Below are 59,840 nucleotides of genomic sequence, written 5' to 3'. Positions count from 1 at the left end.
TACCCCCCCCTTCCCCCCCACCTTCCCCCCCCCCACATCCCCCCCCCCACATCCCCCCCCCACCTCTTCCCCCCCCACCTCCCCCCCCCCACTACCCCCCCCCCCACATCCCCCCCCCACCTCCCCCCCCCACCTTCCGTGGCGTTCGCTTGCGCGCGCGTGTGCGGGTCTTGCGTCCACACACACGGGGGCGCGTGTAGGTTGTGAAGTGTGTTAGGGTATATCATGTGACATCACTTAATCTTGGTGGACGTGCTGTGTGTGTGTGTGTGCGCGCGCGCACGCGGTGTGTACGCGCGCACACGTGTGTGCGTGTTTATATGTGGAACACGCTCTCTCCCCCCCCCCCCCCATTTACTCATGGCTGTATTACTGTACCTTGACATAGGTGGTGCTGACTGTGGTGGTGGTGGTTGGTGCTGACAGTGGTGGTGGTTGGTGGTGGTGGTATCGCAACGGTGCTTACTGTGGCTACGATTCGGGCCTTAAGTTGTGAGTGCCGAGCGTAGCGGCGTGTGTGGTGAACGTCGCCGCGGGGGGGGGGGGGGGAGGGGGCGGTAGCTGGCCACCCACCACCACGTGGCCCTACAGTCTGTTAGATGCTACATGTTTGTCTTTTGGCGGTGGCACGGCGCGATTTGTGGGTGGGGTGGTTACGATACCGGCGATCCAGGTTCGATTCTTGGTCCCAGCGTACAAACAGCGTCATCGCCACCACCACCACCAGCGGCAACAGCGGCCAAAATTGGTTTTGGAAACCTGGCATGGGTCTCCCCTAGGTCGACTCGGCCGCAAGTCCGCGAGCACCCGAAGTGGTGAATGTTCGAGACGATGTTAGCCGGGACGATCCCCCCCCCCCTCTCCCCCTCTTTGTGTCTCTGTGTGTGTCGGATGCACCACGCACCCCCCCCCCCCCCACCCATTGCGACGGTATTATTAATAGGTGCTCGCTAACGACGCGGGCGGCTTCGGGGCTGTCCATAAATGACGTCACTCACCTGGGGGGGGGGGGGTCAAAAATCGTCCAAAATCGCGTGACGTCATTTATGGACGGCCACTTAAACGTGGGGGCATCTGGATTTGTTGCGCGGTGCGGACCACCAACCTCACCACCACCACCACCACCACCCCTCCACTACTCGTGCGCTGCGCCGGCCTTAATAGGCACTCGCTTACAAGAGTGGGATTTGGGATTTTGTTGGGGGACAGCTTTGGTGGGTGGGTGGTGGTGGTGGTGTCGGTGGCGGTGGCCGTTGTTTTTGAAATGACGGTGGTGGCTGCGAGGGGGCTGTGGGCGATTGTGCGTTTGCTCACGAGTTGGCCGTGCGTTCGAAAGCGTTGGTGGCCGCGTTTTTGAAAGAATGGTGATGACCTTTGCGGTGACGTCACAGACGACGATGATGACGACGACGACGACGGTGGTGGCGGTTGGCGGTGTTCAGAAGTGTTGACGACGACGACGATGATGACGATGACGATGATGACGATGACGACGACGACGACGATGATGATGACGACGACGACGATGATGACGATGATCACGATGGCGGTGGTAGCGGTTGGTTGTGATGACGATTACTCCTGCCGCTGCTCACAGTGACGGTGGCCACGATGACGATGATAAGGATGATGATGGTCGTGACGATGGTAGTCGTCGGTGTGATGGTGACAATGGTGATGGGTGATGGTGGTGGTTGATGGCGATGATGATGATGATGCTGCGGTGGTGACGGTGACGATGGGCCGATGTTGATGAGCACCCGATGCCCGCTGGGTTTTCTTTTGGCTGTGCCGACCCCCCCACCCCCTCACCGCCCCCCCCCCTCCCTTCACGATCGCCCGGTAGCTACGAACGTTGTGGCGACGTCGATGTGAGGTTGCCGCGTTGGGACCAAACCAGAGAGCCGGCTGTAAGTCGCACTCACACTCTGGACCTCCGTGAGTCACCGGTGAGTCACCGTTTGTCACTCATTTCGGGTAGGGTACGGGGAGCGTACAGCTACTCGTACCCGGCCGGGTACGAGTAGCCGTTTGCGACCCTGGTGCGGCCGGGTACGGGTAAGGAATCAAAACCCGTTTGCGACCTCTGCTTCAAACCCGTCACTCCCCGAACCTTGACACTAAATCCAACCCCCCCCCCACCCCCCACTTTCGCTTTAGCACTTGATGTTACGAACTCCTAGCGAATTCTTCCCTACTTAAACGTAACGCGAGCGCGAGACTTTTGACCCCGTGCTCCTACACCCCGAGAACTCGTGCCCTTCCCCTGCAAGTCTCGACGCCCCTCCGCCTTGAACTCTGACCTCGAGCTCCCGATTCGTGACGTCCCTCTGAACGTGAGCGACTGTGTCTCCTGACGATTGGAAAGGGACCCCCCCCAACCACCCCTAGTGAACCTGGCCCAACAAACACACACACACCCCTAAACGTCAACCTCTGTGTCCGAGTGACGTCTTAACACATTCCTGCGGAGAGAGCTGGTTGGAACGTCGGGTTGCTCGGTCAATGGCCAGGGTCAACGGCGGCGTGGTGTATTCCGCAAATATGCCCGACTGTGAGGGCGGGCACAAGCCGGCGTGAGTAGGTTAAACGTTGAGTTTTATAAGGGCACCCCGGGGTGACCAGCCCCTCCCCACCCAGCCCCACCCCTCCCTCCACCCAGCCCCACCCTCCCCACCCAGCCCCTCCCCACCCTCCCCACCCAGCCCCACCCTCCCCACCCAGCCCCTCCCCACCCAGCACCTCCCTGCACGACGGACGGACGGACACAATAATCCCCTGTGGGCTGGTGTAACCAGGAGGTTCCTACCAGTATCAATGCACCCCGTCTCTGAGCTTCAGCTCTGCTCGCCCATCACAACTGTCGACACTTTGAGCTACAAATTCTGAAAACACAATTTGTGTTTCTCTCTCTCTGATTTGGATGAAAATCCCAACTTATTACGATATTTCGACTTAAAGCTTTCGTGACTGCAGGGATTCATCTTCTTGGTTCTTTCGGTAAAGTCACGTAGAAGGGAAATAATAAAATAATAAAAATAAAACATTATAAAATAATTCTCACGACGTTTCGGCCACAACGCAAGCAGCCGTCCTCAGGTGAAGAACAGGTCTGTCGAGGAGACAGAGTCTGAATGACACGCCCCAGGCTTGGAGCGACTATTAAAGCTGGGATGGAGGGGGGAAGAGCGCCTTGACAAAATAATTGCATATCAAGAGGAATTTAGCATATTTATGGGAAATGCAGATATGCGATTAGTACAACTTGTGAAATGCGTAGGAGGTTTGGCGGGGGGTTTAAAGTCATTATTAGTTTTTATCACACACCCGCCCGGGGAAATCCTTCATCGCTAACCGGGGGAAGGGCGCACGGCGCGGGTTTTTAACCTCGTTTACCAATCATCAGGCGCGGCCAAGTGTTTGGCTTCATTTGCATGTAATCCGGCACGGTGGAGGCAGAGGCCGGGGGGGGGTGTTGGTGCATCTCACCGCAACACACAAGATGGGGGGAGGGGGTGGGGGGGGAGGGGGGAGTGAAACTTCCTCGTGGGTACTTGTGAGGAGGAGAAGGCAGTACAGCAAATGTGGACCCCCCCCCCCCTACTTTGTTCCGTCTGTATGGGGCGGAATGTCCCCCCCCCCCCCCCCCCACTTATTTTCTCCAGGGCGCTCTGGTTTCTTGAAACGTGCGAACGCTCGTCGATTGGCCGATGGCATCCCTTGATTTTAACTATATAGAGAGGACCGCAGAACTTGGGCAATGGGGGGGTGAGTGGGTGGGTGGGTGGGTGAGGACCTCGTCGTGTAGTGGCTGCCGCTACCTCCTCCTCCTAGCGCCTCTGGGTCGTCCTCTCTCTCTCTCTCTGTGTGTGGGTCTACAAGAGAGTGGAGTCAAATTACTCCATCCCTGTTAAAAAATTTAGGGTCCCGATTTTAACAACAAAAAAAAACCCAAAAATAAGATTGAACGGCCAGGGTCATCCATCCCGTTTTAGATCCGCAAATGCTTTTGGGTTTTTATTTTATTTTACATTTTACCGGGGCACACATTTTTCCTACCGGTCGCGCCGCGGCACGCTCTCCGGCGCGTGGTTTTATCTTCTTTTTTTTTGTTGCTGTGGATGTCCGACGTTTCGCTCCACACCCCCCCCCCCCTCCTCCTCTTCAGGGAACTCCTGGCACTTGCCCCGCGACACATCCTACGCGACGCCGCACCGCGCAATCATCGCCGTAGGTCGTCGTCGTCGTCTTTTTATAATCGCGAGGTGTTTTAAAATCGGTGGGGGGGGGGGGGTCGCTTTTATTTTATTTTCTTCTCCTTTGCACAGATTCGCTTGGGATCGTTAATTGTGTAATCCCTCGCTCCGTTGAAAGAAACCAACCCCCCCCCCGCCACCAATTTAGACACGCGAGCTAAAAATAACCCCACGGAAAATTTTACAGTTTTTGCGTTTCTCCAACACGTGCTAATCACAGTGGCAGTTTCCTAGCGAAGATCAATTAAAAGTGTCATCTGCCGTGCTGAGCGTAGCGTTTGGGGGCGGGGGGGAGGGGGCATTATCAGCTTCCTATCGGAAGTCCCGGAGCCAAAGTGATGGAAATTCCACGTTCATGTGCCCCGCAACTCAATTCGATCTTTGCAATGGGCGACAAACGGCCGATTTCACCTCCTCAGCGAGGAGGTGAGACCTCCCCGTTGTGTAATCGGCCTCCCGCTGATCCGCTTCGGTCAAATCCCTCCAACGTTTCGCTGTTTTTTTTTAAGTTTCCACCCCTCCACCTTCTCCACCTTCTCCTCCACCTTCTCCACCTTCTCCACTCACCTCTGCCCCCCCCCCACACACCCCACCCCTGCCCCCCACCGGATTAAGCCAGTGCGCGGCCTGTAGCATATGTTACAAAGGGGCCCTAAATAAAATATAAACACGTAAATATTGAAACACACATTTTTACAATTATAGGAAAGTAATTGTATTTTTTTTATTTGCTGTACAGCCGGATAATACGACAAATCGCTAACCCTTAAACACCCAGTCGTTCGTAAAAGTCGAAGGCGGTATAGTACTATAGCAATAGAGCAAGTACAGAATCACTGCACCGGAATTGATAGCTTGGACGCATTTAGCGCGGGGGGGGGGGGGGCTTGAAACTGTGGGGCCCGTAGCTACATTTGTAGCTGCTTCTTCGACTGGAATAATCCGGCACTGTCCCCCACCACCAATCCTCCCTGAGCACCAATCTCCATCGCGGTCTTTCCTGGGGGTGTGTGTGACACATGGCCAGGATCATTCTTGTTGAAGGTTGCCAATCGTCGAAAGCCCAAAGCCAGAGGTCGCAACCGGTTACCCGATACCCGTACCCTACCCGATACCCGGCTACCGTTTGCGACCCTGGTGCGGCCGGGTACAGGTACGGGTAGGCCGTGAGTCACCGGTGAGTAACCGTTTGTCACTCATTTCGGGTAGGGTACGGGTACGGGTAGCGTACGGGTACTCGTACCCGGCCGAGTACGGGTACCCGTTTGCGACCCTGGTGCGGCCGGGTACGGGTACGGGTAAGGAATCAAAACCCGTTTGCGACCTCTGCTCAAAGCCCAGGACGGGCACGTCACGTGTACAGCTTAAGATCGCTTCGTCACCCACCCCTTCCCCCCCCCGTGTATTTATTGACATTTTTTGTTGTTTACCGATTGAGAACCAAAGGGGGATGGTTGCAAGGCTTCGGGAAAAGTTTAAGAACCAGCGGTGTTACAAAAAACATGACCAGCGTTCCAACAATTCGCGCTGGGCTGGCTGGCTGGGTGGCTGGCATCGTGACTGGAATATGACGGTGGGGGGCACGGGGCCTGCACCAGCATCATCATCGACGCATCGACCGATCAATCGATCGGCCGTGATATTGCACGACTTGATTCTTATTTATTTATCACCCTGACTTTAAGCTTTCGTGACTGCAGGAATTTATATCCTCTGGGTTTTTAGGTAAAGTCGCGTGGGTAGGTTTAAAGAAAATAACAACAAAAGCTACTACGACGAGGTTTCGATCGCAACGCAAACGGTCGTTATCAAAACGTCGTGACTTTACCGAAAGATCCAAAGAATGATAATTGTTTTTTTACCCTTCTATCTGGCAACAAAACTGACACCTTTTTTTACAAGGAGTCATGTTTACATAGACCACAACTACGTGTGCCTTTTGGCGTCATCTGGTGCAACACCATGTGAGACTAGGCTCTAAGAAAAGCTGTCTCGGGTGTGGACCAATCAACTTCAAGGACAGTGCATACATTATCAGAGTTATGTTTTTGTTTGCATTATGACTGCAGGTATTGTGGTCTATGCAAACATGACTCCTTGTAAAAAAAAAGTGTCAGTTTTGTTGCCAGATAGAAGGGTAAAAAACCAATTATCATTTTTTTACTAGCAAATGAGGTTCCAATGGTGTAGACCCAAAGAATATTTATCACCCCTTTAGCTACCACCTCCCCCACCACCATCACCACCATCGTCCGTGCCGTCGCAAAGCTTCAGAAAGCCGACGGCACGCTCGTCCACAGAGCAGCGGGCGCTGTAACGGGGTCGCAATGTATCCGCGACAGAACGAACGATCAATCGTCTTCAAGTTTTGCAGTCATCGGGCGGCGTGGCTTTGCCCGCAATGAGGAATACTGGAACGGGAATCCAACGTTTTGTTAACGAGCCAACTGCTCGATTAAACGGTAATCGACCGATTTTTTTAAGGATACAAAGCTCCATCCATGCGCGATCACGTAGCTGAGATTTTTCTCGATTGAAAGCTTTCGTGACTGCAGGGATTCATATTCTTGGTTCTTTTCGGTAAAGTCACGTAGAAGTGAAATAATAAAATATGATGTTTTATTTTATTTTATTATTTCTCTTCTACGTGACTTTACCGAAAGCACCAAGAACGCATAGCTGAGATGTTTAGAATGTTTTTTTTTTTAAATCGTTATAAAGTGAATCCTGCCGCACGAGTTTTGCATCCAAATAGACGATTTGTGGCTCGAATGAGCCGCACATTCGACCGATTCGACTCCTTCTCCGCGAACATTTATTTATTCCTTCGGTCACGGATTCATTTTGTCCCGTTACAAACCCGCGTTTCGCTTAGGCGCGCGTAACACCGCTTCCTCCTGTAGGCCGCTCGCATCTCGCGAGGATTGCTACAACCAGTGAAGAGACGAAGCAGGCAAAAGGGGGTGTGTGTGTGGTGGGGTATTTGATGGGTTGTCGTCGCTTGTGGGTTTTTTTGTTTTTTTCTCCCCCAAGAGGGATTGCTTGCGTGTTTGAGGGGTTATTTATGAAGGGGGGCCCACCGGGTCGCGTTGCACTGCGCGGCTTCTAGGGAAAATATTGAGTTTGGGGGGGTGTTGTTGTTGTTGTGTTGTTGTTTACCGAATTCGAAACAAAATGCCTCTCTCGTTCTTTTGGTTGCCGATACAATCCCCATGGCTCCTCTCCTATTTATACCACTGCCCCCTCCCACTTCCACCAGAGCCACCTCCTACTGAACCCACCCCACTAATCCCACCTCACCAAACCAAACCCACCTCACCAAACCCACTACACTAAACCAAACCCACCCCACTAAACCAAACCCACCCCACTAAACCCACCCACCCCACTAAACCCACCCCACTAAACCAAACCCACTCCACTAAACCCACCCACCCCACCAAACCAAACCCACCCCACTAAACCCACCCACCCCACTAAACCCACCCCACTAAACCAAACCCACCCCACTAAACCCACCCACCCCACTAAACCCACCCCACCAAACCAAACCCACCCCACTAAACCCACCCACCAAACCAAACCCACCCCACTAAACCCACCCACCCCACCAAACCAAACCCACCCCACCAAACCCACCCCACTAAACCCACCCCACTAAACCCACCCACCCCACCAAACCCACTCACCCCACCCCACTAAACCCAACCCTCCAAACCCACCCACCCCACTAAACCCACCCACCCCACCAAACCAAACCCACCCCACTAAACCCACCCACCCCACCAAACCAAACCCACCCCACCAAACCCACCCCACTAAACCCACCCCACTAAAACCACCCACCCCACCAAACCCACTCACCCCACCCCACTAAACCCAACCCTCCAAACCCACCCACCCCACTAAACCCACCCACCCCACCAAACCAAACCCACCCCACTAAACCCACCCACCCCACCAAACCAAACCCACCCCACCAAACCCACCCCACTAAACCCACCCCACTAAACCCACCCACCCCACCAAACCCACTCACCCCACCCCACTAAACCCAACCCTCCAAACCCACCCACCCCACTAAACCCACCCACCCCACCAAACCAAACCCACCCCACTAAACCCACCCACCCCACCAAACCAAACCCACCCCACCAAACCCACCCCACTAAACCCACCCCACTAAAACCACCCACCCCACCAAACCCACTCACCCCACCCCACTAAACCCAACCCTCCAAACCCACCCACCCCACTAAACCCACCCACCCCACCAAACCAAACCCACCCCACCAAACCCACCCCACTAAACCCACCCCACTAAACCCACCCACCCCACCAAACCCACTCACCCCACCCCACTAAACCCAACCCTCCAAACCCACCCACCCCACTAAACCCACCCACCCCACCAAACCAAACCCACCCCACTAAACCCACCCACCCCACCAAACCAAACCCACCCCACCAAACCCACTCCACTAAACCCACCCCACTAAAACCACCCACCCCACCAAACCCACTCACCCCACCCCACTAAACCCAACCCTCCAAACCCACCCACCCCACTAAACCCACCCACCCCACCAAACCAAACCCACCCCACCCATTACTGGACAACGATGTTCCCATTCCTCGACAACGATTTTGATTTGTACACAGAAACGACATCAAAACCGACAGCAGCAGCAGCAGTGGGAACCGACGGCACCGGCTACTGAACCCTCCTCCCCCCTTGGGGTGGTGGTGTTGGTGGTGATGGTGGTGGTGGTGATGGTGGTGGTGATGGTGGTAGAGAGCTGAAAATCGAAATTGTGCATTTTGTTTTTTTTTAAATCGTCAACCGTATTTAGTTTATTTTTTAAAAAAGAGTGCGTTATGGTCTCCACCGTTAATTCTTGTGTACATATATATAACCCTAAAATATACGAGCTTGTGTTGTTTGTTTTGGTTTTCGTTTTGGTTGTTTTCTCATTGTTGTGGCTCAGGCATAGATGCGTGGTGACCCTCCCCCCCTCCTCCCCCTTCCTCCCTCCCTCCTCCTCCTCCCCTCCTCCCCACCCACCAGAGGAGGTCATCTGTATGGGAGGGGGGGGGGTCAAGCTTATAGAGGTCACGGGCTAACCAGGGTAACGGCGATGTTGGTCTTACACAACGATATCGACTCCCACGTGGTATTCACACCCCCCCCCACACTCCCTCCCTCCCTCTGTGGTGTTCATATTGGCTCGACTCGTGACGCTATGTAATAATTGACTATTACATAATTGAACTGTGTGTGTGTGTGTGTTATGCGTGATGGAACATAACTGTGTATTATGCTGCCAATTAAATATGATGGATATACCTGAAAAGCCAGGTGCGCGCAATAACGCTTTTTTGGAGGTGGGCGGGTGGGCGACACATGACGTCACTACTGTGTCGGGAATGTACGAGCCTAGCGACATGACGTCACTACTGTGTCGGGAATGTACGAGCCTAGCGACATGACGTCACTACTGTGTCGGGAATGTACGAGCCTAGTGACATGACGTCACTACTGTGTCGGGAATGTACGAGCCTAGCGACATGACGTCACTACTGTGTCGGGAATGTACGAGCCTAGCGACATGACGTCACTACTGTGTCGGGAATGTACGAGCCTAGCGACATGACGTCACTACTGTGTCGGGAATGTACGAGCCTAGTGACATGACGTCACTACTGCGTTGGCTCTGTACGGGTTCTGTAGGCGGGGTGTCCACGGAGATCGCGTGAACCCCACTGGGACACGTGACCGGACAAAGTGGGGGTTGGAGGCCCCAGGGGGGGGGGGGAGCTTGGTGGTCACGTGGTAAGGGGCCTGGAACCTTCCCGAAGGATCTGGAAGGGGGGCGTGGCCGAGAGCGGGGCTGGCTACTCCGCAGCGGTTACAAGCGGGGTGTGGACCAGAGGTCGCAAACGGGTTTTGATTCCTTACCCGTACCAGGCCGCACCAGGGTCGCAATCGTGTACCCGATACCCGTACCCTACCCGATACCCGGCTACCCGTACCCGGCCGGGTATCGGGTAGGGTACGGGTATCGGGTACACGATTGCGACCTCTGGTGTGAACAGACAGCGTGGCTTCTAGATTTGAAGCTTTCGTGACTGCAAGGATTCATACTCTTAGGTTTTTTCGGTAAAGTGACGTAGGTAAAAAAATGAAAATAAATCAATTAAATCACGTTTCGGAGGCAACACAAGCTTCCTTCATCAGGTGTAAAAAGGCACAGCAACTACAGTTATTTCACCATGGAAGTCCAGTTCACCGTGGAAGTCCAGTTCACCGTGGGAGTCCAGTTCACCGTGGAAGTCCAGTTTACCGTGGAAGTCCAGTTCACCGTGGAAGTCCAGTTCACCGTGGAAGTCCAGTTCACCGTGGAAATCCAGTTCACCGTGGGAGTCCAGTTCACCGTGGAAGTCCAGTTTACCGTGGAAGTCCAGTTCACCGTGGAAGTCCAGTTCACCGTGGAAGTCCAGTTCACCGTGGAAGTCCAGTTCACCGTGGGAGTCCAGTTCACCGTGGAAGTCCAGTTCACCGTGGGAGTCCAGTTCACCGTGGAAGTCCAGTTTACCGTGGAAGTCCAGTTCACCGTGGAAGTCCAGTTCACCGTGGAAGTCCAGTTCACCGTGGAAATCCAGTTCACCGTGGGAGTCCAGTTCACCGTGGAAGTCCAGTTTACCGTGGAAGTCCAGTTCACCGTGGAAGTCCAGTTCACCGTGGAAGTCCAGTTCACCGTGGAAGTCCAGTTCACCGTGGAAGTCCAGTTCACCGTGGGAGTCCAGTTCACCGTGGAAGTCCAGTTTACCGTGGAAGTCCAGTTCACCGTGGAAGTCCAGTTCACCGTGGAAGTCCAGTTCACCGTGGAAGTCCAGTTCACCGTGGGAGTCCAGTTCACCGTGGAAGTCCAGTTTACCGTGGAAGTCCAGTTCACCGTGGAAGTCCAGTTTACCGTGGAAGTCCAGTTCACCGTGGAAGTCCAGTTCACCGTGGAAGTCCAGTTCACCGTGGGAGTCCAGTTCACCGTGGAAGTCCAGTTCACCGTGGAAGTCCAGTTTACCGTGGAAGTCCAGTTCACCGTGGAAGTCCAGTTCACCGTGGAAGTCCAGTTCACCGTGGAAGTCTAGTTTACCGTGGAAGTCCAGTTCACCATGTTAGTCTAGTTCACTGTGGAAGTCCAGTTCACCGCGGAAGTCCAGTTCACCGCGGAAGTCCAGTTCACCATGGAAGTCCAGTTCACCGTGGAAGTCCAGTTCACCGTGAAAGTCCAGTTCACCGTGGAAGTCCAGTTGGTGGATTTACAGGACGTCTGCCCGTGTATCATCACCGCCACCATCACCGCCACCATTACCACCACCATCACCGCCAACAACCCACCTCCACTGCTGGATGAAGGCAGCTGCTGCTGCTGCCCCCCTCTCTCCCCAGTTGCACAGTCATCGCTCCCGCTACGCCTCTAAACCAATCGGCTGCCAGGGAAGTGATGCTGATGCAACGTGGCAGCGCGGGGGATTATTGGGGGTCCCTTTAAATCCTTGCGAAGGCTGGAAACCCCCCCACCCCTACCCCCCCTCATATACGAGTCCTGCCCAGCGTGATGCTCCCGGTGATGCTGATGACGTCACCAAGCCTCGCCCACCCAATCACCTCCCGTCCAGCGGCACACGTGAGAAGAGAGGGTGAAGACTTGTTATTTTTTACATCTACATATTTAGCCGCAGCTGTTTTTTGAGCGACCCAGTGACGAGGGTGGGGGGGGGGGGCTTGAGAAATGTGACGTCACATCAAAATGCGCAACTTTAAATTAATACAGACAACGCGTTCTACTTAATTAAATAGACTTTGTAATAACTGTTTCCTCCTACAACATCAGAATGCAGCGCCACATTAAATACGCACTACAATGACACAATAGTTTAAAGCGATTTGAAGCATATTTTTTTTTTGGGGGGAGGGGGGGGGGTCAAAAATCGTCCAAAATCGCGTGACGTCATTTATGGACGGCCCCTTAAAATTTTTTTTTTTTTAATATTTCCGTGTCTTTTTTTTGGTATTGAGGGCCCCTTTAATCACATCGGATGCTCCAGGTCTCGGCACCAGCTGAACCCGCCACTTGGCTGAGCGTCTATCTGCGGGTGACGTCACTGCTTCGCCGAGCCGTGATTCGATCGGAGCCGGGAAGACGACGTCACCGCCGTCATTGCTGACGTCACCACCCCCCACCCCCCACCCCCCCACCCCCTCTCTCAAGGTCACGGCAAGGGCGGGCGTGGGGGGGGGGCGTGTAGCTCAGGGCTAAAAATAGAAACAGCCCCAACCCACCCCACCCTCCCCCCCACCTCCCTCAATCACCCACCCAAACCTCTCCTACAATCTCCAACCTCCCTCCCACCCAAACCTCCCTCCACCCTTCCCCATAACACACAACACCCCTCACTCCACCCCTCCATCCCACCTCCCCACACCCATCACCACCATAGCCCACACTACCTCCCCTCCACCCTCACACCCTCCAGCCACCCCCCCACCCCTCCCACACTACTTCCCACCTTCCCATCCCCACCATGTACCCCCCTCTCCCTCCCCCATCCATCCTCCACCCCTACCTCCAACCCCTCCCTCCCTCACCTCCCTACCCTCCCCACTCCTCCCACCTTTCCCCCTCCCACCATGACCCCCCTTCCCCTCCCCCACACTCACTCACACATCCCACACCACTTTCCACCAACTCATCCACCCTTTCACCCTACCACCCAGACCCCCCTCTCCCATCCCCACCCCTCCTCCCACATCCCCCACCCTCACCCACTCCTCCCCACCTTTCCCCATCCCCACTGACCCCCCTCTCCCCCTCCCCATCCCTCCTCCACCCCTCCTCACCCCTCCCCTCCTCCACTCCCCCCACCCCTCCCCCCACCTCTTCCCCCCTTTCCCCCTCCCCACCACGACCCCCTCCCCCGCCCCGCCCCTCACTACGAAGCTTCATGCCAAATTAAAAGTTGCCTCCGAAACGTCGTGATTTTTATTTTATTTTTATTTTACTTTTATTAATTTCTAATTTTTTTACCTACACAGTGACTTTACCGAAAAAACCTAAGAATATGAATCCTTGCAGTCACGAAAGCTTCAAATCTAAAATTAAAAGTCCTCACTGCTGTCACGTGTCCCAGCAGAAGCAGCAGCAGCAGCCCTCAGCAGACAGACTTCTGGGTGCTGTTAGCGAGCACCTGTTAGTAAACACGGCACGCGAACAGGGGGGGGGGGGGGTGGGGGGGTGGTTGGTGAAGCTAACACCACACCCGGCCGCCTTTGTCTCCCTAGTGGCTGATGTTTTAGACACGGCATCAATGTAACTCGCTGTTTTTTTTATTTTTTGTTTTTTTGTTTCAATATAATGAGGCCCAGAGACCGTTCAAATGCTTTGCCGCTTGCCACCGATCGTGAGCGGGAATCGAACTCGGGTCGATGGGTTCGTAGCGCAGTTGCGCTACCCTCGCAACCGTCTTCATATTGACAAAGACCCCCCGTGTAGCGTTAGCAGGCTGCTGGGGCAAGTGCTGTCAGCGAGTGGCACCCCACGGAGGCCGGCACCGTTGCCGCTTTCGTCTCCCTAGTGGCGATGCTTCAAACGCCCCCACCAGGTACTCACTTGAGGCTGAGTCGATCTAGGGGAGGCCCAGCACCTTCCTACACAACACGCGCGTACAGAGACGGGAGCGCTGGCCAAGGTGCTGAAAGTCTTTTGAAAGTCTGTAACGTCATTATAGATGATTAGATACTATACCGCTGGTATGGGGCCGTCCATAAATGACGTCACGCAACTAAGCAAGCAGCAAGTGAACTTAATATAAAGTATTAAAAAAATAGATTGCACACGAGTACAGAGGGCTATGTTCAGATCCCTGTCGAGTCCGCGGTGATATTGCACCGACCGTTGATTGAGAGATTTAAAAAAACTTACAGAGAGAGAGAGAAGATATCCTCTAGCGTATCTAAAAAACAAACAACAACAACTCCGTAAGCGTTCGGAACGGTTTCAAGATATTTAATGTCACAGATGCAACTTGCGTTGTACATGGTTTGAATCCAGTCTCGTGGACGCGTAAGGGTATTTTGTAAGCACCCTCGGCAAAAACATCGTAAGAAAGCGGACAGGGGTTGGGAATGCGTCAGAAGGCAGGAGGAGGGATGAGTTGAGAGAGGCCAGGGAAAGTTGGTGGAGGGGGGGACAGGATGGCTACCGAGACCTGGAACTTCACGTGTGGATAAAGAATGCCCTCCCCCCCCCCTCCCCCCGTGTGCCGAGCCTCTGTGTTTCCATGCCTGTCAACCCCTTATCGGTGCTGCCGAACTTATTACTGATTACGGATCAATTCAGACCGTATTGGTCAACCCCGTGCCCCCATTATACATCTCAACGGTCATCCTACACAAAGTCTCATCACGAGGGATATTTTTCGCGTGTGTGTGTATTTGTGTGTCCGCATTGAAACGGCTGTATTGCCGCATGGACCTGAAAACTCAATTCCTCTAAATTTCGATTTAAAGCTTTCGTGACTGCGTGGACGTCTCTTGCAACCGTTGCAAGAGACGTCCACGCAGAAGCAAATTGTCTCGAGGGGGGGGGGGGGGGGGGCAACTTTGTCCACGAAACGACCAGGTTGCATGCAACTGATCGCCCGGGGGTTGCGGAGCCAAGCTCAAAGACGACCGGCCCCTTCGCAGGGCAGATTTCGAACTTTCGGGGCGACATCCGCGGACATCTGTGGCCACCTCTCAACCGGGACACTTTGCTCAGCCACTTTGAATACACGCACAGAGACAAAGGTCCCCCGTGTAGCCTTAACAGACTGTTGGGGCAAGTGCTGTCAGCGAGCAGCGCCTATTGAAGGCCGGCACGGCACACGAGGGGGTGGGTGGCCAGCACCACGCCCGGCCGCCTTTGTCTCCCCCAGTGGCGAAGTTTACTGCGCACCGCGCCAAGTGACTCGTTTGAGGCCGAGTCGACCTAGGGGAGGCTCCAGGACCACCGGTGGCGCCGAACCGCTACCACTCCCCTATGAAATATATATATATACACACAACACACATAACACACACACATAACACACACAACACACACACGACACACATAACACACACATGACACACACGACACACATGGGATGAAGCGAATCGTTGGAATGAATGACCACGGAGGTTCGGGGGGGGGGTGGGGGTTTGACGGCGAGAGTTGCGGTGGAAGAGGGCGGTGGGGGCCAAAGGGGTCAAGATGGGGGGGGGGGAAGAAGTGTGGGGGGGGGGTGTGAAACGTCGTAATTTAATTGAGTTATTTAAAAAAAAAGTATTTTTTTTATTTTCACCGACGTGACTTTACCGAAAGAACCAAAGAGTATGGGACCCTTGCAGTCATGGTCATACCAAGTGTGTGGGGGTGTGGGGGTGAGGGTCATACCAAGTGTGTGGGGGTGTGGGAGTGAGGGTCATACCAAGTGTGTGGAGGGTGTGGGGGGTGAGGGTCATACCAAGTGTGTGGGTGTGGGGGTGAGGGTCATACCAAGTGTGTGGAGGGTGTGGGGGGTGAGGGCATACAAGTATGTGGAGGGTGTGGGGGTGAGGGTCATACCAAGTATGTGGAGGGTGTGGGTGGTGAGGGTCATGCCAAGTGTGTGGAGGGTGTGGGGGGTGAGGGTCATACCAAGTGTGTGGAGGGTGTGGGGGTGAGGGTCATACAAGTGTGTGGAGGGTGTGGGGGGTGAGGGTCATACCAAGTATGTGGAGGGTGTGGGGGTGAGGGTCATACCAAGTATGTGGAGGGTGTGGGGGGTGAGGGTCATGCCAAGTGTGTGGAGGGTGTGGGGGGTGAGGGTCATACCAAGTGTGTGGAGGGTGTGGGGGGTGAGGGTCATACCAAGTGTGTGGAGGGTGTGGGGGGTGAGGGTCATACCAAGTGTGTGGAGGGTGTGGGGGGTGAGGGTCATACCAAGTGTGTGAAAGGTGTGGGGGTCAGGGTCATACCAAGTATGTGGAGGGTGTGGGGGGTGAGGGTCATACCAAGTGTGTGGAGGGTGTGGGGGTGAGGGTCATACCAAGTGGTGGAGGGTGGGGGGTGAGGGTCATACCAAGTGTGGAGGGTGTGGGGGGTGAGGGTCATACCAAGTATGTGGAGGGTGTGGGGGTGAGGGTCATACCAAGTGTGTGGAGGGTGTGGGGGGTGAGGGTCATACCAAATGTGTGGAGGGTGTGGGGGGTGGGGTCATACCAAGTGTGTGGAGGGTGTGGGGGGTGAGGGTCATACCAAGTGTGTGGAGGGTGTGGGGGGTGAGGGTCATACCAAGTATGTGGAGGGTGGGGGGGTGAGGGTCATACCAAGTGTGTGGAGGGTGTGGGGGGTGAGGGTCATACCAAGTGTGGAGGGTGTGGGGGGTGAGGGTCATACCAAGTGTGTGGAGGGTGTGGGGGGTGAGGGTCATACCAAGTGTGTGGAGGGTGTGGGGGGTGAGGGTCATACCAAGTGTGTGGAGGGTTGGGGGGTGAGGGTCATACCAAGTGTGTGGTGTGGTCTACCAAGGTGTGGAGGGTGGGGTGAGGGTCATACCAAGTGTGTGGAGGGTGTGGGGGGTGAGGGTCATACCAAGTATGTGGAGGGTGTAGGGGTGAGGGTCATACCAAGTGTGTGGAGGGTGTGGGGGGTGAGGGTCATGCCAAGTGTGTGGAGGGTGTGGGGGGTGAGGGTCATACCAAGTATGTGGAGGGTGTGGGGGGTGAGGGTCATGCCAAGTGTGTGAAGTGTGTGGAGGGTGTGGGGGGTGAGGGTCATACCAAATACTCTTTGGTTCTTTCGGTAAAGTCACGTGGATGAAAAATAAAAATAAAATAAAAATAAAAATGAAAATAACTCGATTACATCACGACCTTTCGGAGGCAACACAAGCTTCCGTCATCAGGTGGAACAACCACGGCGAATGAATTTAGTTCAATTTAGTTATTTTCATTTTTTTTTTATAATAATAAATTTAGTTCAATTTAGTTATTTTCATTTTATTATATTTTTATCATCTACGTGACTTTACCTCGAGAACCAGTCACGAAAACTTCACATTTAGGACCATACCAAATGTGAACGCGTGTGTGTGGGGACGGGTGGACATGACAAATGTGAAAGACTGCACAAATCATGGCTAAAACGCGAGGCCGCACATACAACACCACAATCATTGTAGAAAAGTAAGCTTTGGGTTTTGGGGGTGGGTCCGATTAATTAAAGTGCGGTTAAGTGAGAGGCTACAGCATTCGACATAGCAAAAAAAGTATTCATATTTTATGATATATTTATAAATACTCGGTATATATTATATAATACAGCGCTATAAAGGGTTCCAATACTTTTGAGTACTACAGAGGGCGTATAGGAGGATACCGTGGTTATCGTAGTTCATCACATACCTGTATTACTTGATAAATAGTATAATACACTGTGCTCTGTGGAAGTTTTAAATAAAATGTAATTTTTCCCCTTCTTTCGTCTCCGTAAGTACTACCGCCAGTAGCGGCGCAAATATACGTCCTGTAAGATTCATGTTCTTGGATCTTTCGGCAAAGTCACGTAGAAGGGAAATAATAAAAATATAAAACAAAAGAAAATCTGAGAATAACATTCTGAGAATACAATTCTGAGAATTAAATTCTGAGAATAAAATTCTGAGAGAAATTCTGAGAATAAAATTCTGATAATTTTATTATGTTTATATTTTTCTTATTTTATTATTTCCCTTCTACGTGACTTTACCGAAAGATCCAAGAATATGAATGCCTGCAGTCACGAAAGCTTTACATCATGTAAGATTGTTTATTAAATTTATCGTTAAGTTCTAATTGTACCTAAATATTGTTACAAGATTTCTTTTTTACGACGCTCCCTTCCCTCCCCTCCCTCCCCCCACTACTTTTTATTAAAATGGTTTCGTCCAGGTTCCGCCCCCTCATTGTTCGCACCGACCAATCACGTCACAGCGCTACTGCTGGGGCACGCGGTGGGCGAGTCACCCAACCCGACGGAGTTTCGTGTAAAAACAAAAAACTATTTCCACTTTAAAATGAAACAAAATTCTTCCAGTCATCTCACCTATAAAAGTCATTTTTTGTGCAATTTTTGTGAAAAACAAAACTATCTTCTAAAAATCACTTTCGGTACAAATCTCGCTTGCGGAATTCGGACCTGCAACTGCTGTACACGCGCGATAAATTCACGGATTTCGGAGCAACCGATTCGTGCTTTGATGGAACAAAAACCAGCCGCATCGCATCATCGCTCCGTCACGATCCACCGCGCTCTCTGTCCTTCGCGCGGCGACGTCGGCAACAGCGCTCCCGGCAAAAACGCCGAAACCGACAGAGGGAAACAAAAAACAAAATCACCGGGCGATTTGAACGTAGGCCCAAAAGTCGAACGTGCCACTCCGATGGCTCCAATTCACGCCCACGCCAAGAGAAACTACCGCGGAGCAGACGGGGGCAGGTTTTGGTCGCGGTTATCGTGCAACTTCCCGACACCCGGTTACCAAATCGGGGTGGTGGTGTTGGTGGTGGTGGTGTCAGCTGGATCGCAACTGAGCGGCAGTGCAGTCCGGGGAAATACCATCCAGCCAATCACATTGTGGGGACGGACGGAGGCTGTACACAAGAGCTTAGCGACAGCCGTACCCCAAACCCTCACCGGAACGGTGTAGGCCGGCCGATAACCTCCAGCGGTGCGCTTGGTGCTTACCGCCCTGGCTCCTGCCGTAGGCTTTCATCGGAGCCTCCCCTCTCTCCCGCTTTCGCTCCGTGGCGCCCAAGGAGCAACGTCCGATCGAGGAGATCTCAGATCAGGTGGAGGAGGAGTTGGAGAGGCGAATGAATTTGGCGGAGCAAGAAATCGGTTTCAGTTTAACAAAAATAAGTTGCCCTTGAAGGCGGCCGAGTGCCGCGCGATCGCTTGGCTCGTGAGCTTTTCCGGCGGGGAATCGGCGCTTCGCAAAAAACCCTCGCTTGCTCCCCGTTGTTTTCTCGGCTCAACTCTCCTTCGGCCTGTCCGTCTTTCATCCGCGCGCCGACTTCGCTTTTGCCGACCGTTCCATTCGCCCCCGCCCGCCCCCCGCTCCCTTTCCCGCATCTTCGGGAGGAAAACTCAATCCGACGCCCTACATCTTCACCTGCGATCAGCCACGGTTGGCTACGCGCGGTGCGGAAAAAGTTAAACGCGCGTACGTAGGTTCACACAGCGGTGGCCTTTAGCGTCGCGTAAACCGGCGTGCGCGTGCGTTGTCGCTCGTCATCGGTGGTGGCGCTCGCCAATTAGAAATTAGCAAGGCCAAGGGGAAAAAAAGGGGATTGAGGCCCCGAAGGGCTCAGGCGTCCTCCGATTCTTGAACAAAAAGAAAACGCAACTAAGGGGCGCATTCAAATATCACCTGAAACGCTCGCAAACAAAACGGAGAAAATGAACTTGACAAAAAGTTCCAACCGAGCGCCGTCTCTCCGTCTCGTCTCTATCCGGCCTGCAGGTCTCCTCCACCATCTCCGGTTTTCGTCTCGCATAACCTCTTAAGTCGCTGCGTCTCCCGATAACCGCTTGGTCGACATCCCTTCTGTCACTTTGCGAGGAGTTGATAACTATTTTTCTTATTTTATTATAGGTACTTTTTATTTTACCAGGTAAGGCCCACAGTTCTTTTTTTCAAAAGCGACCTGGCCACAAATGATAGCTCAACAGAGTGGGCTTATCGCCGCGTAGATATTAATAGCAGCAAAAAAACTCGAAACGCGTGGATGTCGATTCTAAATGTGGAAAAACCGGAGGACCCGGAGAAAAAATCCACGCGACCACGAAGAGAGAGAGAGAGAGACACCGCAAACTCCAAATATACAGCAGGCATCAAGGTTCGGTAATTAATCGAACCCACGACCTCCTGTATACCAGGCGAGGGAGTTAACATCTCCTAGCCACCGTGATGATGACGAGAGAGAGACACGCAAACTCCAAATATACAGCAGGCGTCAGGGTCGGTAATTAATGGAACCCACGACCTCCTGTATACCAGGCGAGGTAGTTCACATCTCGCCACCGCGGTGCCTCAAACGGAGAGGCGAGGAGCGTTGCACAGAAACATTTAAAGTAAATTTGCTTTGTCCCCTTACCACCGGCCACACCCCCAATGACCCCAACGAACCGGAAGGAGGGGGAGGGGGGGGCCTTGGACCCGTTGCTTGTGCCTTGTTTGTTTTGGTGCTTCGCATGATCAAAGATTCTGGTTCCGGTCGGTGTAGGCCGAGGTTGCGGTAGTTGTTGTTGTTTTACGATGGTGGGCAGCGGTAGCGGGGGCAGTGGTAGGGAAAGGAACAGAACGAATCGTTGCACCGAACTGCAATGCCGCTCCACCTCACTGCCCCCACCACCCCCCCCCCCCCACACCTTCGCCGGCCGCGGCAATGAACCCGGCGAGGTGAAGTACGGTTACGAATACCACCCCCCCCCCGGGCTCCCACGGCCGTGGTGGCAGTTGCATCGCCTGCTCACCCGGCTGCGCCAACCGTCGTATCCTCCCCGGTGGCGGTGAGAGATGCAGCGGGAGTGGGGGGTGAGAGAGAGAGGGGCGGTTGGTGGGGTGGCGGTAGTCGCTGCGGTGAGGGGGTCACCGCTGTGGGGAGCCGCGGTGAGTCGCCGTGGTGAATCGTCGTGGTGAGTCGTCGCGGTGAGTCGCCGCGGTGAGTCGTCGCGGTGAGTCGTCGTGGTGAGTCGTCGCGGTGAGTCGCCGCGGTGAATTGTCACGGTGAGTCGCCGCGGTGAGTCGTCGTGGTGAGTTGCCGCGGTGAGTCGCCGTGGTGAATCGTCGTGGTGAGTCGTCACGGTGAGTCGTCGCGGTGAGTCGTCGCGGTGAGTCGTCGCGGTGAGTCGCCGCGGTGAATCGTCGCGGTGAGTCGCCGAGGTGAGTCGCCGCGGTGAGTCGTCGCGGTGAATCGTCGCGGTGAGTCGTCGCGGTGAGTCGTCGCGGTGAATCGTCGGGGTGAATTGTCGCGGTGAATCATCCTCGTGGCGAGGGGTCACCGCTATGAGTGGCACCGGCGCGGTGCTGCGTTTGTGCTTTCATTGCATATTGCACAAGCGTCTAAACTAAACTAAAACTATTTTATTTTTATTTGCCCGGGTAAGACCCCACTGAGCTCCTACGAAGCTCTTTGTCAGACCTGGCCATCAATGTCAGCTCAGCAAAGTGGCTCATTGCGTACCTGTCAACCCCTTATCGGTGCCCTACCTGATTACAGACCAATTCAGACACCTTATTGGTCACCCCGTGGCCTTGTAAATCTCAACGTTCATCCTACAAAATCCCATCACAAGGGAGAAACACAAAACAAACAGACACGAACATTTGTTTCCGCCGTATTGAAACGGCCGCGCGCCGTATGGACCCGAAAACTCAATTTCCCTCTACAAGAACATGGGGTAAACCGTGCGGGTTGACAGGGCACGCTATCGTCACGCGAACGGATGAACGCACGACGATTCCAAATGCGGAGAGACAAACCCGAGGACCCGGAGAAAAATCCACGCGACCACGGAGACACCGCAAACAGGGTCCGGATCCGAAACCCACGACCTCCTGCACGCCAGGCGAGGTAGTTAACATCTCGCTACCACGGCGCCCCCCCCCCCCTCCGCCCCCCCGTCAACTCGGAACAACCTTCCCAGAGTGTGGAGCCTAACCAGAGGTCGCAACCGGGTACCCGATACCCGTACCCTACCCGATACCCGTGCCCTACCCGATACCCGTGCCCTACCCGATACCCGTACCCTACCCGATACCCGTACCCCACCCGATACCCGTAACCCCACCCAGATACCCCGTACCCCCTACCCGATACCCGTACCCTACCCGATACCCGTAACCCTACCCGATACCCGTACCCGTACCCCACCGATACCCGTACCTACCCGATACCGTACCTACCCGATACCCGTACCCTACCCGATACCCGTACCCTACCCGATACCCGTGCCCTACCCGATACCCGTACCCTACCCGATACCCGTACCCTACCCGATACCCGGCTACCCGTACCCAGCCGGGTACGGGTACGGGTACCCGTTTGCGACCCTGGTGCGGCCGGGTATGGGTACGGGTAAGGAATCAAAACCCGTTTGCGACCTCTGGGCCCAACGCAGCCTTAGGGCGCCTCTGCCGCCCGGCCGCGCGGCAACAGGAGGCGGCGAAGGTGCAGCTATGCAACTTTTAAATCGTCGAGTACATTGACAAACTCGTTTGTTTAGACCTGCTTTTTTGCGTTTAGTTTGTTGTCATTCACCATTCCACCTCCCCCGCACTAACGATTAGCGCGGTTGGCCCTACGTACTGTGTATGGTGGGTCGCTGTGCGAGTCTATGGGTCGCTGTGTGAGTCTATGAGTCTCTGTGTGAGTCTATGGGTCGCTGTGTGAGTCTATGGGTCTCTGTGTGAGTCTATGATGGGTCGCTGTGTGAGTCTATGATGGGTCGCTGTGTAAGTCTATGGGTCTCTGTGTGAGTCTATGGGTCTCTTTGTGAGTCTATGATGGGTCGCTGTGTGAGTCTATGATGGGTCGCTGTGTGAGTCTATGGGTCTCTGTGTGAGTCTATGATGGGTCTCTGTGTGAGTCTATGGGTCTCTGTGTGAGTCTATGGGTCTCTGTGTGAGTCTATGATGGGTATGTGTATGAATCTATGGGTCTCTGTGTGAGTCTACGATGGGTCGCTGTGTGAGTCTATGGGTCTCTGTGTGAATCTATGGTTATCTGTGTGAGTCTACGATGGGTCGCTGTGTGAGCCTATGGGTCGCTGTGTGAGTCTATGGGTCTCTATGTGAGTCTATGGTTCTCTGTGTGAGTCTACGATGGGTCTCTATGTGAGTCTATGGTTCTCTGTGTGAGTTTATGATGGGTCGCTGTGTGAGTCTATGGGTCGCTGTGTGAGTAGTCTATGGGTCTCTGTGTGAGTCTATGGGTCTCTGTGTGAGTCTATGGGTCTCTGTGTGAGTCTATGGGTCTCTGTGTGAGTCTATAATGAGCATGTTGAACCTCTTTCGCACCACCAACCGTAGCCAACCGTGCTAATCTGGAGGTGCCGCTGGCAATTTCCCGTGCCGAGCCGAGTTGCCAAAACCGCCGCGCCACGCAGCGTAAGTGCGGTTTGCCCTTGTGCGTTGGCGTAAAGTGTGGCTACTGCCACCTCTCCAAAGGACGTACGGCTGGGAGCGGGAGGGGGTAGCCACCAGAGCTCCCTCTAGCAGAGCCAGCGGCGTGGACGGAGCGTGCCGGGCAAATCGCAGGGCTGCACCTCGCTGAGATTTTCCCGCAGCGAAAATAAAAATTACAGGGGGCTTCCTCTACTTACGAACGAGTTGGGTTCCAGAGGCGTCTGTTCGTAAGTCGATTTGCTCGCGAGTCCCAACTTTACTCGTGTCGATTTCGAACGCGTCGTACGGCGCGTACGCTAAAACACCGGGGAATGGCTTCAACCGTTGCGTAATCTCCTGTATACGACGTTTATTATTTTATCTTTACACGTGACTTTACCGAAAGAACCAAAGAGTAATTCCTGCGGTCACGAAAGCTACAAAATTAAGATTAATCTCCTGTAGACGTAGATGCCACCGGTTTCTCGCAGATGCAGATGCCGCCACCGCTATCGATCGAACAGCTGCAACTGGACATACGGACCAAAGTTCGTAAGTTGAGTGTGTTCGTAAGTAGGGGAGTCCCCGTAGGTGTTGTTAAATGGCTTCAATCGCTTACTGGCATCGTGGGGACTATCCAACCCCACGTGATGCTATAACCCCCTCCCCCTCGTCCCCCCCCCATCATTCTGATTGGCCACTTCCTGCGACAAACTCCCCCCCTCCCTTGCCTCTAACCCCGCCCACCCGGCCCTCTCCTCCACCACAAGACCTCCACCGTGTAACCTCCACCGTGTAACCTCCACCGCATGACCTCCACCATGTAACCTCCACCGTGTAACCTCCACCGCATGACCTCCACCGCATGACCTCCACCGCATGACCTCCACCTCGTGACCTCCACCGCATGACCTCCACCGCATGACCTCCACCGCATGACCTCCACCGCATGACCTCCACCGCGTGACCTCTGTCACGTGACCTCCACCGCATGACCTCCACCGCATGACCTCCACCGCATGACCTCCACCGCATGAACCTCACCGCACATGACCTCCACCGCATGACCTCCACCGCATGACCTCCACCGCGTGACCTCTGTCACGTGACCTCCACCGCATGACCTCCACCGCATGACCTCCACCGCATGACCTCCACCGCATGACCTCCACCGCATGACCTCCACCGCATGACCTCCGTCACATGACCACGCACTTGCCCTTGAAGTGCTTCCGGGAAGATTGCTTTCCACCTTTGTTCCCATCCACCTGCACGCGCGCACACACAAAGACAAAGGTCCCCTCCCCCGGTATAGCCTTGGCAGACTGTCGGGGGCAAGTGCTGCTTTTAGATCATTTTGCCGCTGTCAATGTCCACGCGACGATGGGTCGACGTTGCGTGCGCTGCCATCCGTGCCCAGGTCGCTTCTGAGAAATGAGCTAATAGCTCAGGGGCCTTCACCTGGCAAGGGAACATTTTTTGTTTGTTTTATTTCTATCTAGATTTGAAGCTTTCGTGACTGCAGGGATTCATATTCTTGGTTCTTTCGGTAAAGTCACGTGGAAGGGGGGGGCGGTTGGGGGGGGAAGGGCGGTTGGGGGGGGGTGGTTGGGGGGGGAAGGGCAGTTGGGGGGGGAAGGGCAGTTGGGGGGGGGCGGTTGGGGGGGGAAGGGCGGTTGGGGGGGGGTGGTTGGGGGGGGGAAGGGCGGTTGGGGGGGGAAGGGCAGTTGGGGGGGGCGGTTGGGGGGGGCGGTTGGGGGGGGCAGTTGGGGGGGGAAGGGCGGTTGGGGGGGGAAGGGCGGTTGGGGGGGGGCGGTTGGGGGGGGAAGGGCGGTTGGGGGGGGGGCGGTTGGGGGGGGAAGGGCAGTTGGGGGGGGAAGGGCAGTTGGGGGGGGCGGTTGGGGGGGGCGGTTGGGGGGGGCAGTTGGGGGGGGAAGGGCGGTTGGGGGGGGGGCGGTTGGAGGAGGGACATCTCAGGAATGGGGGGGGGGGGAAAGAAGGGGGGGGGAGGTTCACGGTCAGTTTGTCGGCGTCTACGAAAACGCCGCCGCCGCCGCTGTACCTGCAGGCTCATGTGCCGCCTCTTCTCCAGGTTGAGCAGCTCCTGGAAGGCCTCGGTGACGTTGTAGTCCATCTTGGCCGACGTCTCGGTGAAGGCGCAGCGCCACGCCTTGGCCTGCGCCTCCCCCTCGCCGGCGGGCACCTCGCGCGCCGTCTCGTCGCACTTGTTGGCCACGAGCATCATGGGCACGGCGGAGATGTCGCCTGCGGGACGACACCGGGGGGGGGGGGGGGGGGGCGGAGGGGGGGGTGGACGTGAGACGTGGGACACGGAAGTTGGACGTGGGACGTGGGACGTGGGAGTGTGTGTGAGCATAGCAGCAGCAGCGGCAGGAGGAGGAGGAGAGCGGTAGGGATTTCAGGCGCTGCTTCTAGACGACAACAATGACGATGATGACGACGATGAAAATGACAATGATGATGACGACAATGAAAATGACAATGATGATGACGACGATGACGACAATGAAAATGACAATGATGATGACGACGATGACGACAATGAAAATGACGACAATGAAAAAGACGACGATGACGACAATGATGATGACGACAATGACAATGACGACAATGACGATGACGACAATGATTATGACGACAATGACTATGACGACAATGACGATGCCGACAATGATGATGACGACAATGACTATGACGACAATGACGATGACGACAATGATGATGACGACAATGACTATGACGACAATGACGATGACGACAATGACGATGACGACAATGATGATGACGACAATGACTATAACGACAATGATGATGACGACAATGATGATGACGACAATGACGATGACGACAATGATGATGACGACAATGACTATGACGACAATGACTATGACGACAATGACGATGACGACAATGACTATGACGACAATGACGATGACGACAATGATGATGACGACAATGACTATGACGACAATGACGATGACGACAATGACTATGACGACAATGACGACAATGACTATGACGACAATGACGATGACGACAATGACTATGACGACAATGACGATGACGACAATGATGATGACGACAATGACGATGACGACAATGATGATGACGACAATGACTATGACGACAATGACGATGACGACAATGACGATGACGACAATGACGATGACGACAATGACTATGACGACAATGATGATGATGACAATGACTATGACGACAATGACAATGACGACAATGACGATGATGACAATGATGATGACGACAATGACTATGACGACAATGACTATGACGACAATGACGATGACGACAATGACGATGACGACAATGACTATGACGACAATGATGATGACGACAATGACAATGACGACAATGACGATGATGACAATGACGATGACGACAATGACTATGACGACAATGATGATGACGACAATGACAATGACGACAATGACGATGATGACAATGATGATGACGACAATGACTATGACGACAATGACGATGACGACAATGACGATGATGACAATGACGATGACGACAATGACTATGACGACAATGATGATGACGACAATGACAATGACGACAATGACGATGATGACAATGATGATGACGACAATGACTATGACGACAATGATGATGACGACAATGACAATGACGACAATGACGATGATGACAATGATGATGACGACAATGACTATGACGACAATGACTATGACGACAATGACGATGACGACAATGACGATGACGACAATGACTATGACGACAATGATGATGACGACAATGACAATGACGACAATGACGATGATGACAATGACGATGACGACAATGACTATGACGACAATGATGATGACGACAATGACAATGACGACAATGACGATGATGACAATGATGATGACGACAATGACTATGACGACAATGACGATGACGACAATGACGATGATGACAATGACGATGACGACAATGACTATGACGACAATGACGATGACGACAATGACGATGACGACAATGACTATGATGACAATGACGATGACGACAATGATGATGACGACAATGACGATGACGACAATGACGATGACGACAATGAAAATGACGACAATGAAAAAGACGATGATGACGACAATGATGATGACAATGACGATGACGACAATGATATGACGACAATGATGATGACGACAATGACTATGACGACAATGACGATGACGACAATGATGATGATGACAATGATGATGACGACAATGACGATGACGACAATGACTATGACGACAATGACGATGACGACAATGACGATGACGACAATGACGATGACGACAATGACGATGACGACAATGACTATGACGACAATGACAATGACTATGACGACAATGACGATGACGACAATGACGATGACGACAATGACTATGACGACAATGACGATGACGACAATGACTATGACGACAATGACGATGACGACAATGACTATGACGACAATGACTATGACGACAATGACGATGACGACAATGACTATGACGACAATGACGATGACGACAATGACTATGACGACAATGACGATGACGACAATGACGATGACGACAATGACGATGACGACAATGATGATGACGACAATGACGATGACGACGATGACGATGACGACAATGACGATGACGACAATGAAAATGACGACAATGAAGATGACGACAATGAAAATGACGACAATGATGATGACGAGAACGAAGATGACGACAATGAAGATGACGACAATGAAGATGACGACAACGACAATGACGACAATGACGACAATGAAGATGACGACAACGACAATGACGACAATGAAAATGACGATAATGACGACAATGACGACAATGAAAATTACAACAATGACAATGACGACAATGAAAATGACGACGATGACAACAACGACGACAACGATGATGATAACGACGACGACTCCGGCCGCCGCCGACCCACACCCGCGCGTCCCCAGCGCGCCCGCCACCTTTGATCTGCACGATGACGTCGTAGATGGGCCGCAGTTCCTCCAAGCTCTGCCGGCTCGTCACCGCGTAGACGAGCAGGAAGGCATGGCCGCGCGAGATCGCCAGCCGCTGCATGGCGGGGAACTGGTGCGAGCCCGTCGTGTCGGTGATCTGCAGCGTGCACACGCTCTTGTCGCAGCTGATCACCTGCGTGGTAGGCGGAGATACACGGAGGGAGAGGGAGAGATACACAGGAGAGATGGACACAGAGATACACAGAGATAGAGAGATACACGGAGATAGAGAGATGGACACAGAGATACACAGAGATAGAGAGATGGACACAGAGATACACGGAGAGATGTACGCATATATACAGAGATAGAGAGATGGACACAGAGATACACAGAGATAGAGATATGGACACAGAGATACACGGAGAGATGTACGCATATATACACAGAGATAGAGAGAGAGATGGACACAGAGATAGAGAGATGGACACAGAGATAGAGAGATGGACACAGAGATAGAGAGATACACACAGAGATAGAGAGATGGACACAGAGATAGAGAGATACACACAGAGATAGAGAGATGGACACAGAGATAGAGAGAGAGATGGACACAGAGATAGAGAGATGGACACAGAGATAGAGAGATGGACACAGAGATAGAGAGAGAGATGGACACAGAGATAGAGAGATACACACAGAGATAGAGAGATGGACACAGAGATAGAGAGATGGACACAGAGATAGAGAGATGGACACAGAGATAGAGAGATACACACAGAGATAGAGAGATGGACACAGAGATAGAGAGATAGAGAGATACACACAGAGATAGAGAGATACACACAGAGATAGAGAGAGATAGAGAGATACACACAGAGATAGAGAGATACACACAGAGATAAAGAGAGATAGAGAGATACACACAGAGATAGAGAGATACACACAGAGATAGAGAGATGGACACTTCATGATCTCGGCCCTTTCTACGTTCTCACTCTTTGCTCTCTCTCTCTCTCCGTTCCTCCTTCTCTTCCTCGTGCTCAAGCCACACTTCTGCTCTCTCTCTTCTCGCCCTCGCCCCTTCACTGGAACAAACTCCCCCCCCTCCGCGTTAAGCGGTCACCCTTCACCAGAGGTCGCAAACGGGTTTTGATTCCTTACCCGTACCCGGCCGGGTAGGGTACGGGTATCGGGTACCTGATTGCGACCTCTGGGATGAAGCCACGTTGCAGGCGCGGGTGGGTCGATTCTAGGAACTTGAATTGTGAGAAGAGACAAGACGTTGGGAAATGAGTGACAAACGGCGACTCACCGGTGACTCACGGCCTACCCATACCCGGCCGCACCAGGGTCGCAATCGGGTACCCGTGCCCATACCCGGCTGTATCACTTGATACAGCAATCGTGGCTGCGACGGTTCCACCTGAAGACGGAAGCTTGTGTCGCCTCCGAAACGTCGTGATTTTTATTTGATTTAAATCTTTATTTAATTAGTAAAAAAATTTTTACCTACGTGACTTTACCGAAAAAACCTAAGAATATAAATGAGGCCCCCACCCCCCAAACGTCGAACATCTCCCCCCCCCCCCCCCCCCCCCCTTCAGCGGACGCACCGGCACCGGCACAGCCACGACCCTCGCGCGATGGAGGCGGAGCCCACCTGGCGGTAGGTGTCCTCGATGGTGGGCACGTAGGCCTCGCGGAAGGTGCCCCTCACGAAGCGCAGCACCAGCGAGCTCTTGCCGACGCCGCCCGCGCCGAACACCACCACGCGGTAGTCGTTGCTCTGCTCCGGCATCGCTGAGCCGGGGGGGGCCAGGCCGCGTAGCAGCGACCCTTCCTCCTCCTCGCCCCCCTCCTCCTCCTCCTCCTCTTCTCCTTACTCCCCTCCTCTTGCTTCCTCCCCGCACAACCGATCCTCCGCACCCACGCCCGCTGCGGGGATGAGCAGGCCGAAGCCTGGACAGGGCCTCAGCGGTGCCAGGAGGTCTCCAAAGCCGGGGGGGGGGGGGAGGGGGGGTGGGAGATCCGGTGGCCTGAAGGATGTTTCGTGGACGAGGGAACGAGATGCTGCTATAGGACGGGGGCCCCCCAAAGTCTTAACAACTACAGCATGAGGGGTAGGGGGCGGGGGGTGATATAGACACCCTGCAAGCGTGAGGCTGAGTTACAAGAGGCCGATTGGGTTCGGAGGCATAGGTAAAGGCCTGAGGTTGTTGTGCAAGGCCCAATGCAGCTTTGGGGCCCGCCAAAGGTTATTTGAGGGATTGGTGGTGGGGGGGGAGGTGCGTGCTTAGAAAACGGGGGTCGTCAAAGCCCAGATGCTGAAGGTCGAGAGGCTGTTATGGCCCTGGGCGAGTTGAGGCCCTGCGAGTCTGGTGAAAGGGGCTAAAAGACCGCTCGGTTAGCCAGAGTTCACGACGTCGGTGTCGCCTGGAGGCTTTTTAGATACTTGTGAGCTGCCTGCTGAGGTCCCGTGGCATGAAGAAGCCACGCCGCGGGTTTTTGTTAGCGACAGATGGCGGCGGCGGTGGTGGTGGTGGTGGCGGCGGCGGTGGCGGCGGTGGTGGTGGTGACGGTGGTGGCGGCGGTGGTGGCGGTGGTGGTGGTGGCGGCGGCGGTGGTGGCGGCGGTGGTGGTGGTGGCGGCCGGACAATCGGGATATCTTAGTGCCGAGGAGCTGCAGGCCGTTGACGACTTTCTAGGCCCAAGGCCTCAGGGACCTGCGTCGATTGTGCCAGTCGCGGGGGGGAGGGGGGGGGGGGTAGTCACCGACTTGTCGCGCTTACGCTTAGCACAGTGGGAGACTTATGTAACTATGGAGGGCGTCGCTCCCTCCGATGATATTGTCTCTGATGTTGCTCGCAATATTCTCTGTGATATATTTCGGGTGGGAATGTCGATCTTCCAATTCGGCGTCGAATGCGGTGCCTGTTTAAGCGCGGGGTCTTTTTTGATTTGCCAATGGATTTCGGGGACGCCCGCGGTGAAGTTTCAGATGCTCCGAAATCGACGTTCGGTTGAAGCCCGCGTGCACGCACGCGCGCGCCGTTCGGATATATCCACCCAAGCAAATAATATCAACGCGTCGGGTGATGAAGGACGTTCCGCCGGTCGGGATCGATGGATTTTTTTCCAGGTGGATTATCGAGGTGCGCCGTTTAGAGGAGGCGGGGAGATGTGGGAATCGGCTGGGAATGCGTTGCCGATCAAGCGGAATAAACGAGTGCGTGTGCGCAGCTTTTCGTGCGGGCAGGAACAGAATGACCGTGCAAGGACGGGCGAGCGAATGACCGTGACGGTGCTTGACGTCTTGCCGTGGCAGCAGTCTCCTTTCTGGGTGGGGGGGGGAGGGGGTGGGGACTGTGGCTGGACCCGATGAGCGGCTGAAACAGTTCAGTGGCCCGGACAACGTCTCAGGCCGTCTTCTGGTGACGGTCTGGCCTTCTGATCTTGGGTAAATATCCAGTCTCACTTTGTGTCTCTCATCCGGAGTGGTTGCAGGAGTGTCCAGCCAGGTGGGTTTTGTTGTTGTTCACGTGAAGAGTTCAGTCGTCACCTGGGGGGGAGGGGGATGAGAGAGAGGGGGTGGTGGGAGGGGAAGAAAACAAAAAGGCAAAAAAAGCGTGTGTTGAGTCACAATTGCAGGCCAAGCTTTGGTGACGCGTAAAGCTACAAAGTGATGACGATGCCAACTCCACAACGCACCGCCACCACCGCACGCTTTGGTGACGCTACGATCTGATGATGACGATGCCAACTCCGCAACGCACCGCCACAACAAACTTTGGTGATGCGTGACGCCACGATGTGATGACGATGCCAACTCCGCAACGCACCGCCACCACCGCACGCTTTGGTGACGCTACGATCTGATGATGATGATGCCAACTCCGCAACGCGCCGCCACCACCGCACGGGGTTTGCGGTCCTCGACTCTCGTAGAGAAACGGAGAAGGGGAGAGCGCGACTCGGTGTTGTGAGGAGGAGGAGGAGGAACCACAGATGAGCCAGGGAAGGCAGCCACCGCAGCTAGCCGGCAATACCAAAAGATGTGCCATTTTAAAATAATAATAATACAAATGTAATTTGACCCACGACCGCCTGATGAGAGAGAGACACGAAAACTCCAAATATACAGCAAGCGTCAGGGTCGGGATCTAACCCACGACCTCCTGTATACCAGGCGTGGGAGTTAACATCTCATAGCCACCGTGATGATGATGATGAGAGAAACACGCAAACTCCAAATATACAGCAGCAGGCGTCAGGGTCGGGATCGAACCCACGACCTCCGGTACACCAGGCGAGGGAGTTAACATCTCCTTGCCACGGTGGCGACGATGGATCGAGCAGTGTTGGAGCTTTGTATCAATTTAAAAATTAATTCTATCCTGTTACAGCACCGCCGCACCCCCCCCCCCCCACTCCACAGTCACCCCCCACCCCCATTCCACCCCCTCGGGATACGTGTGCAAAGACGACTTCGACGCGCTTGTCCCGAGATGGTTTCTTTATTTAAGGGGCCACGTGCTCACACTCGAACAGGCGGAGACCCCACTCCCGCGCTTGTTTTCACACTGCAGGCTGACTCCCCTGTCATTACCTCCCGTGGCCACTAGTCCACTTGTACTGCAGGCTGACTCCCCTGTCATTACCTCCCGTGGCCACTAGCGTGTTCGTACTGCAGATTGACTCCCCTGTCATTACCTCCCGTGGCCACTAGTCCACTCGCACTGCAGGCTGACTCCCCTGTCATTACCTCCCGTGGCCACTAGTCCACTCGCACTGCAGGCTGACTCCGCTGTCATTACCTCCCGTGGCCACTAGTGCGTTCGCACTGCAGGCTGACTCCCGTGTCATTACCTCCCGTGGCCACTAGTCCACTCACACTGCAGGCTGACTCCCCTGTCATTACCTCCCGTGGCCACTAGTCCACTCGCACTGCAGGCTGACTCCGCTGTCATTACCTCCCGTGGCCACTAGTGCGATCGCACTGCAGGCTGACTCCCCTGTCATTACCTCCCGTGGCCACTAGTCCACTCACACTGCAGGCTGACTCCCCTGTCATTACCTCCCGTGGCCACCAGTCCACTCACACCGCAGGCTGACTCCCCTGTCATTACCTTCCGTGGCCACTAGTGCGTTCGCACTGCAGGCTGACTCCCGTGTCATTACCTCCCGTGGCCACTAGTCCACTCACACTGCAGGCTGACTCCCCTGTCATTACCTCCCGTGGCCACTAGTCCACTCACACTGCAGGCTGACTCCCCTGTCAGTACCTCCCGTGGCCACTAGTCCACTCACACTGCAGGCTGACTTTCCTGTCATTACCTCCCGTGGCCACTAGTCCACTCGCACTGTAGGCTGACTCTCCTGTCATTACCTCCCGTGGCCACTAGTCCACTCACACTGCAGGCTGACTCCCCTGTCATTACCTCCCGTGGCCACTAGTCCACTCACACTGCAGGCTGACTCCCCTGTCATCACCTCCCGTGGCCACTAGTCCACTCACACTGCAGGCTGACTCCCCTATCATTATCTCCCGTGGCCACTAGTCCACTCACACTGCAGGCTGACTCCCCTGTCATTATCTCCCGTTGCAACTAGTCCACTCACACTGCAGGCTGACTCCCCTGTCATTACCTCCCGTGGCCACTAGTCCACTCGCACTGCAGGCTGACTCCCCTGTCATTACCTCCCGTGGCCACTAGTCTACTCACACTGCAGGCTGACTCCCCTGTCATCACCTCCCGTGGCCACTAGTCCACTCACACTGCAGGCTGACTCCCCTGTCATTACCTCCCGTGGCCACTAGTCCACTCACACCGGAGGCTGACTCCCCTGTCATTACCTCCCGTGGCCACTAGTCCACTCGCACTGCAGGCTGACTCCCCTGTCATTACCTCCCGTGGCCACTAGTCCACTCACACTGCAGGCTGACTTTCCTGTCATTACCTCCCGTGGCCACTAGTCCACTCGCACTGCAGGCTGACTCCCCTGTCATTACCTCCCGTGGCCACTAGTCCACTCACACTGCAGGCTGACTCCCCTGTCATTACCTCCCGTGGCCACTAGTCCACTCACACCAGAGGTTGACTCCCCTGTCATTACCTCCCGTGGCCACTAGTCCACTCGCACTGCAGGCTGACTCCCCTGTCATTACCTCCCGTGGCCACTAGTCCACTCGCACTGCAGGCTGACTCCCCTGTCATTACCTCCCGTGGCCACTAGTCCACTCGCACTGCAGGCTGACTCCCCTGTCATTACCTCCCGTGGCCACTAGTCCACTCGCACTGCAGGCTGACTCCCCTGTCATTACCTCCCGTGGCCACTAGTCCACTCGCACTGCAGGCTGACTCCCCTGTCATTACCTCCCGTGGCCACTAGTCCACTCGCACTGCAGGCTGACTCCCCTGTCATTACCTCCCGTGGCCACTAGTCCACTCGCACTGCAGGCTGACTCCCCTGTCATTACCTCCCGTGGCCACTAGTCCACTCCCACCGTAGACTGACTCCCCTGTCATTACCTCCCGTGGCCACTAGTCCACTCACACCGGAGGTTGACTCCCCTGTCATTACCTCCCGTGGCCACTAGTCCACTCACACTGCAGGCTGACTCCCCTGTCATTACCTCCCGTGGCCACTAGTCCACTCGCACTGCAGGCTGACTCCCCTGTCATTACCTCCCGTGGCCACTAGTCCACTCGCACTGCAGGCTGACTCCCCTGTCATTACCTCCCATGGCCACTAGTGCATTCACACAGCAGGCTGACTCCCCTGTCATTACCTCCCGTGGCCACTAGTCCACTCACACTGCAGGCTGACTCCCCTGTCATTACCTCCCGTGGCCACTAGTCCACACGCACTGCAGGCTGCCTGCCCTGTCATTACCTCCCATGGCCACTAGTGCATTCACACAGCAGGCTGACTCCCCTGTCATTACCTCCCGTGGCCACTAGTCTACTCACACAGCAGGCTGACTCCCCTGTCATTACCTCCCGTGGCCACTAGTCCACTCACACTGCAGGCTGACTCCCCTGTCATTACCTCCCGTGGCCACTAGTCCACTCGCACTGCAGGCTGACTCCCCTGTCATTACCTCCCGTGGCCACTAGTCCACTCACACTGCAGGCTGACTCCCCTGTCATTACCTCCCGTGGCCACTAGTCCACTCGCACTGCAGGCTGACTCCCCTGTCATTACCTCCCGTGGCCACTAGTCCACTCGCACTGCAGGCTGACTCCCCTGTCATTACCTCCCGTGGCCACTAGTCCACTCACACTGCAGGCTGACTCCCCTGTCATTACCTCCCGTGGCCACTAGTCCACTCGCACTGCAGGCTGACTCCCCTGTCATTACCTCCCGTGGCCACTAGTCCACTCGCACTGCAGGCTGACTCCCCTGTCATTACCTCCCGTGGCCACTAGTCCACTCGCACTGCAGGCTGACTCCCCTGTCATTACCTCCCGTGGCCACTAGTCCACTCGCACTGCAGGCTGACTCCCCTGTCATTACCTCCCGTGGCCACTAGTCCACTCACACTGCAGGCTGACTCCCCTGTCATTACCTCCCGTGGCCACTAGTCCAATCGTACTGCAGGTTGACTCTACCGCCATTCCACGTGGATGAAAGAAATCACCCGAGGCGCGCCGCCGGCGTAAGAGGCCGTCCATAAATGACGTCACGGGATTTTGGACGATTTTTTACCCCTCCCCTCTTCGTCACACAGCGTCACAAAAAGTCAGACCCTCCCCCCCTCAAATATGACGTCACAAAGCTCTGCCCCCCCCCCCAAAAAAAAACATGCTTCAAATCGCTTTAAACTATTGTCATTGTAGTGCGTAGTTAATGTGGTGCTGCACTCTGATGTTGTAGGAGAACACATTTCTTAGAAAGTCTATTTATCTTCTTGGTTCTTTCGGTAAAGTCACGTAGAATGGAAATAATAAAATAATAAAAATAAAACATAAAATAATTCTCACGACGTTTCGGCCACAACGCAGCCGTCCTCAGGTGAAGAACAGGTCTGTCGAGAAGACAGAGTCTGAATGATTATTTTATTATGTTTTATTTTTATTATTTTATTATTTCCATTCTACGTGACTTTACCGAAAAAACCAAGAAGACACCATGATCATCATCATCGCTCTCATTAAAACTGTCATGGTGAAATCACCATCACTAGGACCCTGGCCATCCACACCGCCCACCGTCTGTATTGCCCACTCTGAACCACAACCACCACCATCATCATCATCGCTCTCATTAAAACTGTCATGGTGAATTACCATCACTACGACCCTGGCCATCCACACCGCCCACCGTCCGTATTGCCCACTCTGAACCACAACGACCATCATCATCATCATCATCGCTCTCATTAAAACTGTCATGGTGAATTCACCATCACTAGGACCCTGGCCATCCACACCGCCCACCGCCTGTATTGCCCACTCTGAACCACAACCACCACCATCATCATCATCGCTCTCATTAAAACTGTCATGGTGAAATCACCATCACTAGGACCCTGGCCATCCACACCGCCCACCGTCCGTATTGCCCACTCTGAACCACAACCACCACCATCATCATCATCGCTCTCATTAAAACTGTCATGGTGAAATCACCATCACTAGGACCCTGGCCATCCACACCGCCCACCGTCCGTATTGCCCACTCTGAACCACGACCATCATCATCAGCGCCGGCGTCATTGTCACGAGCTCAAGCCCACGTGTATCGGTGCAGGCATCGATTCGTGCGAACCGTAAATCTAAACACACACACAGATACACACACACAGATACACACACTCAAACACACACAGATACACACACTCAAACACACACGGATACACACACTCAAACACACACAGATACACTCACTCAAACACACACAGATACACACACTCAAACACACACGGAGATACACACGGAGATACACACACTCAAACACACACAGATACACACACTCAAACACACACGGAGATACACACGGAGATACACACACAGATACACACACTCAAACACACACAGATACACACACACTCACACACTCAAACACACACGGATACACACACTCAAACACACACAGATACACACACACTCAAACACACACAGATACACACACTCAAACACACACAGATACACACACTCAAACACACACAGATACACACACTCAAACACACACAGATACACACACTCAAACACACACAGATACACACACTCAAACACACACGGATACACACACTCAAACACACACGGATACACACACTCAAACACACACGGATACACACACTCAAACACACACAGATACACACACTCAAACACACACAGATACACACACTCAAACACACACAGATACACACACTCAAACACACACAGATACACACACTCAAACACACACGGATACACACACTCAAACACACACAGATACACACACTCAAACACACACAGATACACACACTCAAACACACACAGATACACACACTCAAACACACACAGATACACACACTCAAACACACACAGATACACACGGAGATACACACACAGATACACACACTCAAACACACACGGAGATACACACGGAGATACAAGACAAAGACAAAGATCCCCCGTGTAGCCTTAACAGACTGTAGGGGCAAGTGCTGTTAGCGAGCACCTATGAAGGCCGGAACGGTACACGAGGGGGTGGGTGGCCAGCACCACGCCCGACCGCCTTTGTCTCCCCAGTGGCGATGTTTACACACCGCACCAGGTACTCATTTAAGGCTGAGTCGACCTAGGGGAGGCCCAGGACCGGTTCAGATAATCGTCACTGGTGTTAGCCGTGAGCGGGAATCGAACCCGGGTCGCCAGGTTCATAGCGCAGCGCGCTAACCGCTACACTACCGCTCCCCACAACACACAGATACACACACTCAAACACACACGCAGATACACACACTCAAACACACACGCAGATACACACGGAGATACACACACAGATACACACACTCAAACACACACAGATACACACACTCAAACACACACGGAGATACACACGGAGATACACACACAGATAAAACACTCAGATAAACACACACGTAGAAATAAACAAACACACAGATCAACACACACAGATAAGCACACAGAGATAAGCACACAGAGATAAACACGTGGATAAACACACAAACACATAAACACACGCAGAGATCAACACGGAGATACACACACAGAGATACACACACAGAAATAAACACGTGGATAAACACACAATCACAGGTAAACACATAAACACACGCAGAGATAAACACAGAGATACACACACAGAGATACACACAGAGATAAACACGTGGATAAATACAAACACGGATAAACACACAGATACAACAACAACCGCCATTCGCCACTAAGTGGCGGTGACGTCACCACGACGCTTGTGCCAGGCCATGTGCACTTTGAGGCCACGTGAAGTGTCGAACGCCCGCTGGCAGGATACATACACACACAGATACATACACACAGATACACACACACACAGATACACACACACAGATACACACACAGATACATACACACACAGATACACACACACAGATACACACACACAGATACACACACACACAGATAAACACACAGAGCTAAACACACAAACTCAGGCGTACAATACTAAGACAGATAAACAAACACACATCACACACACAGCCCAAGACAAAGGCCGACACGGCACACGAGGGGGTGGGTGGCCAGCACCACGCCCGGCCGCCTTTGTCTCCCCAGTGTCGATGTTTACCCAGCGCACCGGGCACTCATTTGAGGCTGAGTCGACCTAGGGGGAGGCCCAGGACCGGTTCAGATATTTCGTCACTGGTAACACACGCACCAATAACCCACCATTCGCCACTAAGTGATGGTGACTTCACCACGACGCCTGTGCCAGGCTAGGTGCACTTTGAGGCCACGTGAAGTGTCGAAGGCTCTCTGGCAGGAGGTCTCGGGACAGACCCAGCAGGTGCCATGGGTTGGCTAACCGAGATGACTGGCAGATGCACCGGCTGTGCCACCTACTGTGCCAACTTGCTGCATTTTATCAGCCCGGCGATCCGCTCGTTGTTGTGAGCGTCGCTCCTCCGCCCTCCGTTGTTGCTGGAGGGCGACTGCCTCCAACTGCCCAGTAGCAGCGTCCTTCACGAGCCTCCTCCACAAAGGCCGATCTTGACACCGCTGGTACCGGTCATCAGCAAGTCGACTCAGCTCCACATACTCCCGTACCGCATCACTCCATCTATCCTCCAGCCCGTGTCGTGCCCGTTTAGCCCCCTCTATGCAGCCAAACAGAAGCTGCTTGGGGGCATGCGGTGGCTTGGCATGCGGGCTACACGAACCAGCCAACGCAGCCTTGCCCGCCGGAGGAGCTCACCGATGGGAATGTGTCCAGATCTTTCAAGGATCTGTGAGCTCCTCACACGAACCAGCCTGCAAGGTTAAACCCAGGATGGATCTGAGGCGTGCCAGCCCGAATATTTCCAACCGGCGCAGATGTTCCACCAGAGGGGGGGGGGGGGAGGGGGGTCCACGTTCCACAAGCGTAGAGAAGGGAGGGAGGGGGGGGGCGCATGACCGTGGCCGAGAGGACATCCGAAGCTTCGTGCGGAGTGACAGACCTGGGGGTAGGGTCGAAACACGCGCACACACCGCAGAGACGCACGCACACGCACGAGTGCCGTGTTGGTGAGAACGCAGGCCACTTGAAATCTGCATCACGCGAAAAGCCCCATCGAGGTGAAGTGGTCTGTTAGTGCCTCGGGTGCCGCGTCACGACCACCAATCACCATGAATTAGCGCCGGGGCCTCATCCTCACCCCTAGCGCTGGGAACGGGAGGCACATCATCACCATCATCATCATCAACATCATCATCACCACCTTCACCACCTTCATCATCATCATCACCATTATCATCATCATCACCATCAACATCATCAACATCATCATCACCATTATCATCAACATCATCAACACAATCATCACCTTCATCACCACCATCATCATCATCACCACCATCACCATTATCATCATCACCACCATCACCATTATCATCATCACCACCATCATCAACACAATCATCACCTTCATCATCATCACCATCATCAACACCACCATCACCACTGTAGAGGTGATACGCGCTGGGATTAGAGATCGTATGCCAGCGCGTAATGATTGGCTGTGTAGGTGGTGACGTGCGCTGACGGTGGAGGATCAGGGGTCAGCGCGGGGTCGTGGGTTACGGGGTACTGATTGGCTGTGGACGGGTGACGTGCTGAGAGGGAGTGATCGGGTGGCAGCGCGGTGTGATTGGTGGAGGAGTGTTAACACGCGCTGGGGAAAACGGATCGTAGAGAGAGTGCGTCGTGATTGGTTCATTAAGGAGCGATGCTCACGTTGAAGTACGCATCAGCTCCGCCTCTCGTGAGCAGGGGCTATAAAAGGGGATGCACACAGGCGTGAGGGCAGTGTGTAACCAGCGAAGAATGAAGACGGGGATGAAGACCTAGGGCCCTGCGGTACCTAGTCCCGCTGTCCTAACGGGACCGGGACTCTGTGTAACCCAGAGGCGAGTGTAGTGTGTGTAGCCATAGGCGTAAGGTCTACACGAGCCGAATGCAGTGTATTGTGTAGCCAGGGACATAGGGTCTACAGGAGTCGAGTGTATTGTGTAGCCAGGGACATAGGGTCTACACGAGTCGAGTGTATTGTGTAGCCAGAGGCGTAGGGTCTACACGAGTGAAGGGTATCGTGTGTAGCCAGAGGCCTAGAGTTTACACGAGAGTAGTGGAGTGTGAAGTCGGAAGAAAGGAGACTACACGTTGTATTTTGATACGTAAAGATTTAATAAAAGTGTGTTCCCGTCAAGAAGTTCCTGCCGTCAATTCCCATACTTCAACTGGCGTCAGAAGTGAAACGGTCTTCCAAGCATGGATACAAGGAGGAACCGTCGGACCCACGGGATTGACCACGGGGACAACCTCGACGACGCGGGTCAACTGGCATCGGGGGGTGAGGAAGAGGAAGTTGCCCACGGGGCAGGATCCGCCGACGGCGCCGGACGAGCCACGGGGGACTGACGCCGTGCTTCGCGAAGCGCACTCCCGTCTGGCGGAGCTGCTGCTCGCCGCCGCGTCCATCTTGGCGGAGATCAGCTCGTCGGGAGGAGCGGGAACGGCGGCCGACGTTCTGCAGGGTCGCCCTGCAGATTCCCGCCAAAACGATTTGGCGATGGCCGCCATTTCATCTGCACCGACTTTTGGCGGGAACGGCCATCACCACGTGGCAGCGGTTCTCCATGCGCGCCCGCTGACGTCACCAACGCGCGCGGCGGACCGCCATCACACACCCGCCGATGGGGCCGCCATCTTACACACCGGCGGGGCGGCAGAGAGGAAGCACGAGGAGGAGGACGACTTCATTTTTCAGCAGCGCCTTCCCACGTTGTCAGCCTTCAAGGCGGAAGGCGGGGATTGGAGCCAATTTTAGCGCAGATTTTTGGCGCATCAGGAGATGTCCGCCTGGTCCGACGCTACGGCACTGCGGGCACTGCCTGCCATGCTGGATGACAACGCGCTCGCGGCCTTCACGTCCGCACGCAGGTCGGACCGCTCCACGCTCAAAGATGCGCTGGCTCTCATGGCCAAGGTCTATGGTCCTCCCTCCGCGTGCCGCCATCATTTTTATGCAAGACGGAAGGCGGACACGGAGACCGTGCTCGCCTACCGCACGGCGTTGCTTGCTCTCGCCGACGCCGCGTTCCCTCGTATGGACGAGGAGGGCCAAGATGCCATGGTTTTGGAGCAGCTGCTCAAGTTGGCGCAGGACCTGGGGGTCCCCATCAACACGGCCGATGAGACCGATATTTCATCCTTATGGGTCGCCACAAGCATACAAGCGCACGAGGTCCTTCAACGTAAACAGGGAGTCGTCTGCAACGCTGCCGTGGCCTCAACTCCGGGCCCAGTTGTCACCGTGCCCCAAGTCGTCAGCCCACGAGAGGAGGCGTTCATCGCGGGACGACCGGGGGACTGGAGATCGGGGGGTCGTTCGCCTCTGCGAGCGGCCCGCAAGCTGGAGCAACCGAGATCTCCGACGACTGTCATCACCTGCTATAACTGCGGCCTCCGGGGCCACGTGGCCTCCGGTTGCCGCGCCCCACGTCAGCGCGCCATGGGACCTCGGCTGGACGACGACCAAGGCCCCAAGTCGTCCCTGCAAACCCCGGCAAGTCGCGGCACCTCACATGCTCGGCCCGCATACTCGGCACATATGGGTCGTCGCGTTGCGGCGGGGGAGAGCCGAGTAGAGTTCGGGGATTCGGTTCAGAGAGGGCGATTCGGCCGGGACCGGGGAGACATTAAATGGTCGGAGTTGGGGCACAGAATAGTGGCTGCCTCAGCGGGTTCATCCGTAGTTACCGGATCTATTGATGGGGTCGAGGTCAGGGTGTTAGTGGACACGGGGGCATCGGCGACTATTATATCGGATCTCATTTATAATATTCTCCCTGTACAATGTCGTCCGCTTCTTCCGGTGGATGTGCCATTTTACGCCGCTAACGGGGGATCGTTGGGCATTATCGGTCAGATTAGGGCATCCATTTGCATTGGTGATATCAAATTGTCGGGACCCGTTTTTGTTTCGTCCTCCCTGGCGGTCCCTTGTCTATTGGGCACTGATTTTTTGGCAAAAATGCCCATCAAAATTCTCATTGATCAGCGTTGCATTGAACTACCATCGGGTCGCCGTATTTCATTTTTGACGAGCCCTAATGAAATTCGGACGGCGTGCGCTACCATACAGGCGTTAGCGACACAGACCGTGCACGTTCCCCCGGGTTCACAAATGTTAATTCCCCTCCGGTTGCGGAAGCCATGGGTGAAGGAGGCCTCGGAACAGGGCATGCTTTTGGGTCCTTCTAATAGGGCTGTTGGAGGTCTCGATTTGTCGGTGGCTCACACTTTGGTGGGGGCTGACAGGGATCCGTTTGTGATGGTTTTAAACGCTGGGGCGCGGCCGGCCGTCATTCAGCAGGGCACCGTGCTAGCTCACGCGGCGCGGGTCCCTGCGGAGGAGAGGCTGGTTGCGCAGGCGGATCCGAGTCCCACGAAAAACGTTACATTGAAGGAGGACCTCGATTGGGTTGATTCGCTGTGCGCGGACTCTGACGATTTATCAGCGGTACAGTTGGGTGCGCTGCGCGGGTTGCTCATTGAATTTTCGGATGTCTTCAGTAAACATAAGTATGACATTGGGTGCACGGACCTGCTACGCCACCACATTGAAACGGGCGATGCGGCACCGGTCAGGCAAAATCCCTTCCGACTGAGTCCTGCTGAGAAGGAACATGTTCAGTCGGCAGTTAACGATATGCTAGAAGCCGACATTATTTCGCCTTCCTCCAGTCCTTGGGGAGCGCCTATTGTGCTCGTTAAAAAGCAGGACGGGTCCCTGCGATTTTGCGTCGATTTCCGTCGCCTGAATAAGATCTCTGTGGCCGACGCGTATCCGCTCCCCAGGATGGACGAGTCTCTCGACGCATTGTCTGGTGCGCGATACTTTTCGACTCTTGATTTATTATCCGGATTCTGGCAGTTGCCACTCGACGAAGAGTCTAAGCCTAAGACCGCATTTCGGACTCCAGGGGGCCTGTTTCAGTTTAACCGGTTACCCATGGGACTTCACTCCTCTCCGGCGACGTTTCAGCGTCTTATGGAATTGGTTTTGTCGGGCTTGCAGTGGGATACGTGCCTCATTTACCTTGACGATGTCATTGTTTTCGGTAAAACGTTTGAAGAACACCTCCAGCGATTGAGGGGGGTGTTCTTGCGAATGCGATCGGCTAAATTAAAGTTTAAACCGGCCAAATGCCACCTTTTTCGTAAATCCGTGAGGTACTTGGGTCACATTGTCGACTCTTCGGGGATTTCTACCGATCCTGCGAAGACGGACTGTGTCAGTTCGTGGCCAACGCCCACGTCAGTGTCAGACGTACGCAGTTTCATCGGTTTTGCTTCGTATTATCGCCGATTCGTTGAGCACTTTGCCACCATTGCAAAACCCTTGCACGCTCTAACGGCGAAAGGAGTGAAGTTCCGATGGGGACCGGAGGAGGAGGCTGCATTCTGCTCCCTCCGGGACGCCTTGGTTAGGGCCCCACCCTTGCGCTATCCGGACTTCGCGAGTCCCTTCTTGCTAGACACGGACGCTAGCAACACGGGCATTGGGGGAGTGCTGTCCCAAGTCGTTGGAGGGGTCGAACGAGTGGTCGCCTATGGTAGCAGGGTGTTGTCGCCAGCAGAGCAGCGCTACTGCGTCACCCGTCGCGAACTGCTTGCCATTGTTTTTTTTGTACAACAATTCAGGCCATATCTCTATGGTCGTCATTTCACGGTCCGGACGGACCACGCGGCGCTCCAGTATTCATTGCGGGTCGCCCAGCCCTCGGGCCAATTGTCGCGGTGGTTGGAAGTCCTCCAGGACTATCAGTTCACGACTACGTACCGTAAAGGCTTGCGACACACAAATGCCGATGCCCTGTCGCGGTTGTTGCCTTGTCACAAATGTGCGTGCTTATCGGGATCGGCGCGCTGTAAACCGCCGGTTACGGAAGGTAGGGAGGCGTTGGTTGCGGCCGCGAGCACACCAATTGGGGATGGTCCCGCTACCCCTGGGGGTCAGGACTCGCTGCTCTCAATGTCATTGATTGAGTGGGGCCGTCTCCAAATGGCGGACAGCTCCCTGCTGGCATTGCGCCGCAAGACGGGGGGTTCCGAAGGTAACCACGACCGAACTGGCTCCTACGAGCTTAAGCAAGGCCTATTGATGAGATGGGACAGTTTGTCCCGGCGGCATGCGATTGTGGTGCCTGCTGCTGTGAGGGGGAAGGTTGTCTTGGCCGCACACGAACGCCTCTTGCATTTGGGAGTTAACAAAACGCTTGCCCTGCTTCAGCGTGACTATTATTGGCCGGGAATGGGGGGTGACGTGGTGAACATTCTGAAGGGTTGTGTTGAGTGCGCCAGACGGAAACCACCGCCTGTGCCAGCTAATCCACCGCTGCAATCCATCCAGGTCTCGCGCACTAACGAGCTCGTTGCACTCGACATTCTGGGGCCTTTTCCGGTCACGCCTAGGGGTAATAAGTACCTGTTGGTGGGGGTCGAATATTTTACCCGGTGGCCTATGGCGTGGCCACTCGCCAACCAGTCGGCGGCGGCTGTGACGGACGCCTTTGTCCAGGGCTACGTCCTGGACAAGGGGGCTCCCGAACGCTTGCTGACTGACCAAGGGAAGAATTTTTCGAGTAAATTACTGCAAGAGGTGTGCGACCTGTTGGGTACCAAGAAGGTGCGTACCTCCCCGTACCACCCGCAGACGGACGGGATGGTGGAGAGGCTTAACAGGACATTGACTTCTATGTTGTGCCAGCAGGTGTGTGAGGCGCATGTTGATTGGGACCTGCAGGTCCCTGGGGTCCTCGCCGCGTATAGAATGGCCCCCCATGCAGCTACGGGATTTTCCCCGTTTTATCTGATGTACGGTCGGGAAGCCGACCCGCCCATGGAAACGCAGCTGGGTCTGTCCGCACCACGAGCAAATTCGAAATTGGCAGAGCATATTAAATTTAATATTCATAAGCTGACAGAGGCAAGGGAGGCCGCACGGCTTAATTCACGGGCTCGCCAAATTGCAAACGAGCGGTTGCGGGCACGGAAGGTGTCCGTGCACAATTGGGAACCAGGTGACAGGGCCTGGCTGCATTGCCCGCAGGCACCTTTGGCTACGTCGCCTAAATTGTTGAAGCCGTGGCGGGGACCCGTGGAGGTCGTGCGGGTTGCACGCCCCCAGTGCGTTCAGATAAAATGGGGAAAACGCCGTTGGTACGTCCACCCCTCCCGACTGAAACCGTTCTCGCCTCCGTATGGCCTCCCCTTGTGTCATGAGGGCCGAGCATGTGACGTGACCAGCGACCCTGAGGGGGAATTGTCTTTGCCTGCTCCTCACATGTCTCCGCCTGATCCGCTCCCAGGTGTCTCGGAACTGACAGCTGCCGACCACCGGCGGCCGGATCTTGAGCGGCCGGAGCCACCGGACGGTCGCCAACGTCCCGTCCCATACGACGGACCGGCCAGACGGACTCGCGCTAGGTCGCGCTACTTTGTGTGACCTGCCACGTGAGGAGTCGAGGCAGCCGGAGCGCCTCGGCACTGCGTTTAGTCACAGAGACACTTGGCGCGTTCGGTTTCCGGTGTTCGCTTTTATTGTGTTCGTTTTCCGGTGTTCGCTTTTATTGTGTTGTTCGTCGGGCTGTATATTGCTTCATATTTAAGTGTTGTGTTGTGTTGTTGTTGTTGCGTTACGGGGCACACTGAGAGGTGGAGTTTCTTTGTTACTGCATTGACGTTAGGTTGTGTTGTTGGTTAACAGCCGGGCCGGCTGCAAGCTATGTGGGAGGGGGTGATGTAGAGGTGATACGCGCTGGGATTAGAGATCGTATGCCAGCGCGTAATGATTGGCTGTGTAGGTGGTGACGTGCGCTGACGGTGGAGGATCAGGGGTCAGCGCGGGGTCGTGGGTTACGGGGTACTGATTGGCTGTGGACGGGTGACGTGCTGAGAGGGAGTGATCGGGTGGCAGCGCGGTGTGATTGGTGGAGGAGTGTTAACACGCGCTGGGGAAAACGGATCGTAGAGAGAGTGCGTCGTGATTGGTTCATTAAGGAGCGATGCTCACGTTGAAGTACGCATCAGCTCCGCCTCTCGTGAGCAGGGGCTATAAAAGGGGATGCACACAGGCGTGAGGGCAGTGTGTAACCAGCGAAGAATGAAGACGGGGATGAAGACCTAGGGCCCTGCGGTACCTAGTCCCGCTGTCCTAACGGGACCGGGACTCTGTGTAACCCAGAGGCGAGTGTAGTGTGTGTAGCCATAGGCGTAAGGTCTACACGAGCCGAATGCAGTGTATTGTGTAGCCAGGGACATAGGGTCTACACGAGTCGAGTGTATTGTGTAGCCAGGGACATAGGGTCTACACGAGTCGAGTGTATTGTGTAGCCAGAGGCGTAGGGTCTACACGAGTGAAGGGTATCGTGTGTAGCCAGAGGCCTAAAGTTTACACGAGAGTAGTGGAGTGTGAAGTCGGAAGAAAGGAGACTACACGTTGTATTTTGATACGTAAAGATTTAATAAAAGTGTGTTCCCGTCAAGAAGTTCCTGCCGTCAATTTCCATACTTCACCACCATCATCATCACCACCATCATCATCACCACCATCAACATCATCAACATCATCATCATCATCACCACCACCATCATCATCACCACCATCATCATCAACACAATCATCACCTTCATCACCATCTTCATCAACACCACCATCATCACCACCACCATCATCATCACCACCATCATCACCACCACCACCATTATCATCACCACCATCATCATCATCACCACCATCATCATCACCACCACCACCACCATCATCATCACCACCACCACCATCATCATCACCACCATCATCATCACCACCATCATCATCACCACCATCATCATCAACACAATCATCATTAACACAATCATCACCTTCATCACCATCTTCATCAACACCATCACCATCATTAACACGATCATCGTCGTCGTCACGGTAACAACATCACCCCCCTCCCCACCACGATGACATCACCACCACCACCATCACCGTGACTCACTCGTCTGTAACTGTCAGCATCGCGAGCGTCATCGTTTTCTCCTCGTCCCGATTCGCGCTCGTTTCGGCTTTTGTCATTTCGGTGAGCCGGGCGGTGGCGGCGGTGGGGGGAGGGAGGGTCACTCGGGAAAATGTGCCCCGGTCAAACAAAATAACATACGCTGGAAAATGAATCACCATCATCACCATCACCACCACCATCATCATCACCACCATCACCATCTTCATCAACACCACCATCACCAGCGTCATTCTAACAACACCACCGCCAGCACCACCACCATCACCACCATCATCACCACCATCCCCATCATCAACACCATCATCACCACCATCATCCTCATCTTCATCAACACCATCACCATCATCACCACCATCACCATCGTCATTCTAACAACACCACCGCCAGCAGCAGCATCATCACCATCATCACCATCACCACCACCATCTTCATTAACACCATCACCATCTTCATCAACACCATCATCATCAACACCATCACCACCATCATTACCACCATCACCATCGTCATTTTAACACCACTACCGCCAGCAGCAGCAGAATCACCATCACTGTCGCTATTAAATAATCATCGTCATGATCACCAACATCATCATTATCTCACCATCATCACCACCATCATCACTGCCCACCGATGTACATTCATCCGAACTATCATCATCACCACCATCATCACCACTATCACTGCCCATCCGATGTACATTCATCCGAACCATCATCATCATCACCACCATCATCACCACTAACTATCACTGCCCACCGATGTACATTCATCCGTAGCATCATCATCACCACCATCATCACCACTATCATTGCCCACCGATGTAGATTCATCCGAACCATCATCATCATCATCACCATCATCACCACTATCATTGCCCACCGATGTACATTCATCCGAACCATCATCATCACCATCGTCAATCGAACACCACTTACCATCACCACCAGTGTTATCATCACGATCACGATTAAATAATCATCGTCATGATCACCACCATCATAATTATTATTATATGACCATCATCACCACCACCATCATCACCCTCACTATGACTACCCACCGATGTACATTCATCCGAACCATCATCATCATCATCACCATCGTCATTCTAACGCTACTTACCACCACCACCACCAGTGTTATCATCACTGTCACTATGATATAATCATCGTCATAATCACCAACATCATCATTATATAACCATTACCACTACCACCACCATCATCACGACTACCACCACCATCATCACCGCAACCCACTGCCGTGCAGGCATCAGTAGACTCATCATCATCCTTATTTTAACATCACCACCACCACCATCATCATTCAACAAACCCCTTACAGTACAGTCATTACCGCCATCATCATCATCACAGTCCAATTACTTCGTGCAAGACCCAAAACAACTACCACCATCACCACCAACATCACCATCACCACCTTCATCAACACCATCATCATCACCACCATCATCATCACCACCATCATCATCACCATCATCACCATCATCACCACCATCATCATCACCACCATCATCATCATCACCACCATCATCACCACCACCACCATCATCATCATCACCATCATCACCACCATCATCATCATTCACACCACCATCATCATCACCACCATCACCACCATCATCACCTTAATCAACACCATCACCACCACCATCACCACCACCATCAACACCATCATCATCACCACCATCATCATCACCACCATCATCATCACCACCATCATCATCACCACCATCATCCATCACCACCATCATCATTCACACCACCATCATCATCACCACCATCACCACCATCATCACCTTAATCAACACCATCACCACCACCATCAACACCATCATCATCACCACCATCACCATCATCAACACATTCATCACCACCACCAACACCACCAACACCACCATCAACACCATCATCAACACCATCATCAGCAACACCACCATCAACACCATCATCAACACCTTAATCAACACCATCACCATCACCACCACCTTCACCGCCTTCATCATCACCACCACGGCGGTGTGCACGGATATTACAGCGCTGCACTGTACTCAAATCAATCAATTAACCAACGGAGCTATTAATTGATGGATCGATTACATTTTGATCGGTCGCATCCGCACGTCGTCGCGTTCGCTGATCGCGTTGAGCGGAGTGCGAAATTAATTAACTGGCGGGTGAATATGATGAAGGCGTGAAGGACGAATGAATGAATGAAGGAAGGATCAACGTGCTCGCGCGAATTGTCGCGTCGACGGCCTAGGCGATCGGTACACATTTGAATGAAATGACCGAATGAATGAATGAATATACGGGTGGTGGTTGGTGTGCTTGGGGTTGATTGGGAATGAATTACTCGCTGGATGAATGACCTCACGAAATGAATGAAATGGCCCGGAAGGATGCGTTGGAGGTACGAGCGATCGGTAGACGAATGAGCCGACGGATGCTCGGTCGGGAACGATGGAATCGTTCGTTATTCAGCGAACGAAAGCGGCGTTACATCACGACGCGTGCGCGTACGAATGAACGCGCGGCGCGCCTGTGAATGAATAATCGGCGGCATTGAGGGGGGCGGGTGAATGAAGCGATGAATGGGCAGGTTGGTGAATGAATAAGCGCGCGCGTGCGCCTTGTGGAGGAGCGGTAGCGTAGTGTACTAAATAGGGGGTTTTCCCCAATTTTTTTCTGGCAACAAAACTGACACCTTTTTGCAAGGGATCATGCTTACATTAACCACAATACTTGCAGTCAAATGCAAACAAAAAACAATACTCTGATACTAGATTTGAAGCTTTCGTGACTGCAATGATTCATATTCTTGGGTTTTTTCGGTAAAGTCACCAGGTAGGTAAAAACATTAAAAAGTAAAATAAAATAAAAATCACGACGTTTCGGAGGCAACACAAGCTTCCGTCTTCAGGTGGTACCGTCACAGCCACGACAGCTGTTGCAAGTAAATGAGATATTGCAGGAGCTACCACTCCGTTTACCGAAAAAACCTAAGAATAATACTCTGATCATTTATGCTTTGTCTTTGAAACTGATTGGTCCACACCAGTTTCAAAGACAATGCATAAATTATCAGAGTATTGTTTTTTTTTGTTGGCATTTGACTGCAAGTATTGTGGTTAATGTAAGCATGATCCCTTGCAAAATGTGTCAGTTTTGTTGCCAGAAAAAAAAGGGGAAAACCCCTATTAGTATGGTGGCGTAGTGGTTAGCGCGCTGCGCGAAACCCAAACCCGGCCGCACGAGTTCGATTCCCGTTCACGGCCAACGCCCGTGTGCGATTATCTGAAACGGTCATGGGCCTCCCCTAGGTCGACTCAGCCTCAAACGAGGGGAGACAAAGGCGGCCGGGCGTGGTGGTGCTGGCCCACCCACCCACCCACCCCCTCGTGTGCCACAGTGCCCGGCCTTCAGAGGTGCTGCTCGCTAACAGCACTTGCCCCAACAGTCTGTTGAGGTTATACAGGGACGGGGGAGCCCTTTGTCTGTTGTGTGTATGAGTGAATTCGTAGTGAACGCGTGTGATGGATGGACACGTGGATTGACAGCCGGATGGCGATATTACTTAAATCACTTCGCTGCTATTAATGTCGGCGTGATAAAAAACAATTCATCTTCTTGGTTCTTTCGGTAAAGTCACGTAGAATGGAAATAATAAAATAATAAAAATAAAACATAATAAAATAATTTTCACGACAGACCTGTTCTCCACCCGAGGACGGCTGCTTGCGTTGTGGCCGAAACGTCGTGAGAATTGTATTTTATTATGTTTTATTTTTATTATTTTATTATTTCCATTCTACGTGAATTTACCGAAAGAACCAAGAAGATGAATCCCTGCAGTCACGAAAGCTTTAAATCGAAAAAAAAAAACAATTCGTTGAGCTGTCATTTGTAGGGTGTGGCCAGGTCGCTTCTGGTAAGATGTTTTTGTTTAAATATTTTAGTTTAATTTCCATGTACATTTAAGTGAATTGTTGACATTTTCCTCGACTTTTCACTCCCCTATCGTGTTTGTGTCCTGTGTTTGTTGTTGTGACGTTCCCACCCCCGTGCTCCGGACCGGGCAGCATGTGTGACACCAGGACCTACCGTGGAGCTGATCTGCACTCTGACCATCGACTAGTCATCTGTAAGATGCGCCTGCCATTCTTCCACTCCGGTGGTGGGTGTAGACCCGGGACCCCATTCCAACCTAAAGTGGCCTGGTCTCAGTTAGCTGATGAAAGTTGCAAGCGAGAATTTCATCATCGCTTGCGGCTGGGGTTGGCATCGTCCCCCACTCCACCTGATGTCGAGGGTAAATGGGTGAGGTTTAGGACTGTGACTCATGCAGCTGCAATGGCTGATTTGGGTACGCGGTCCAGACCTCCCCAGAGACCCTGGCTGACAGAGGTGTTCAGGATAGTTAAGAAAAAGCGACAGGCCCACTCTCATCGGCTACAGCATCCCACGTCAGAGAATGAGGAGGCTTACCGCAGCCTTCGCTCGGAGGTTCGGAGAGCCGTAAGGCGCTGTAAGGATGGGTGGTGGTCGCGGGTTGCTGAGAAGATGGAGTCTGCCTCAGTGGCCCGCGATCACAAATCACTATTTAACTCTTCAAAAAAGTAACCTGCAGCGCCACACCTATTACCATCATTAGGGGGAAAACGGTGATCCAATCTCTGACCCCCAGGAACAGGTTTGCAGATTTGCTGAGCATTTCTGTGAGGTCCTGGGGGAGGGGAAATCCCTCATCCAGGAACACATCATGCCACAAAGTGGGGATAACCCTGCTGAGGCTGCGGTGCCTGAAATATTGGAAGAAACTCAACCGCTGGGAGTGGCTGGCTGAGGTGCCATTAGTTGAGAAAGTACTGAAGGCGATCTGGAGTCTGAGACCAGGAAAGGCACCGTGCAGAGATGATCTCCCAAGCGAAATGCTGAGGGAGGGTGGCGTTTATGCACATACTGCCCTATATGACATCATAATAACAGTCTGGACCAATGGACAGGTTCCGCAGGATTGGAAGGATGCCCTGGTGGTCCTCCTCTTTAAGAAGGCGGACCGCACAGACTGTAACAACTACAGGGGCATCTCACTCCTCAGTGTGCCGGGAAAGGTCCTGGCAAGGATTATTCAACATCGCCTTGCTAGGCACGCTGAGGAGAGGCTTGCGGAGCCCCAATGCGGTTTCAGGAAAGGGCGGTCCTGCACAGATGCCATATTTTCTGTCCGTCTGCTACAGCAGAGGTGTAGGGAATTTCAACAAGACCTACATCTCTGCTTTATTGACCTGGTCAAGGCCTATGATACCATCAGTAGGACTGGACTCTGGGTTGTTCTTCGTGCTTTCGGAGTCCCTGACCCTCTGCTCACGATCATTAAGGACCTTCATGATGGTGAGCGGGCCCGGGTAAAACTACGTGGCCGGGAGTCGGAGCCTTTCCCTGTACACCTTGGGGTGCGACAGGGATGTCCTCTGGCTCCCACATTATTTAACATCTATTTTGACCGCGTAGTTCGTGAAGCCTTCAATAGCTGTACCGGGGGAATTTCCGTTTGGTACAGATATAATGGGAGGCTGATCGACGCCCGGGTGCGATCAAGGGATGGCTCCCTATTGGTCAACCACGTTATGTATGCCGATGATTTGGTAATAGCTGCTCATTCAGAAGAGGAGTTGGAGGCGCTGCTGCTGAGACTGGAGCGTGCCACTAAGAGGTGGGGCCTTACCATCAGCCCCACCAAAACCAAGCACCTGCCTGGGTATTTTGTACCATCGGACACTCCACCCCCACAACTCCCAATTGGTGATGGGGCAGTTGTGGAGAGAGTGGAGAGTTTCCCATACCTGGGCAGTGTGCTTATGACCGGCTCCAGTCTATCAGCAGAGGTCTCACTCCGAATCAGTCGAGCGGCAATATCTTTTCATCGGTTGCGTAACGCTGTGTGGAAGCTACCTGGTCTGTCGCTCCGCACGAAGCTTCAGGTCTTCTCGGCCACGGTCATTCCCTCCCTTCTCTACGCTTGCGAGACGTGGACCCCCCTGGTGGAGCATCTTCGCCGGTTGGAAACATTTAGGCTGGCCTGCCTACGATCCATCCTGGGTTTAACCAGGCTGGATTGTGTGAGGAGCTCACAAATCCTTGAAAGATCTGGGCAAAGTCCCATCAGTGAGCCCCTCCGGCAGGCAAGGCTGCGTTGGCTGGGTCATGTAGCCCGCATGCCCAGCCACCGCATGCCTAAACAGCTTTTGTTCGGCCGGATCGAGGGGGCTAGACGGGCGCGGCACGGGCTGGAGAAGAGATGGAGTGATGTGGTACAGGAGGACGTGGAGCTGAGTGGACTTGCCGATGACTGGTACCAGCGGTGTCAAGATCGGCCTCAGTGGAGGAGGCTCGTGAAGGACGCTACTGGGCAGTTGGAGGCAGTCGCCCTCCAACAACAACGGAGGGCGGAGGAGCGACGCTCACAACAACGAGCGGAGCGCCGGGTGGCTAAAGCACAGCAAGTTGGCACAGTAGGGGGCACAGGTGGTGCATCAGCCAGTCATCTCGGTCATCTCGGTCAGTCGACCAGTGGCACCTGGGTCTGCCCCGTGACCTCCTGCCAGCGGGCTTTCGACACTTCACGTGGCCTCAAGGTGCACTTGGCCTGGCACAAGCATCGTGGTGACGTCACCGCCACTTAGTGGCGAATGGCGGTTGTTGTTGTTGTTGTACATGTGTGTGTGTACATGCGGTAGTGTAGCGGTTAGCGCGCTGCGCTATGAACCTGGCGACCCGGGTTCGATTCCCGCTCACGGCTAACACCAGTGACGATTATCTGAACCGGTCCTGGGCCTCCCCTAGGTCGACTCAGCCTTAAATGAGTACCTGGTGCGGTGTGTAAACATCGCCACTAGGGAGACAAAGGCGGTCGGGCGTGGTGCTGGCCACCCACCCCCTCGTGTACCGTTCCGGCCTTCATAGGTGCTCGCTAACAGCACTTGCCCCTACAGTCTGTTCAGGCTATACGGGGGATCTTTGTGTGTACATGCGTGTGTGTGTACATGCTGCTCACAAACAACAGTTGCCCCCCGATTGTGTGAACGTAGCCCTCGCTGTTCATGTGTTGTTCACACACACACCATCATCATCATCATTGTGTGTGTGTGAACAACACACATACACACACCATTATCATCATTGTGTGTGTGTGTGACAACAGACACACACACACACACCATCATCATCATTGTGTGTGTGTGTGACAACAGACACACACACACACCATCATCATTCTGTGTATGTAAACACACACACACACACCATCATCACCATCATCATTGTGTGTGTGATCAACACACACACACACCATTATCATCATTGTGTGTGTGATCAACACACACACACCATTATCATCATTGTGTGTGTGTGTGAACAGCACACACCACACACAACACCATCATCATTGTGTGTGTGTGTGAACAGCGCACACACCATCATCATCATTGTGTGTGTGTGTGTGAACAACACACACACACACCATCATCATCATTGTGTGTGTGTGTGAACCACACACACACTCACACCATCATCATTATTGTGTGTGTGTGTGTGTGACAACACACACACACACCACCACCATCATCATTGTGTGTGTGTGTGTGAACAACACACACACTCACACCATCATCATCATTGTGTGTGTGTGTGAACAACACACACACACACCATCATCATCATTGTGTGTGAACAACACACACACACCATCATCATCATTTTGTGTGTGTGTGAACAACACACACACCATCATCATCATTGTGTGTGTGTGAACAACACACACTCACATCATCATCATTGTGTGTGTGTGTGTGTGAACAACACACACACCACCATCATCATTGTGTGTGTGTGTGAACAACACACACACACACCACCATCATCATTGTGTGTGTGTGAACAACACACACACCACCATCATCATTGTGTGTGTGTGTGAATAACACACACACCACCATCATCATTGTGTGTGTGTGTGAACAACACACACACACACCACCATCATCATTGTGTGTGTGTGAACAACACACACACCACCATCATCATTGTGTGTGTGACAACACACACCACCATCATGATCATTGTGTGTGTGTGTGAACAACACACACACACCATAATCACCATCATCACCATCATTGTGTGTGAACAACACACACACACCACTATCATCATCATTGTGTGACAACACACACAACACACACCATCATCACCATCATCATCATTGTGTGACAACACACACAACACACACCATCATCACCATCATCATCGTGTGAACAACACATGGGGGCGTGTTCTTGCGCGCGTGCGTCAATTGATCGACGCACGTAACGCTTGCCGCGTGTGAGCTTATGCGTGAATGTGACGATTATATGTGGTGGCCGGGCCTCCCCTAGGTCGACTCGGCCATCAAATGGGTGTGTAAACATCGCCACTGTAGGGAGACAAAGGCGGCCGGGCGTGGTGTTTGGCCACCCACCCCCGCGTGTGCCGGCCTTAATAGGTGCTGCTCGCAAAAAAACACTTGCCCCTATCGTCTGTGACAGGCTACACGGGGGATCTTTGTCTGTGTACGTGTGTGTGTGTATATTACAACAGATGCATTAAATGGCTTCTTTACAGGACACATTCATCTGTACAACGTAATCCATACGTACGTACTATGTATTCATATACAGACAGTATCATCATCATCATTACAAACGTATGGCTGAATGAATGAATGAACGACGGTCATGTACACACGACGACAAGCTTGGACATCGTATTTGTACAGATTTTAGCACGTTGTGAAGTATGTATCTCTGAATATAGCATCTGTGTGGGTACGTGTGTGTGTGCTGTGTGTGTGTGCTGTGTGTGCGCTGTGTGTGTGTGTGTTGTGTGTGTGCTGTGTGTGTGCTGCGTGTGTGTGCTGCGTGTGATGTGTGTGTGTGCTCTCTGTGTGCTGTGTGTGTGTGCTGTGTGTGTGCGCTGTGTGCTGTGTGTGCTGTGTGTGTGCTGTGTGTGTGCTGTGTGTGTGTGATGTGTGTGTGTGCTCTGTGTGTGTGTGCTGTGTGTGTGTGCTGTGTGTGTGTGCTGTGTGTGTGTGCTGTGTGTGTGTGCTGTGTGTGTGTGCTCTCTGTGTGCTGTGTGTGTGCTGTGTGTGTGCGCTGTGTGGGTACGTGTGTGTGTGCTGTGTGTGCTGTGTGCTGTGTGTGTGCTGTGTGCTGTGTGTGTGCGCTGTGTGGGTACATGTGTGTGTGCTGTGTGTGTGTGTGCTGTGTGTGTGCGCTGTGTGGGTACGTGTGTGTGTGCTGTGTGTGTGCTCTGTGTGTGTGCTCTGTGTGTGCTGTGTGTGTGCTGTGTGTGTGTGCTCTGTGTGTGCGTGTGCTGTGTGTGTGTGCTGTGTGTGTGCTGTGTGTGTGTGCTCTGTGTGTGTGCTGTGTGTGTGTGCTCTCTGTGTGTGTGCTGTGTGTGTGCTGTGTGTGTGTGTGCGCTCTGTGTGTGTGTGTGTGCTGTGTGTGTGTGTGGTGTGTGTGCTGTGTGTGTGTGCTGTGTGTGTGTGTGGTGTGTGTGCGCTCTGTGTGTGTGCTGTGTGTGTGCTGTGTGTGTGTGATGTCTGTGCGCTCTGTGTGTGTGCTGTGTGTGTGCTGTGTGTGTGTGCTGTGTGTGTGCTGTGTGTGTGTGTGTGTGCTGTGTGTGTGTGCTGTGTGCGCTCTGTGTGTGTGTGCTGTGTGTGTGTGTGGTGTGTGTGCTGTGTGTATGTGCTGTGTGTGTGCTGTGTGTGTGTGTGGTGTGTGTGCGCTCTGTGTGTGTGCTGTGTGTGTGCTGTGTGTGTGTGCTGTGTGTGTGTGTGGTGTGTGTGCGCTCTGTGTGTGTGCTGTGTGTGTGTGTGTGTTGTATTCTATGGTGCGGGGAGCGGTAGTGTCGTGGTTAGCGCATCCGCTGACTGCGTTACGAACCCCGGTCAGCCGAGTTCCATTCCACGCTCACCGGACCTAGGCCCTCCACACTAGGTCGACTCAGCCTCAAAACGAGCACGTGGGAGCGGTGCGTAAACGTCGCCGCGTGGGAGAGACAAAGACGGCCGGGCGTGGTGGTGATTGGCCACTCGACCCGCTGTCACGCGTGTGCCGCTGTGCCCGCCTATCATAGCTGCTGCTGCTGCTCGGCTAACAGCCACCTCTTGCCCCTCGGGTCTGTTAGAGGCTACACGGGGGACCTTTGTCTTTGTCGCAGTGTGTGTATTGTAATCCCGTGTAAAATGTGCGCGTACGGACGTGCATCACGCGAGCGCACACGGAGACATCGAACACGCATCTTTAGGTCCACTCAGCCTCAAATTATTAAGTGTGTGGGGGTGTAAAAAATCATCGCCACTGGGGAGACAAAGGCGGCCGGGCGTGATGCTGGCTACCTGCCCCCCACCGATTGCCGCTCGCTGACAGCACTTGCCCCGACAGTCTGTGACAGCCTACACGGGGACTCTTTGTCTTTGTGTGATGTGTGTTGTATTTTCTATGGGCGAATACAATGTCAAGATTTCCACGCATGGGATATGCAAGCAAGCAAGCACACGCGCACACACACAGAGGGTCGATGTTGCCACCCACCATTCATCGACATCGCGTAGGAGAAGCGTTACCTGTATGGGATCACCAGGCCAGTCGATCTTTGCCTTGTTCATTGCACCTCCTTTGCTCGCTCGCTCGCTCTCTTCTCTCTCTGTGTGTGTGTCTCTCTCTCTGTCTGTGTGTGTCTCTCTCTCTGTGATGCACGCGATTCGAATCCCACGTGAATCGAGCGACAAAGGAATCGCCGCTGCGTTTCACGCGATGTTCGATGAATGGAAAGCTGGGGGGGTGGGTGGAGATTCGAGGTTTGCGTCGCTAAATCGATGATTAATCGATTCCGAATTGGCTGCTACTGCTGCTGCTAACAGCAGGCACGCGTTGATTAGGGCTATGAGATATTGCTTAGCGCTGTTGTTCATTTGCACTCGTGAAATGCGTTGCTGTTGTGTAAATGTTGTTATATAATGTTTTTAAAACTAAAACAAACATTTTTGTTCCGTTATATTGATCCAAAAATGAATATTCGTGGTTTGCGAAATAATTTTTATTTTAGAATTTTTTTATGTTGAAGAGAAAATTCAGGATTTTTATTGCTACAATTAAATTACAGATATACAAAAATTGTAATGAATTTAGGCAATGTGCATCTGTTATTTAAAAATTGTTCAATTTATAAATTCATATAATTAGTGTTTTTTTTTGTCAAGTTTAAAATAAGAAGAAATATTTAGTACATCGGCCAATGTACCCAAGTATCTTTTTGGGCATATCCTGGTTTCCGTTATTTATAAAGTATTCTTGTGCGGTGTATTTATATTGTAGTAGGTTTTTACCCTTTTAAACTGGTACAAAACTGACACCTTTTTTGTACCAGTTTAAAAGGGTAAAAATCTACTACTATATTTTGCCACTGGTAAAAGAGATCTCATAGTGTATTTATATTTTTAAGCTTATAATTGAGTTTCGATTCCGTGTATTCGAATCTGTCATCGATTCTAATTGACATC

At 53.4% G+C, this 59,840-nt stretch overlaps 1 protein-coding gene across 2 annotated transcripts; it reads right to left on the bottom strand.

Annotated features, from left to right (window-relative positions):
- Positions 1 to 24,544: 24,544 nt before the first annotated feature.
- On the bottom strand, positions 24,545 to 59,042 carry LOC133359039 (GTP-binding protein Di-Ras2-like). 2 transcript variants are annotated; one of them, XM_061577408.1, is made up of 5 exons: positions 58,905 to 59,042; positions 30,113 to 32,011; positions 28,456 to 28,642; positions 25,531 to 25,733; positions 24,545 to 24,736 (listed from the first exon to the last, which is right to left on the bottom strand). In XM_061577408.1, exons 2-5 carry the CDS (start codon positions 30,248 to 30,250, stop codon positions 24,668 to 24,670), a joined length of 597 nt encoding a protein of 198 aa, XP_061433392.1. In that variant the 5' UTR covers positions 30,251 to 32,011; positions 58,905 to 59,042; the 3' UTR covers positions 24,545 to 24,667. The 2 variants fall into 2 exon arrangements, with proteins under 2 accessions (XP_061433392.1, XP_061433393.1); XM_061577409.1 differs by lacking the exon at positions 58,905 to 59,042 and adding an exon at positions 58,222 to 58,861.
- Between the last annotated feature and the right edge of the window lie 798 nt (positions 59,043 to 59,840).

Source organism: Lethenteron reissneri, chromosome 64 (genome assembly GCF_015708825.2).
Source record: "Lethenteron reissneri isolate LAM-NWPU_2019-01 chromosome 64, ASM1570882v1, whole genome shotgun sequence".
Taxonomy (NCBI): domain Eukaryota; kingdom Metazoa; phylum Chordata; class Hyperoartia; order Petromyzontiformes; family Petromyzontidae; genus Lethenteron; species Lethenteron reissneri.
This window is presented reverse-complemented; position numbering and strand designations above follow the sequence as displayed.

Coding starts and splice junctions, on each gene's coding strand:
- LOC133359039 (XM_061577408.1), bottom strand. CDS start 30,250: ATGCCGGAGCAGAGCAACGACTACCGCGTGGTGGTGTTCGGCGCGGGC. Junction 25,734..28,455: donor CGTCATCGTGCAGATCAAAG/GTGGCGGGCGCG, acceptor GTCGTCCCGCAG/GCGACATCTCCGCCGTGCCC. Junction 24,737..25,530: donor GGCGGCACATGAGCCTGCAG/GTACAGCGGCGG, acceptor GCGCGCGTGCAG/GTGGATGGGAACAAAGGTGG.